Here is a 72,089-nt window from a genome sequence, read left to right on the forward strand (position 1 = left end):
GTCCCTTGCCCACCCTCTCCTCGGTACCTGCTCTCTGGTTGGTTCCAATCTCGGCTTCTCTGTTATTCCCCAGCCTTTTCTCAATCCCCCGGGACAGCTTTCCCCCTCCTGCCTCCACACCCGTGGCAGCCAGACTTCCAGCTGAGGCACACAGCAATGAGTGACAGAAGAGAGGGGACCAGGCCCGGGAAGCACAGCCCTCCCCAAAGGGCCCCCTTCCCCTGGCTGTGAGAAGAGACTCCAGTGCAAAACTTTAACTGCGACTCAAGAAGGAGCTGCAGGGAGACAGGAGATTAGCCTCGACAAGACTCAGCGTCTTGGCAGCTAAATTCAAATCAAATATAATTTTGATATCCATTCAACGAGGCGAGCTCAGAGATTTTTCTTCTCGAGATGGCAAAAGCGATGGAGAAGACAGATGAATTCTAAACTGCGGAGACTGGCTGAGAGGAGAAGAGATTTGGGGATGAGGGGGGAAAAAAACAAATCTACTTGGAGCCGGCCTCCCTTTCCCGACCGCAAAGGGACTGCCAATCTCCGCTGCCATGGCAACAGGTCAGAGCCAAATGCCAGCCCAGAGAAGGGCCAATTGCTCCTCCCCACTAAAGCACCGATGGTCATTGTTCTAGCGGGAGCAAGATCCAAGTCACATTAGCGAGGTGACGAATCAGAACAGGAGCTGCAAGCCTTCAGGAGCTGAGACACGGCCCCCTGCACGCACACACCCACCCCATCTCCCTTCTGCTCTAGCTACTAAAAGGTGGTGGCTTCAAACAGCGGTTGTTACACTTTCGGGTCAGGGATTCAGGAAGCACGTGATCAGGCAGTTTTGATTGTGTTGTTGTAGCAGGTGGTTCAAGCAACCAGTAGCTGCCTGGGCATCTGTGTCAGTTAGTTTTCCATCGCTGCAATGGAATACCTGAGAAAATCAACTTAGAGGTCAGGCATGGGGGTGCACACCTGTCATCCCAGCGGCTCGGGAGGCTGAGGCAGGAGGATCTCAAGTTGGAGGCCAGCCTCAGCCACTTTGCAAGGTCCTAAGCAACTCAGCGAGACTCTGTCTCTAAATAAAATATAAAAAGGGCTGGGGAGGTGGCTCAGTGGTGAAGCACCTTTGGGTTCAGTCCCTGGTACCGAAAAAACAAAAACAAAAACAAGAGACAGACAGACAGATGGAGACCAAGAGGGGCAGGGAGCCAGAGGGGACCTGCACTGGGCAGGCGATAAGCTTGTGTCCTTCATAGAACGTCAGCGTTGATACCTGCGTCCCCACTGACACCAGGTCAGGTGATGTTCTGCTCCTCTGAGCTCCACTTACTTCAGGAAGCACGGGGTGGGGGTCCCCATGCTTCAGAGGTGAGAAGGCCCCAGTGCCTTTGGCCTGGTAGGGGACAGGTGGTACCTGGCAGATGGGCTTTCACAGTGATAATGTCCCCTTGGTCTTGAGATGGTCCTCTGGGCTCCACAGATAGGAGGGTCTCTCCCAGGATCCCCTGCAGCCAGTGGGACCCAGTAGGCAGAGAAAGGCTGACAATCCAGCCTGAGGCGAGAGCAGGGTGACGGATTCAGGGAGGCAGGCTGAACAGGGGCGAGGAGCCCCGGCATCCAGCGGGGAGACCCGCTGCTCACGGTCTCTGCCCAGAGATGAGCAGGACCAACAGATGGATGTCAGGGGACACTGGCTGGGTGGACTGACCTGCTCCAGAAGAAGGGAGTCACCTGCCTTAGCCCTGAGCCAGTAATGGGGAGACCGACCTCTAGACTTTACACTGTGAGGAATGAAACTTTTTTTTTCTTTTTTTGGTCCCAGGGACTGAACCCAGGGGTGCTTACCCACTGAGCCACCTCCCCAGCCCTGTTTATATTTTATTTAGAGACAGGGTCTCGCTGAGTTGCTTAGGGCCTTGCTAAGTGGCTGAGGCTGGCCTTGAATTCACCAGCCTCCCGTCTCAGCCTCCCAAGCTGCTGGGAGCGTGCGCCACGGAGCCTGACTGAGACTTTTTGTTTTATCAGAACTTTTTCTTACTCTGTATTGAAAACCTATTTTATTTCTATAGGTGTGCACACTGGCACATCTTACACACATAAGTTGATGGGAACAGAAGGCATTTTATCATTTTATCATTAATTCTTTTGAGTAATAATCAATTGATTTTGTTGGTTCTTCTTAGTTGTATGAATTCTTCTTCAGTCATAAGCACCCCACTCCCCGGGGCAGCAGGGAGAAGTCAAGCTCGAGGTCAGCCAGGCCGGATCTCCTTTCCAAGTCCTGTCTCTGACTCGTCAGCAAGCCGTTCTTTCTGGGCCTCAGTTTCCTTATGCCTAAAATGGGCTTGCTCATGGCCCCTCGCCAGCTCAGAACAGGAGCTGGAACACTCGGCTTCTCTTATCTTGGATCAGAGCCCTGAGCTGCCCTGACATCTGACTCTCACTGACCACTGGACAGCTTCCTCCTCCTCCATCTCCTCCTCCTCTCCCTCTCCTCTTCTTCTTTCCCATCTCCTTTTCTCCTTCTCTCCTCCTTCTCCTCTACCTCTTCCTTCTCCTCCTCCTCCTCCTCCTCCATCTCCTCCTCCTCCTCTCTTCCTCCATCTCGACCTCTTCTTCCTCCTCCATCTGGTCCTCTTCCTCCTCCTCCATCTCTTCCTTCTCCATCTCTTTCTCCTCCTCCTTCTCCATCTCCTCTTCCTTCTCCTACTCCATTTCTTCCTCCTCCTCCTCCACCTCCATCTCTTCCTCCTCCTCCATCTCTTCCTCCTCCTCCTTCTCCTCCTCCATCTCTTTCACCTCCTCCTCCACCTCCATCTCTTCCTCCTCCTCCTCCTCCATCTCTTTCTCCTCCTCCTCCATCTCTTCCTCCTCCTCCTTCTCCTGCATCTCTTTCACCTCCTCCTCCTCCTCCATATCTTCCTCCTCCTTCTCCATCTCCTCCTCTTTCTCCTCCATTTCTTCCTCCTCCTCCTCCATCTCTTCCTCCTCCTCCTTCTCCATCTCCTCTTCCTCTTCCTTCTCCTACTCCATTTCTTCCTCCTCCTTCTCCTCCATTTCTTCCTCCTCCTTCTCCACCTCCTCTTCCTCCACCTTCTCCTACTCCATTTCTTCCTCCTCCTCCATCTCTTCCTCCTCCTCCTCCATCTCCTCCTTCTCCTCCTCCATCTCTTCCTCCTCTTTTTCTTCTTCTTCCTCCTCCTTCTTCTCTCCTCCTCCTTCTCCCTCCTCCTCCTTCTCCCTCCTCCTCCTTCCTCTAATTGTTATTGTTATTACTTTCTAGAGATTTAGCCCAGGGGCCCTTAACCCCTGAGCCACCTTGATTGGATTGGAACCCCTCCGTTGACATTCCTGAGGTAGCATCCAGTCACACAAAACAAATTTCCTTTAAGTAGAAAAATGGCACCTCATAGATTGCTGTTTTGATGTATTTTAATCTACCTGGTAAATCGCTTCAGAATGAATGTTTGTGTCTCTGCAAAATTCACACGTGGAAGCCCCAATGCCCACAGTGATGGTGTCAGAAAGCAGGATCCTTGGGATGTGATTAGATGACGAAAGTGGAGCCCTGGCTGATGCCATTAGTGTCCTTATAAGAGGCCACAGAGCTCTGCCTTGCTCCTTCCACTACGATGGAGTGGACACAGCAAGAAGCTGCCACTTATGATCGAGAACCAAATCCACCAGCACCTTGATTTTGAACTTCCCAGCCTGGGAGCAATTTCCATTGTTCATAAACCACCCAGGTATAGTATTTTTCTAGAGAAGTCTGAGTGGACATACAGAGCCACTGGACAATTGCAATAGAAATACTTGACAATCATAATGGTTGATTTGAATTATCGACTTGATTGGATTAAGAGATGCCAATGATTAAGAGGCTTCTGGGTGTGTCCATGAGGGCGGGTCTAGGAATGATTGGCAGGTAGGAGAGCCAACTGAAGTGGAGCCCCTCCCTAAGTGTGGGCAGCACCACCCAATAGGATGGAATAAAAGCTGGGAGAACAAGGAAGCAGATGCAGATGCAGCTCGGCTCTTCTTGAACAGGTTCTTGATCCAGCTTCAATCTTCTGAGGATATCAGACCCTGGTTTCTTCACTCTTCCAAAGCAAACACTGCCACTGATTCTCCAGGTAATTTCCAGAAGCCTTGGTCTGGGACTAGGGTAGCATTGTTGATCCCTCTTGTTCTGGGGCTTCCACCTCTTGGACTGTGCAGCTCCTGGTTCCTCCAGCTCTCCAGCTACAGACGGCCATTGTGGACTGTCCAGCTTCTGGTCCTGTGAGCCCATCTAATAAATCCCCTTTTTATCATCACACTTCCAGTTGATTCTGCTCCTCTAGAGAACCCCGACTAATACAACCATATACCACCTACAACCATGACTGGGTCAGCCGTGGTGACCCCACTGTCCTTTGGGAGTCACTAGGTCAGCAGAACAGCAGGCAGATCTTTGTGTAAAAGCAGAGTCTGGGCATGCCTGGTGGGCTAGGAGAGAGATGGCTGAATTGCTCGGGATAGTTAAGAAAGAAGATTGTGGAAATTACTTCAGCAGGCTAGGAAGGAGTGTTGGGGGATGGTGGAAAGGATGGAGAGAAGCTGAGGGGGTTAGAGGAGGTGCAGGGGAGAGAGAGCGTGCACCCGCATGCTCACTGAGTAGAACAAGAATGCACAATGATGAGTGTTAACATGTTTACTGTGATGCTTCATATCCTTTCTCCTTCATTTCCTGCTTTCTTGCTTCAGGGTAGAGAGTGAGATTCTCCCCTCACTTCTGGGGTTCTCAGGCTCTGTCTGGATGGGGAGGGGAGAACCTCAATGGAATAACCCAACAGAGTCCTGATCTTCTCTCCTAGTGCCTGTAAGGGAGGGTCGACATGCTCTCGTGTATCGATTAGCTATTGCTGTGTAACAAATCGCCCTACAACCTGGTGGTTTGAAACCACACACATGATTTCTTACACATCTACAGTTTGTCAGGGCAAGTCTGCTGGGTTCAGATGGGCTCGCTCCTGCATCTGGGGCCAGTAAGGGTCAAGCAGACTGCTCTGCTGAGGTCTGGGGTTTCTTGCATGTTTAAGGGTTGCATGGATGTAGGCTGGTTTGGTTGGCTGGTTCCCCATCCAGTTAGTTTGAATTATTCACACAGCAGGTGTTAAGCATTTAAAAAGATGGAGTGGACGCTGCAAGGATTCCTGAAAGCTGAACTCAGAACTGGCTCAATGCACCCACCCCATTTTACTGACCAAAGCAAGTCAGTCACAGGCCAACCCAGACCAAAGGGGTGAAGAAAAGGACTCTACATATTTATAGGAGCAACATTGCAAAGTATATGGATACAGGGAGGGATAAAGATTTGGGGCCACGTTTGTATCAATGTACAATATCTCCCAACCCATAGATAGCACTTCTGTGGAATCCACCAGCAGAGACCATTGCTGCTTAACCACTTTGAGGTGCCCCAACAATGCAGTCTCCAGTGTGAGAGGCACAGGACTGATGAGATTATGCAAAAGAACCACAGAGCGGAGGGATCAATAGTACAGCATCCCTGTAGGCAGTCACTCTGTGTTAGGTGCCCAGGAGCCAGGGGTCCTTCTGATGGGTAATGGGGAACTGTATCCCTCCATTTTTTGTCACTATAATAAAATACTGGAGGCTGGGTACTTTAAAAAGAAAAGAGGTTTACTTAGCTCATAGTTCTGGAGATGCAAGGCCACGGTGTCCGCATCAGTTTAGCTCTGGTGAAGACCTCATAGTGGACGGTTTCATGATAGTGGTAGCACCTCTGAGAAGGTGAGGTCACAGAGTAAGACAGGAAGTCAGAGAGAGAGAGAGAGACAGAGAGGGAGGCTGGGATTTCTGAGAACTGCGCTAACTCCTTTGGAGGCCACGCCCCCAGAGCCCAGCCTCTTCCCGCTAGGCTCCACCCAACCAGGCTCCACCCACCTCTCTACTGCCCCCTGGCGGGCCACTCTTCCATTGCAGGAACTCGCCAGGTACAAACCCCATCCAACCCACAACCATTCACAACGTGGCAGCGTCCGCCCATGCCGCTCAGCCCACCCAACGCTGTCAGCCAGGGAGAAACGGCCGTGCCAGAAGAAACTGGGAAATCATCTCCCGGCCTGAAGGCGTCCTGGGCCTGAACGTCTTGGGCAGGGAACCGTAGGACTAGGGGCGCATATGGTGTTTTTAATCTCGCATTCCAATTGGCAGGGAAGGCTTTGGAAGAGAAAGGACCATATGGGATTTGAACAGCTGGCTTAGTAAATGCAATGGAAGAACAAGATTTGATTTTCTGGACCGTGGCATAAGATGGGTTCTTGGCTAGGACCTGATATTAGCGATCTTAATAGCATGCTTTTGTACCGCACTTAACTGTTTAGAAATTGCTTTTGCAGATTTGCTCTTTCAGTGACCTGGGGTTGAGGGGAGGGTGAATTTTTACCCCATTCCCCAGATGGGGTGAAAGAGGACAAGTCCTTTGTCCGGGGTTGTAGGGCTGCTAAGTTTCTGGGCCAGTCTCCCATCCAGATACATCTGACTCCAGTCAGTCTTCTTGATTGTATTACTATGTTTCTAGGAAAAATGGTTTGAAGCAATGATTTTCACCTCTTTGTGACACATAGAAGTTTTAAAATGTTATATCAGGATGTATGTGTATATTTCTGTATGCGACTGGTATGTGTAATATGTATGGCGTGTATAGTTTGTGGATATACGTGTGTTGGGTATATGTAGGATGTGCATGCATTGCTTGTATGTGTGCACGTGTGTGTGTGTGTGTGTGTGTGTGTGTCTGTAGTATGCATGTGTGTCTACTATTTGTGAAAAAGAAGGTCAGAGGGAGATATGCCCTGAATTCTGGAAGGAAATATCTGGGAAGAGGGTCTTCTGTGTGCCTGAGACATTTATATATAAAGAATGGAGACTGGCCAGGTGCGGTGGAGCATGCCTGTAATCGCAGCGGCTGGGGAGGCTGAGGCAGGAGGATCCCGAGTTCGAGGCCAACCTCAGCAATTTAGGAAGGCTGTGAGCAATTTAGTGAGACTCTATCTCTAAATAAAATATATAAAGGGATGGGGATGTGGCTCAGTGGTTAAGTACCCCTGGGTTCAATCCCTGGCACTAAAAAAAAAATAAAATAAAAAAAAAATAAATAAAAGGTGATTGGGGATAGTCCCTATGTCCCAAATCTTCTGCGTTCACAACCTGCTTCCCTTGCCGTGGGGCAGTAGAGAAGTCTGTCCCTCCACTGGGACCCAGCATTCTCTTCTCTACCTCTCTTCCTGCTGTTGTCTGTGGTCACAGATTCGCTAGCCCGCCTGCTGGTCTGGATAGGCATTCTCTGGGCCACTATGAAGGAGGTGGTGGCTCTGGGGTCCAGTCTCCTTCTCTGTCTTCCGAGGTTCCCCCAGTGATCCACTCAAGCGCTGAGCTCCCCAGCGTGGGCAGCCAGACTACCTCGCCTCACCACCAGGACCCGATTCTCATGGTCCCGCCTCCTAGACAATGCAGGGGAGGAGCATGTGACCTGGGCTGACCAATCAGAGCATTGGACAGAGCTGGTCGCTCCCCCCCTCCCCGCCCCCCTGCTCCCGACTGGGTGAGTTTCTCCCTAATCTAACCTTGCCCTCTGCCCTTCTTTGGGTGTGCACCTAATTATGCCCACCCTTGTCCCACCAGAGTCCAACGGAAGGATGCATCAGTCCTGTTATCTGCATTGCTCCTAGATACTCAATAAGTTTTGGAGGAACTTTGCGCTCCCCGAAGAGGAAGAGGTACAAGCATCCCGCATCCCACGCACAGCATGGCTAACCCAGAATTCTCGCTCTGCGTTTTTTTTTTTTTTTTTTTTTGGTACTGGGGATGGACCCTAGGGGTGCTTAACCCCTGAGCCACATCCCCTGCTCTTTTTCTATTTTATTTAGAGAAGGATCTCTCCGAGGGGCTTAGGGCCTTGCTAACTTGCTGAGGTTGGCCTCCAACTTGCAATCCTCCTGCCTCAGCCTCCCAACTTGCTGGGATTACCACCACGCCCGACTTTCTCTCTCTGCATCTTCACGGGAGGAGTTGGAGATTTCCTCCAAGGGCTCAAGGTTGACTCTTCTGACCCCTCCAGCAGATATCAGCTGGTAATCTCGCCTGCCCTGGCTAGACGGCATGGCCAGGTCTCCTGTCCTGGACGGTGAGCATGCCTGGACTGTGTCATGGGACATATTTGTCCCATGGAGGGGTCCTTCCAGCAGGTTCTGGTCGCTCCAGGGTGTGCAGGGAAATGGAGCTGCACACCCTCCCCACGGTGTCTCTGGGCATCTCTGCTACCACTCCTAAGGGACCATGCACCCTCTTTGACATGGGCTGGGGATGTGGCTCAGTGGTTAAGCACCCCTGGGTTCCATCCCAGGTACCAAAAAAAAAAAAAAAAAAAAAAAAAAAAAAGACGCACAGCGAGAACTCTGGGTTAGCCACGCTGTGCATGTACAGATTAGAAAAGACCTGGGAGTCTGGTGTCAAACGCTATCAGATTCCATAGCAAGAGAGTCATTTCCTTACAAATTATCTTTTACATCTTCTAATGGCTGCAAGAAGAATACCTTGATTGGGTGCTAGCAGCCTTTAACACCTTTATAATACGTGATAATCTCTCTTCTCTTAACAAAGAGGGAGCCGGCCTCCGGCTTCAAGTCTTGCCAAGAAACAGAATCAAATGAGGATTTAATGATGTTATTTTGACTTCACTGTGTCTTCTTATATGATGGAAAATGAGACTCCTTGCCATTTATGAAATGATATAAAGTTTCCCATTTGATATATGCTAAATATAAATGAAATGCAAAAAAAAAAAAACGGGAAAGAAAATTGAGGTATAATTTAAAGCACAACTAATATTTGAGAAAATGCTAACCTGAGAAAGTCTGGAATAATTAGGAAAAGAAGGAAGGGTGGTTGAAGAGGTGTCTGGCGGTCATTTCCCATCAGGACCCCAGGGGCCACTTCATGCTGTCAGAGAACAGTGGCCATCCTGGAAACACATCCTAGCACTAAGCTTTTTGTCACTGTGACCAAAATATATGACAAGAACAACTTAGAGGAGGCGAAGTTTATTTTTGGTTCATGGTTTCCATGGTCTCAGTCCATGGTTGGTTGATTCCATTGCTCTGGGTTGGAGATGAGACAGAACATCATGGCGGAAGGGCATGGTAATTGAGGGCTGCTCAGCCCATGACAGCCAGAAAGCAGAGAAAGAGAGAGAGAGCAAGGAGCCAGGGACAGGGTATAGTCCTCAAGGCCACGCCCCCCAGTGACCTACTTCTCCCTGCCATGCCTATAATCAACCCCCAGTAGTCCATACAGCTGTCAATGGATTAATCTAGCAAATAGTTCACTGATGAGGTGAGACCCCAAATCATTGCCTGAAAGTCCCACCTCCGAACCTTGCTGCATTGGGGATTGTGCTTTCAAAACGTGAACTTTGGGGGGAACATTCTAGGTCCAGATCATAACAACACCCGAAGCACCATTGGCATGCTTGATGAACAAAGGTCAAGTCCTGGTCATTGGTTTCTGGTAGTTTCTGGGATCTCTATGCTGCATCCTTGAGCAAGAGTGAAGGGACAGTGGCGTCTCCATCATTTATCCGCCATGGACTGGGGATGGGTGGGCCAAAGACTCAACTCGGGAGGATCTGTCCATTTTTTGGTGAATCTAACAGTGCTGGAATCTTGGCAGCCATCTTGGGCTTGAAGGAAATATTCTGCTATGGTTTGGATATAATTTGAGCATTTCCCAAAGGTTCACAGATAAAGACTTGGTCCTCAGAGTGGTGCTAACTTAATGAGAGATCCTTAGGTCACTGGGGAATGTGCCCTTCCAGAAGATTGGGGCATGCCCCACATTCTCTCTGTCTCTCTCTCTCTCTACACCTTTCTGCTCTGATTGGAGATGTGGTCACTCTCTCTGACACATACACCTACCATTGCCTTCTGCCACCCTCACCAGAGTTCAAAGCAATGGGGCTACCTGATCTTGGACTTCAATTTTCCAAACTATACACTATATAAACCTTTTATCTTTTTAAATTAGTTGTGTCAGGCATTTCATTATAGTAACATGAAGCTGACCAACACATGTGTTGAGATTGACAAAGAATAAAGGTATAAGGCTCTGGGTCCTAGAGCTTCTTTTTGGGTTGGAGAATGAAGTCTCTTATCTAAGCTACTTTTAATTGGGGTTTCTGCTCTTTACAGCAGCCCGACTGACACACACACACAGAGTGAGGCACAGGGTCTCAGGGACCAGGGAGCCAACACTTTTGCTTCTGTAGGGAGTGCTCCTCTTTGTGTTTGCCTTGTCTTTCCAGTTCTTTTTCCTCTGAGAAGCTGCATGTTTTCTTTTATCCTCCTTTATGTAATCCAAGCCCATGAAGGCAGCTGTAGGAAACTCATTTGGTCTGTTCTCTCCTGGGATGCCTTTGAATGTCTAGATAAGCCACTTCTCAGTGGAGAAGGCCACGGCAGTGCCTGTACTCCAGCCTCTTACAGGCTGCACGTGGCCCAGGGTGAAGCTCTGGGACCCTGTCCCACTGTGCTCTGCTTGGTTGAGGGCAGATTTCTCCCCTAAGTCAGGCACCGCTGGAAGGGCATAAATGAGGAAGGTCCACTCTCACCTCCAGCTCCACCACATCCCAATCAGAGGCTGCCAGGGAGATTTGAGATCTCATGGGTCCTCCTTCCCGGGTCACTCAGATGGCAGGGGGTGAGGTCAGGATGACCTGGGTATTGTTTCTTATGGTGACTATTTTTTAAAGTGTTCATTTTAGTTTTTACACTCTCAGCTTTATTAAAAATTGACTTAAAAATCTGTCTATGTCTATATGTAAGTAACAAATGAAAATTGCATATATTCAAGGCATAGAATGTGATATTCTGACATATGTATATATTTTGAAATCACAAAAATCAAGATAATTAACACATTCGGTGTCTCATTTATATATCATCTTTTCATGGTGAGAACAATTGTATCAATTTCCAACTGTGTGATACATGCACTAGGTGTGATTAATTAATGTGCTGATAATACACCATGTACACCATGCCAATGATCTAGGACATATCCACCCTGATGGTCTGACCAACAACCATCTATACACACCCCGTGGTCTCCCACCAACCACATCTTCCTGATTGCTATATATTTGACTATTTTAGATTCAACAAATGAGTGAGATCGTATGGCATTTATTTTTCTATGACTGGCTTTCTTCACTTACAATAAGGTGCTTTAGGTTAATCCATGGTGTTACCAATAGCAGGCTTTCTGCTTCTCCTTTAAATGCTACATGGTATTCCATAGTGTGCATGCATGCACACATATGTATGCATGGGTGTGGATGTACATATGCATGTATGCAAGCATGTTTGTGTGTATGCATGTACATGTGTGTTTGATGTGTGCATGCATGCAAATGTATCTGTGGATGTGCATGCATAGGTGTGTAAATGTGTGCATATATACTTATGTAAGCATGTAACATGAGTGTATGTATGGGCATGAATGCATGCATAATAATGTATGCACATGCAAGTGTACTGTACACATACATGTATGTGGTGTGTGTATGTGTGAGTTCATATGCACACTTAAGTGGGAATGTGTGTAAGCACACATGTAAGTGTGTGTTGTCAGTGCGTAAGTATTAAGTGAATGGGTATGTAGATGTGTGAACATATGTAAGTGTGTAAGCAAGGGTGAGAGTATGTAGTAGGTGTGTGTATGTAAGTGTGCAATGCTGCTAATGTGTAAGTGTATATGCATGTAAATGTGTAAGCATATAAGTGTGCTGCACATGTGCAAGCATGAGTGCATAAGCATGAAAACATGTAAGTAAGTGTGTGTGAGCATATGTGAGCATGAAAGGGTGTGAATATGTGTATGAACAGGAATGTGTGAAAAGCATATATGTAGACATATGTGGGTGTGTAAGCATGTAGGTGGGTAAGTTTGTCGTGTTAACATGTTTGTGAATGAGTGTGTAAGCATGTAGATGAGTTGGTAAGCATGTATGGGTATGCACTTTGTACACCTATACACATATGTTTAACACACATGTATGCATATATGTAAATATACACATATATGTGATTACATGTATGCAATACAAACATCTCACACGTATCATATGTGTGCATGTGGTTGCATGTATGATTGTGTGTATGTATGTGTATGTGTGGACAAGTGTATGTGTGTATATTTGCACCATATGCATTTATGTATTCATATGTGTGCATGTGTACATGCATATGCACACGTGTGTATGCATGCATGTATGCTTATGGGTAGCTGCATATGCATGAAAAGGTATGTTTCCATGCAAGTTACCATGCATGCAGATACAATACACCTATGTATACAGAAGCACACACGTGTAAACATGTACACATATAAATGCACACATGTATGCATGTCTGTGTGCAAATGTTCAATTTACATGTGTATGCAAGCATATGTATGTACACATGTAAGTATGTGTTGATAGTGCACATATACGAACATATACGTACACATGGATATGTGTACATATGTGTACCCATGTCTGAGCTTGCACACTTATGCATGCATAGATCTTGTACACATGCTTGCATATGTACATGCATTAATACATACACATGTATATGCACAATATGTATATGTACACATGCATGTGTACATATGTACACATGCACAAAATATACATTCATGATGCAATGTTTGTACATGAGCACATATCTGTTCAAACATATACATGTGTACAATGATTAGATGTTTTCTAGGCATATGCACACGTGTACATACATGTACACAGGTACACATTTATGAGCATGAACATACTTTTACACGTGAGAATATGCATACTAACATACACACATGTATATGTTATACATATGTATGCACATACGTGTGCATGTTTATATCTGTGTATCTATGTACATGTGTGTATATCTGTGCTTATACAAATGGGTACACATATGTGCACATATGTTTGCATATGTATACATGTGTGTGGGCATACATGAAAACATACATTTGCATATATGTACACCCATACAGAAGCATGCATGCATAAAAACACTTGCACATATATAAAACTATATGTAAATACAACTGCATATGTGCATACACATGGTGACATATACATACACACATGCACACAGAAATATCATGCATGCATATACAGCTACAGATGCATGCATACATGCACTTAGAGTTGCATATGAATCCACACATACACATACTTATGCTACATACATGCATACAATTCTATCCACACCTATACACATATTTATGGCCATGCTCACATATGCATACATATGTACCCATACAAACATACATACCAATACACACATACATCTGCATGTACACAGATGCCCTCACATACTTATACATACACACAATTATACATACACACATGCACACATACTTATGCATATATACATTAAAATAATGCACACATATAAGCACATACAAACATACATGCATGCACATACACACATGTACACATACATATACACATAGGCACACATGCATAATACAGATACAAATATGCCTGTATATGTTGATGTGTGTACATTTATGTATTTGTGCATGCATAAATGTTAATATGCAAGGAAATATACATTTGCATACCTACAACCTACACATAATCACACAAGTATATACACACATGCACACATATACATGTGCATACACACAGATATGCACACACATATGCATCGTACATACATATACAGTGTACATTAACTGCACACACATAAAACCATATATTTGCATTCAAACATACACATGCATAATACACATATACATGTTCATGCTCACAAATACACACATAACTATGCATAAATATACATATGCATGCATACATACATAAACATACATACACAATGCATTTGCACACACTCATACATATGCATGCCTGCACACATACATATGCATGCATACACACATATGTGCATATACATATGCTACACACATACTTGGGTACATATACACACATGCACATGCATACATATACACAAACATATGCATATTTACATAATACGCACATACACCAATATGCATGCACAGACATTTAGGCCTTTTATCCATTCGGAGTTGATTCTTGTACATGGTGTGACATGGTCCAATTTCATTACCCTGCATGTGAATATCCTATTTTCCCCAACACCATCTATTAAAGAAACTGTCCATTTCCTACTGTGGGTTCTTGGCACCCCTAGTCAAAGATCGATCGAATATAATGCATGGATTTATGTGTGGGCTCTCTATTCTGTTCCATTGTTCTGGGTTTTTGTTTTTGTGTCCCTACCACGCTGTTTTATTTTAAATCAAGTAATGTAATACCTCCAGTTTTATTTTATTTTAATCTTTTGATCAAGATTACTTTGGTTATTTGCAGTGCCATATACATTTATAGATTTTCTTCCTATTTTTGTGAAGTTTTTATAGGGATTACACTGAATGTGCAAATTGCTTCAAGTCGAATGGACATTTTAACAATATTAACTTCTCCAATCACTGAACATGGGATATCTTTCCATTTACTCATCTTATTCAATTTCTTTCCTCGATGTACAAAGATCTTCAACTCCTTGGTTAAATTTATTCCCAAGTATTTTATTCCTTGTGATGCTACTGTAAATCAGAATTTTTCTTGTTAATTTGTTTTTCAAGTAGTTCATTGCTAGTGTGTGGAAATGTAGCTGATATTTGTATGTTGATTTTGTATCCTGTCGTTTTAATGAATGTGTTCAACAGCTTTATTTTGTACTTGGGATTGAACCCAGGAGCACGTAACCACTGAGACACATCCCCAGTTTTTTTATTTTCTATTTAGAGACAGGGTCTTGTGGAGTTGCTTAGGGCCTTGCTATGTTACTGAGGCTGGCCTCGAACTTCCAATCCTCCTGCCTCAGCCTCCCGAGCTGCTGGGATTAGAGGTGTGCATCACCACACCTGGTTTCCTAACCACTTTTTAGATGGAGTCTATAGTGTTTTCTCCAATGATCTTATCTGATTTGGAAACCTACCTAAAGTTTTTCTTTTCCAATTTGGATGCCTTTAATTACTTTAACTGATGTAAGATTTTCAGTACTATGTTGAATAAATGTTGAAAAAGTGTGGGTACCCTCGCCTTATCCTGATCTTAAAAAGCTTCCAACTTTTCCCTTGACTCTGATGTTAGCTGTGGGCTTGTAATACATGGCCCTTATTATGTTGAGATGCATGCTATGTCTAATTTGTTGAGAGTTTTGTTTTAGACACCAAAGGATATTGAATTTTATCAAACACTTTAGAACATCTATTGAAATGATCATATGATTTATATCTTTCATCCTCTTAATATTCAGTGTTTCATATTTATTGATTTGTGTATGTGGAACCACACTCGTATCCTAGAGCTAAATCCCACTTTTTGTATGCTTTAACGTGCTGTTGAATTCAGTTTGCTAGTGTGTGGTTGAGGATTTTTAGATCTATATTGCCCTTTGTTTTCTTTTCTTATAGTGTCCTAATCTGACTTTGGTGCGAGGGTAATGCTGGCCTCAAAAAATGAGTTTGGAGCTGGGTGTGGTAGTGCACACCAGGAATCCCAGTGGCTCGGGAGGCTGAGGCAGGAGGATCAAAAGGTGGAGGCCAACCTCAGCAACTTGGCAAGGCCCTAAGCAACTCTGAGAGACCCTGTCTTTAGATAAAACATTTAAAAAGGACTGGGGATGCAGCTCAGTGGTTAAATGCCCGTGGTTCAATCCCTGGTACCCCCTCCTCCAAAAAGTTGAGTTTGGAAGTATTCCCTCCTCTTTAATTTTTTGGAAGAGTTCGAGAAGGATTGGCATTAATTCTTCTTTAAATGCTTAGTAGAATTTGCCTAGAAGCCATCTGGCTCTGGGCTTTTCTTTGTTGGGAGGTTTTGGATTACTGATTCAATCTCCTTACATGTTATTGACACATTCAGATTTTCTAATTCTTCGTGATTCAGTCTTGGTATGTTGTATATTTCTAGGAATTTATCCAGTTTTTATAGGTTATCATTATTTTGGCATACGGTTGATTAGAGTGGTCTTTTGTGGTCTTTGTCAGTATCAGTTAATTATCTCCTATCTTATTTATAATTTTATTCATTTGAATCTTCTTCTTTATATTAGCCTAGCTAAAGATTTGTAGATTTTTTTTTTTATCATTTCAGGAAAGCAACCATTTCATCTATCTTTTCTACTGTCTTTATAGTCTCCATCTCATCTCAAATTTTTATTATTTCCTTCCTTCTGATGACTTCAGATATAGTTCATTCTTTCTCTAATTCCTTCAAGTCTAAAGCTGCATTGTTTATTAAAAAATCTTTCTTTTTCATTTTTTATCATTATAAACTTTCCTCTTAAGAAATGTTTTTGTTGTGCTGGGCAAGGTGGTCCACACCTGTAATCCCAGCAGCTCAGGAGGCTGAGGCAGGAGGATTGCAAGTTGGAGGCCAGCCTCAGCAATTTAGTAAGGCCCTAAGCAACTCAGTGAGACCCTGTCTCTAAATAAAATATAAAAAGGACTGGGGAGGTGGCTCAGTGGTTAAGCACCCTTGGGTTCAATACCCAGTATAAAAAGAAATGCTTTCATTGCATACCAGAAGTTGTGGTATATTTTTAAAATTTTCTCTTTTGAGCAATTTGTTGTTCAGGAGTGTATTGCTTAATTTCCACACACTTGAGAATTTTCTAAAATTCTTCCTCTTTTTGACTTCTCATTTTATGCCAGTCATAAAAGCTATTTGAGATGATCTAAATTGTCTTAAGTTTGTTAAGACTCATTTTCTGCCCCAACATATGTTCTGTCCTTGATAATGCTACATTCGTGCTTGAGAAGAATGTGTACCCTGATTCTATGGGATGAGATGCTCTATATACATTTCTGGGAGGTCCACTGGATCTATAGTATTATTCAAGTTCACTGTTTTCTTGTGTGTGTGTGTGTGTGTGTGTGTGTGTGTGTGTGTGTGTTTTGTAGATCATCTGTGCATTGTTGACAGTGGGCATTGAAGTCCCCTTCTATTTCTGTATTGTTATTTATTTCTCTCTTTAGCTCTGCCAATATTTGCTTTATATATTTGGAGCTCCAGTGTTGATTGCACTTGGTATTCCTGATGAATTGACTCCTTTAATCATTTTTGTCTCTTGTGACCAATTGGGATTGAAAACCTTTTTTTAATCTGGTGCAAGCATAGACATCTCTTCTTTCTTTTGGTAACCATTTGCATAGATTTATCTTCACAATCCCTTCACTTTCAACCTATGTGTGCTCTTAATTCTAAAGTGAGTCTCATAGAGTCCATCTTATTTTCTTTTTATCCAGTCATGCTGTATCTTTTGATTAGATAATTCCATCCATTTACCTTTAATGATTGATACATAAGGACTTATTGCTGATTTGTTAATTTTTTTTCTATTTTATATTTCCTTTGGCTCTCTCTCTCTCTTTTTTATCTGGCTGCCTGCTTTTGTGGTTTATTGATTTTTTTTCTTAGAGTGAGATACTTTAATTTTTTTCTCATTATCTTTTGTGCATGTTTTCACCTCTTGGTTTCCCTGAAGCTTACATAAAGTATCTTATACTGATGGTATTTTATTTTAAGCAGATAACAACCTAACTTTGATCACACACAAAAAATATACCTTCACCCCCCCTTGCACATATTTTATGCTACAATGTCACATTTTACACTTTTTCATATTTAATCAATTGGCAAATTATTGAAATAGTAGTTAATTTAATACATTTGTTGGTACCTTTTATGCTAGCGTTAGAAAGTGATTTACACACTATTGCAGTATTGTTCTGGACTTTATTATATATTTATCTTTACCAACAAATTTTATACTTTAATACGTTTTCATGTTATCACTAAACATTACTTTTTGGTTTTACCTGGAAAAACTCTTTTTCTACTTCTACTATTTCTTGTAGAACAGTGGGTTTACTGGTGGTGGACTTCCTCCACATTGGTTTGTCTGGGAATGTATTTATTGTTTCTTCGTTTATGAAATGCAACTTTGCTGTCTATCATAGTTGTAGTTGGCAATTTTTCCTTTCAGCACTTTGAGAATATTCCACTCCCTTCTGTCTCGTAAGATATTTTTTCTAAAAATATCTGCTGATAGCCAGGCGTGGTGGAGCATACCTGTCATCCCAGTGGCTCAGGAGGCTGAGGCAGGAGGATTGCAAGTTGGAGGCCAGCCTCAGCAAAAGCGAAGCCCTAAGCAACTCAGTGAGACCCTGTCTCTAAATAAAATATAAAAAGGGTTCAGGATGTGACTCAGTGGTCGAGTGTCCCTGAGTTTAATCTTCAGTACCTGCCTCAAAAAAAAATCTGCTGATAACCTTATAGAACTTCCCTTGTGTATGATGAGTCTCTTCTCTTGTGCTTCCAAGATTATCTCATTAATGATGTCTGAAATTTTGATTTTAATATGTTTTGGCATATCCTCTTTAAATAAATCTTACTTGGGATCCTTTGACCTTCATGAATCTGGATGTTCACATTCCTCCAAAAATTTGGGGAAACTTCAGCCAGTATTGTTTTAAATAAACTTTCTGATCCCTCTGTCTCTTTTATCCTTTTAAGGGTCCCATAACTCATGCCTTTGTCTCTTTGATTTTTCTCCTATGCCCTTTTTATTGATTTTTCTTTTTGCTTTTCTAAGCAGTCAATTTCTTTCCTTTCCTTTTTTCTTTTCTTTTCTTTCTTTCTTTCTTTTTTTTTTTGTACCAGAGATTGAACCCAGGGATGCTTAACCACTGAGCCACATCCCCAGCCTTCTTTTGCATTTTATTTAGAAACAGTATCTCACTGAGTTGCATAGGGCCTTACTCACTTGCTGAGGCTGGCCTCCAACTCCCAATCCTCCTGCCTCAGCCTCTTGAGCTGCTGGAATTGCAGCACTGTGCTACTGTGCCCGGCTATGTGGTCAATTTCAAATAACGTGTCTTGAAGTTCACTGATTCCTCCTTCTTCATTGAGTTTGGTGCTAGAACTCTCTATTGTGTGTTTTAATCCTGTATTGCATTTTCACTTACAGCATTTGGTTCTTTTAAATTATGTGTGTTTCTTTACTAAATCTCCAATTGGATTCACCCATTGTTTTCCTGATTTTGTTTCACTGTGTTTTCTTCCAGCTCATTGAGAGTCTTCGAATTCTTTTTCAGGTGTTCATAGGTTTCCATTTCTTAGGGATGAGTTGCTGGAAATTGATTAATTTCCTTCAATGGTGTCCTGTGAACTTGGTTGTCTGTCCTTCCTGCATTGGTGTCTGTGTGATTTTGAAAGAGGAGATATATTTTCAGTCTTATTTTTAATTTTAAAATTTGTCTCAATTAGTTATGCACAACTCTAGAATGCACTTTGATATATCACGTATAATGGAGTGTAATTTCTCATTCTTCTGGTTATACATGATGTAGATTCCCCTGGGCGTATAGTTATATATGTGAATAGGGTAATAATGTCTGATTTATTCTACTGTCCATCTCTTCATTCTTTACAGACTTGTTTCAGCAGGTGAAGACCCACCGTTGGGACCTGGCCCGAAGGGCTTGCCTCTAGGGACATAGCTAGTGGGGACTGAGCTGGGTCATGTGGCTGTTCATGATCCACACTGGGATCTCAGTTGGAAGACCTGTAAGCAGGTGGTCAAATGGATGTGGGTGTGGATCCTGTCTGGTCCCTGCAGAGATGATTCTGCCTCTTGGACCTTGGTCAGTAGGGTTGGTGTTGGGCGGAGGGCTTGGTTCAAGGTACCCAGATGATAGTCCAGTTATCAGGAATGTAGATGAATATGACTTCCCCAGAGTCCCTGAGAAATTGGGCTACTGGGAGGGTCCCTGGGCAAGAAGTACTGGCCCCCCAGATCTTTGCTGAAAGGACTGAAACAGTTACATTGCTTCTTCAGGGACAATCACTTAGACCAAGGTCTTCAGACCTGCTTCTGTGGACACAGGTTTTAGGGATTGTTTTTTTCATACCAGGGATGAGACACAGGGGCGCTTAACCACTGAGCCACATCCCCAGCCCTTTTTATATTTTATTTAGGGACAAGGTCTCACTAAATTGCTCAGGGCCTCTCTAAGTTGCTGAGGCTGGCCTCCAACTTGCCATCCTCCTGCCTCAGCCTCCTGAACTTCTGGGAGTACAGGCGTGCTACAGGGCTGTTTGAAGACTCACCATGGGATTGAGCTTGGTGGTTATACCCAACCACAAGGGCATGCATGGCTGAAAGTGAATTTTGGGCATGAGATTTTTCTGTTTCCGTATAGGTTTCCACTCTACGGTTTTACTGTTTTTCTTTGGTTCACTAGGTATTAGCACAGGAGATTCTACGATCCTCTCTCATTTCACCATCTTTACTCCAACTTCACGTTGGCCAGACTTTGTGGTCCCTCTTCCTCAGCAACCTACTTTGTCACAACCCCCATCAAGAGTGGTGACTGTCTCAAGCAAGGTAGAGGTACAGACCTGTCATATTTCACAGGATTGCATCTTTTAAAAAGCGATTCAGAATCGAGGGTTTCCTAGCCAGCACCAGACCTGCTAAAGGGGACAGGGACATGACATCCTGTGATAACCCTCTCTGTCATGAACCTTCTGAGGCTGCATTTAGAACATTATTTTCTATGTTGTTGCTTATTGCAAGACAAAATAGAAGCCATATTTTTATGGTGTGGGTGTGGGTGTCCCCAGAAGCCCCCATGGAGACGGTGCAGGAAGGTTCAGAGGGGACACGATCGGGTCGTGAGAGCCTCAACCCGGTCAGTGCCTGGCTCCCTGGGGGATCCGCTGGGGGCACCTGGAGGCAGGTGGTGTGGTGAGGAGGTGGCACTGGGGCCTGGCTCTGGGGACACGTGTGCATCTGGGAGTGGAGTCTCTCTCTGCCTCCTGGTCCCCAGGGGAGCTGCTTCCCTGCACCACACTCTTCCTCCATGAGGTTCAGCCTCCCCTCAGGCCCGAGGAACGGAGCCGGCCGTCTGTGGACTGAGCCCTCTGCCACCCTGAGCCCCAAATCCACTCCTCCTCCTCTACGATTGTTCTCGTCAGATTTGTTATCACAGTTGCAAAAAGCTGACTAAAACACCTATTCTATAATAGAAGCCCAGTACAGAACAGACTTTTGTCGTATTAAAAATAAATAAATAAAGGCAATTTGTGAAAAAAGGATTTAGGTTGGTGGATTAGAGCAAGATTTTCAGAGTCAGACAGACGTAGATCTGAATCTCAGTTCTGTTTTTCTAGCTGTGTCTATAAATGTGCAATATGTTCTTATTTAATTAAGGAAAAGAACATGGGAAAACCATTTTTTTCTGTCCAAGCCTCAGATTATTTCCCTGTCAGTTGTTATTAGGGAGATTAAGATTATGCATGTGATGTGCCTCGGTCTGTATCGAAGTCAGGTGAGATTGTCACCCTTCTGTACAACATTTAAAGAAAGGCAACCCTTGGGTACATTTCTGTGCATCAATCACTAATTTACAATACTTGCTAATGATCATTGTTTGATTCCATCCTGGTTTTCTCACAGATACAAACAAAAATAACATTATGAGATACCGCTAAATCCCCAAGTCCGTGCCAGAATCACAGTTGTTATTCCTTAACCCACAAGGTCAGCTATTGCTAACCCTTCACTTCCAGCCCAATGTGTTCAAAACTGAGTTCCTGGCTGGGTCTGGTGGTGCACACCTGGAATCCCAGGTAGCTTGGGAGGCTGAAGCAGGAGGATGGCAAATTGGAGGCCAGCCTCAGCAACTTAGTGAGGCCCTCAGCAACTCAGTGAGACCCTGTCTCTAAATAAAATATAAAAAGGGCTGGGGATGTGGCTCATTGGTTAAGCACCCCTGGGTTCAATCACCTGTACAAAACAAAACAAAAAAATCCCTTTACCCACTCCCCAAGAGAAGTAGGACTCCTTCCTTCCAACTTCCCCGTTTGATCGAGTGTTAATTTCCCTCAAGTTGCCAATTTCCCAGTCTAGAACATACACTGCTAAATGTCCTCTCCTGTATCTATGACCCCGTCACATTTTAATCTGCATTATCAGACCAAGAGTCTTGAGAACTTTCTCATTCTCAGTACATGAGCTTTGCTTCTCCGATGAGACCGGCCATAACTTTTCTCTTGAATTCTCAATGCCCACTCTCTTGAATTCTCCAGAGCTCTGCCCAGTGCTGAGCAAGCTGTGGGTGCTTAAGAAGTGTTTACTAAGTACGCAGTAGGTGTGGGTGACCACCTGATCTAAAATAGTCCCCCTGTCCTTTTTTTTTTTTTGATACCAAGGATTGAACCCAGGGGTGCTTAACCACTGAGCCACATCCCCAGTCCTTTTTCTATTTTATTTAGAGATGGGGTCTCACTGGGTTGCCTAGCATCTTGATTTTGCCGAGGCTGGCCTCCAACTTGCGATCCTCCTGCCTCAGCCTCCCAAGCCACTGGGATTCCAGGTGTGCACCACGTGCCCTCCTGCTTTCCCTTCACTCTTGATTCTCTCACCCCATTTACTTTCTTTGCTATTTCATGCGAAATGGCTCCTTTTTTTTTTTTTTTTTGGTCAATTTCCTTTTTGGATCCAAGAGAACAGAAGTATCCAAGGACCATCGGCATCATCCGATTGTTTTTTCTTCCTTCTATCCCTGCGACTTAGCTGTCAGATTCACTCAGCACATAGTAGGTGTTCAGGAAACCTGCCTGCAATGAACAAAGTCATCGTATATTGGGTTCCGAGAGGAGGTCATGGAGAACTCTTTTGTGTGGGTGAACACACTTGGTTAAACAGGATAAAGGGAAGCCAAGGAAAGGGAGAGAGAGAGAGAGAGAGAGAGAGAGAGAGGGGCCAAGACCCGCCTTCTCTCTCACACACGGCTCCAGTTAATTGTATCTGGTGACAAGTCACCGGGAGTCGGCTCAATACCTTTTTACCTGTCTGATGGCCTAATCAAAGTCTGCCTGCCTTAATCCCGGGCTCCATCCCTCACATTGATCTCCAGCCAGAGGACAGAGAGGAGCCCAGCCTGGGAGCTGAGAGTGCAATTAACAGCCATGCAGCTTCATTCCCAAGCTGTCACCCGGCCGTTGGCCCTAATGCCGCAGGATTTTTTTCCCGCACCCCCTTCCCACTGCCACCTGGGCTATTTCTCTTCTCACCTTTTCCTTTCTGCAATTTATGTTTCGAGCCGTCAGCCAGCCAAGAACTTAAAAAAAACCTGAGAGATGGCATCAGGGATTCCCAAACTTCTGGAAGTCACGGAACCTTCTTTTGTTAAAACAAAAATTGGGACAAAAGGAGTCTTTGCAGTTGTATCGATGGGTGGCAAATATTGACTGGGCACTTTTGGCTCAGAGCGGGCTTGTGAGGTTTGGAGAGGTCAAGATAGATGCTAAAGGTTACACAGCTGAGTGGTAGAACTGTTTTGTTTTGTTTTAAATCGGGGATCTAACCACTGAGCCACATCCCTAGTCCTTTTAAAAATATATATTTTATTTAGAAACAGGGTCTCACTGAGTTGCTTAGCACCTCAGTAAATTGCTGAGGCTGGCCTCCAACTTGCAATCCTCCTGCCTCAGCCTCCCGAGCTGCTGGAATGACAGGGCCACAGCAGCACTCCTGGGTCTTTTCTCCTCTTTGAGCCCAGACTTGGTCAGTAGAGTGGATACCACCTTGCACCAGGGCTGAGCCAGATTTCAAAAGGCCATGCTTGCTCTGCTTGCTCATGGACACCTGGCCAGCCCAACATGGAATAAATCATCCAATAACCCACTATTTCTATTGCTCCAGCTGATAGGAGCAAGGCCACCCCAGATCAGCCACCCACCAGGTCAGCAGCCTGCTGACTGCGGACATAAGCCTTTCTCAGGTGACCCCCAAACTTTCCCTGCAAGAACAAAGGGCAATGGTTTTGAGTTTGGGGGAGCTTCGTTCCCCAGAAATGAAACAGTTCAAAGTCATTATGGTCCATATTGGTTTTGCTGGGTGACTCACAGGGCAAAAAAAGATGTAAACTGAAGGATCGTGAATGTCCCATAAAAATGGGAAACGGGGGCGTTTGAGAAAACTGTTCCGCAGGTGGTGATGGACACAGAGACGCTCTCTGCTCAAGGACAGGGATGAGGACAGCAAGGGAAGGAAATATATACCAGGACAGAATCTGAACATCATCTGTTAATTACACAAGTGATATGCCAAGATGCTCTTTTAAAGCAATCGAAAGATTCCAGATAAATCCAATTCCCTTTGACCAACCTCTTACCTTAATGTACTCCCTACGGCACCACCCTTAGGAAATTGATGTGCATCCTTCCCAACTGTTTAGAAACTCCTAAAAATCAAAGGGAGATCAGTAGAAGAAAGGCATCCAGGAGTGGCAGGCGGGGACCCAAGGGGGAGTGGTGGGGAGTGATATCGGCCAATTTATTGTTATAATGTGGGCATGTGTGAATATGGAACAGCAAATCCCATCCCTATGCATGACTATCATGCACCAGTAAAAAATGTGGAGCCAGGTACAGTGGCGCATGCCTGTCATTCCAGCAGCTTGGAGGCTGAGGCAGGAGGATTGCAAGTTGGAGGCCAGCCTCAGCAACAGCAAGACACTAAGCAACTCAGCGAGACCCTGTTTCTAAATAAAATACAAAATGTGGTTCAGAGGCCAGGTGCTCCTGAATTCAATCTCCGGTGCCTCCAAAAAAATGTGGAAAAAATATTCTTCTGTGTTGGTACCGATAGATCTGAGTTCAGTTTCTGAATCATTGCATAATATTCAATTGCAAAGCCACACGGCATCTTATTTTCCCATTCCCCGTTTGATGGACATGCTGAGGTTCTCATCTTGGGATGCTGTCTTCTCACGCACCTGAAGATGCTTTCTAGAATCCACACCCAGAAGTGGAATTTGCTGGGACCTAAGGTTCATGCACAGGACACGAGGGTAACTGGTTTTCTTCCACCTCGACAGCCCATGAGAATGTCAAACCAATTTTTGCCAACGATGTGACAGAATACAACAATATCTTAGGACCGGTTAAATTTGCATTTGCCTGATTTTGGGGGATGGAGCACTCGACCACTGAGCCACATCCCCAGCCCTATTTTGTATTTTATTTAGAGACAGGGTCTCACTGAGTTGCTTAGCGCCTCACCATTGCTGAGGCTGGCTTTGAACTCACAATCCTCCTGCCTCAGCCTCTCCAGGCACTGGGATGACAGGCGGGCACCATCACACTTGGCTGCATTTCCTTGATTTTAAGTAAGGCTGGGCGCCTATTAGTTTTACTCCATTGAACTTCTGTTTCCTCTTCAAGTAATTCATACCCTGTGGCTACTTTCTTATTTGCTGGCTTATCTTTGCTTATTAATGTGATCTGTTGTTTGTATATTTCGACATTCTGGGACAGATCTCTCTCTGGTGAGCAGCAGGCTGGGGGCTGGCTAGATCAGTTAATGGGGTGGATGTGTAGGGCTGCAGGCTCAGCTCTAATCAGAACCCGTGTGGTTTATTTGATTGACAGCTGTGCTTTCTCCATCAAGAAGTGGGTACTCTGCAAAATCCATGGTTCTGGTGGAGGTGGGGCAGGTAGTGAGTCCTTGCTATAGTTTGGATTTTAAGTCTCCCCCAAAGGTTCAAGGGTTAAAAGCTTGAATCCTCAACTTGGCAATATTGGAAACCTTTAAGAGGCGGAGCCTATTGGGAGATCTTTAAGCTATTGGGGACATTCTTTCAAAAGTAAGAGGAGGACCCCAATCCTTTTTTATTATTGTTATTTTTATTCCTGGCCATAAAATGAGCAGTTTTGCTCTGTCTCACGTTCCCACCCTGACATGCCTCTATAGGTCCAAAAGCAATGGCGGGGAGATTGGTGGTTGGGGTGGTCAAAGGGTGATAGACTGAAATCTCCCAAACTGTGATCCACAAGAAACCTTTCTCCTTTATAAGTTGGTTACCTCGGTTATTTTGTCATAGTAACAGAAAGCTGCCTATTGCAGTCTTGGAGGTGGAAACAATCATTTCCTGCTGTCGATCCCACTGGTAAATGGATTCCCTACTGGGGAGACACACCTCAACTTGAGGGTGGTGCCAATATGCATCTGGACCTCTGAGTGGGGAAATCTAGCATGAACACCTAGAAATGCCCCAATGCAGGTGGTCGGCATAGGTCCTCATGCCAGAAAAAGGGGCCACACATTCTAACTCAGACAGGGTGGAGGTGGAGCAGGGTGAAGAAAATACTAAAAACCAAGTGCAGCACTCCAAGGATGAAGGTCACAGAGGGAAGCCCGGGGGACATAGAAGCCGTGATTTGGTGCTTGGAAGTCTGCACAACCCCTTGGAGTATTGATTGCTTCCGCTCACAGCTCTGTCCTGGGTTGGACCCTGCGGCAGAAGTGGGCATGAGCATCTTTGTTGGGAGCAACCTTCAAGTGTCACCTGTGACGGAAGGAGGGCCGAAGACCTGAGCGGGGAGTGGGCTGCACTGTGGTCTCCCCCAGATTCTGAGCCCCACTTACAGAGCTCTGGAGCTGGGATGGACTTCTGATTCGTTCCAAATTCAGGGGACGGGCTGACCATTCACCCCTGCATTGCCCAATCTGCATTGCTGCACCCTGATCTTGGCAGGATCCACTTCCGCCCCTTCAGCAGAGGGCAGGGACTGCAAAGGGCACAGCTGTGGTCATCGGTCACCAGCTCTCCTGACAACTGGGGACTGAGGGCCTGGGACACTTTGCTCCAATGGTTCCATCTCGCTCAGAGCAGAGCCGATCTCAGAAGGTCCTCAGCTCCCCGATGGAACCCCTTCTGCCTCTCTGGCTTCCTTTCTGCCTGTTCCCCTCTCTGACCCCATTCAGTCTAAGCCAGCCTCACCCCTTCTGCACCCAAAACACACGGAGCAGCCTCCAGACTTGGACTCTGCCTGGAATGCCTCCTGTCTGCTCGCAGGATGGTGTGGCTCAACCCTTGTCTTCCTGTCTTTGTTGATGAAATGTTACCTTCTCAGGAGGTGGACCCTGACCGCCATATTTAACATGCAACCCATTTCCCAAGGGTTCTTTGTCCTCTGAGTCCTTCTGTATGACTCTCCACTGTGTCACTGAGAGACATTGGTAGATTCTCCCTGCCTGGGGGAAATAGAAACTCAAGGAGGGCAGGCCTCTTTGTTTTCTGTGTTCACTGCTGGGTTTCCAGGCCTGGATCAGGGCCTGGCTCATGGAAAGAAGGAAGGAAGGAAGGAAGGAAGGAAGGAAGGAAGGAAGGAAGGGAAGAACAAAGCAAGAAAGGAAGAAAACAGCAGGCAGAAAGACTCCAACTCTTCTACAGCTGATCAATTTGCTCTGTTAATAACCTCAAAGCACAGGGCACAGTGGCACATGCCTGTCTTACCAGTGGCTCAGGAGGCTGAGGCAGGAGGATCACAAGTTGGAGGCCAGCCTCAGCAACTTAGTGAGGTCCTAAGCAACTCAATAAGACCCTGTCTCTAAATTTAAAAAAAAAAATACAAAGTAGGGCTGGGGATGCAGCTCAGTGGTCAAGTGCCCCTGGGCCCTCATGCTCAGCTGGTGAAGGTGACCTTATGAAGTTCACAGCTGATCTAAATGAACAATCAGCAGACTCATGGAAGATCTACTTTCATCAGTTGAGGGGATAGACCCTCAACTGACTATCCCCTCTGACTATGACAGACCTTCTTCTGAAGGTCCACTTATTCAATCAAACACTAATCTGGGCATTTCCAGGAAGGCATGTTATAGATGTCATTAGCACTTAGTCAAATGTATGTAAAGGAGTTTATCCTAGACAATCTGATGGGCCTGGTCTAATCAGGTGAAAAACCCTTAAAGAGAGAACTGAGGTTTACTTGAAGAAGAAGAAATTCTACCTGTGAACAGCAGCTTTAGCCCCTGAGAGTATCCAGTCTGAACTTTCCCTCTCTCCCTCTCCCTCTCTCTTTCTCTCTTTAACCTTGCTTCTTCTTTTTTGGATTCTCTTAATTCCTTCTGATAAATTTCTTCTTTCCTGCTATTAATAATCTGTAATTAAATAGGTTGCATTTTAATATTAGCAATCACATGTGTGTGTGTATATATATATACATATATATATATATATATATATATATATATATATATATATATATAATCTTCTTCTGTTTCTCTGATGGAGACCTGCCTGGCACAATTAATCAAAAAAATTTAATGGAGAGAGAACTATGGCAGATTTTATACCAGACAGTATAAATAATTTCCCAAGGTATGACTGGTCGATTCACCATCACCATGAGCACCATTAGATATCTGTGGCTGGATCACCAATGGTCAAGGTTATAGATCTAAAAGGCACAATCTGTGTAATGGTGGTCCAGAGCCCAGTTGACCAGCACATGATGGACTTAGGACAGCATGAAGAAGGTAGGATGGATATGGACAATTGCCTTGATATGGCTAGCCAAGAAGTTGAATGCAGAGGAAATTATGAGTGTGTTTCCCAGAATCTACCTGGTCAGTCCATAGTCATTAAGGTAAATCCAGAGGTGATTTACTGTCCAAGACACCACGGCCAAATATGCAGCCCTTGAAGATACGGCCAATGTAGACAGAATAGGAAGGATTCCATTGACTAAGAACACAGTCCTTGCTGAGCCCAGTGGCACACACCTGTAATTCCAGTGGCTCAGGAGGCTGAGGCAGGAGGATTGCAAGGTGGAGGCCAGCCTCAGCAACTCAGCAAGAACCTAAGCAACTGAGTGAAACCCTGTCTCTAACTAAAAATTAAAAAGAACTGATGATGTTGCTCAGTGATTAAGCATCCCTGGGTTTAATCCCTGGTACAAAAAAAAATAGTCCTTGAAGACAAAGTAATATAGACAGGACATCATTGACCAAGAACAAGTCTTGAGACTCAGAAGCCTTTAGAAGCCGGAGAGGATACACATAACCATGATAACCTCAGGGGAAAGATGTCCTTGAGACAGGCCCCCTGCATCCTGGACTGGAGGCTGTCTGTAGCTTATTTTTCTCATTTATCCAAGAAGTTATTTTTGTTCATTAAAACCTAGTTACTTGCTGTATCTAGCCAGGATCCTGGAGTGCTCGCTTGGTTAATTTAAGCAAGCAGAGCTTTGACGAAGTAATTTTATTGTCCTTTGGGATTGGCCAGCTTACGCCAAGCCTCACTCTTTCTGTTGAAATGGAGTTAATTTTCGCCGAAATTGCTTCTTAGCAGACAAACACATTCCCCATCATTGAAGGCTTATGCTTCTGCAGGTCTATTATTCCTTAATTTACACACCCAGGCCGTGCAGAATCCATGCCCAAGGCAGACAGAGAGTCCCCTCGGGGTGGAGGGAGGCAGAGAGGATGCAGCACCTGACCAGCCCCACATACCTGGTTAGAATCAGCCTGTAGCATTTCCTCTGTAATTAATCAGCCTGCACAGCTGGAACCCTCCATGGGCCCAGTTCTGTCAAACACCAAGAAGATGCGAGGACAGAGGCATGTGATCCTGTTTTAAAAACTCACGTATTGAGGTGTCATGGAGAAATGACATAGGATGAATATTAACTCAGCTCTTGGATCTGGTCCAGGACACAGGAGAAGGATTGACCTTCTGGTGGGATATGAAAGGTAGGGCGGCCTGAAAAGAGAAGAGAATGGCCTTTGGAAGGGATCTTCCATAAGGACCCTCAAGCGTCTTGTGAATCTGCAAGAGTGGATGACGGGGGTGGATGAAGTGAAGACATCCAGAGGGAGCATAAAGTGTACTTGAGAGCCACGCCTGTCATCCCAGTGGCTCAGGAGGCTGAGGCAGGAGGATTGCGAGTTGGAGGCCAGCCTCAGCAACTTAGCAAGGCCCTGAGCAACTCAGTGAGCCCCTGTCTCTAAATAAAATATAAAACAGGCTGGGGATGTGGCTCAGTGGTTAAGCGCCCCTGGGTTCAATCCCTGGCACCAAAAAAATCAAAATACATGAGAAGTGATCAGACCAAGACTGGGACAAGGCCATGGTTGAGCCAGCACGTGGGTCACTCTCAGTGTTGCATTTGAGACACAGAAGATAGCAAAGGTTAAGATGCATCAAAGGGGGCTGGGGTTGTGGCTCAGTGGTAGAGCGCTTGCCTAGCACGTGTGAGACACTCAGTTTGATCCTCAGCACCACGTAAAAATAAATGAATAAATAAAATAAAGGTCCATTGACATCTAAAAAATATTCAAAAAGAAAAGAAAAGAAAAAATGCATCTTAAAAAAAATGCATTAAAGGGAAGAAGGAAGGACCGCTTGGGTGCCCAACCTGCGTCCCGGCCAGCACCACGGACAGCTCCAGCCACGTTGGACAGCTCCGGCCAGCGGCGGGCGTCCATATTCCCGTTCTAGTTGCGGAAAGTAGAGAAAAAGCCCACATCCCTTCATTCCGCCTTGGTTAGAAAATGTAACCGAAGCTGTTAATGAAGAACCTTGAAAAAAGAAAATGGAAGTCTGTTGACACAGATGCTTTGAGAAGACAAGCCATAAGCTAGCCATTACATCTTGTTAGATGGATTAGGAGAACGCTCGGGAATTTTGCATACCAATTACCATAAAATTTAAGTTCCATCTATACTTATTTTATGGCTCGCCTTCGGAAACTTGAGTTTCTGTCTACATCTGTTGGCTTAGAAGATCCATTTTCCTCTAATATTGAAAATTTTGTTATAATGGTTTCAAAAAGTGTTGACTTGTAGCATGGAGATTAAAACTGCTCATTAGGAGACGCTGCATCGGTAAGGCTGTTTGTACTAGGGAGACATTCTCTGCAAAGATGTTTATTTACCTTGATGATAATTAACCCACTGCTTCCCTCACTAATCCGGCAAGCCATTGTCAGCTCAAGCTGTTTAAGAGAGTGATGAATTCCCTAATACTGAGAATATTGCAAGATGCAATATGTAAATATGTAAAACCTATGTATGTGAGCACAACAAAAATCACCCTAACAGATTAAGACACTGAGCATTATTATTATTATTATTATTGTACTATGAATTGAACCCAGGGATGCTTAACCACTGAGCCACATCCTCAGCCCTTTTTATATTGTTTTAGAGACAGGGTTGCACTGAGTTGCTTAGGGCTTCACTAAGTTGCTGAGGCTGACCTCCAACTTGCAATCCTCCTGCCTCAGCCTCCTGAGTCGCTGGGATGACAGGTGTGCGCCACCACTGGGTCATCTCTTTAAATTTAATTCACTTGTTACGAATTATCTCTTGGCCTCTGCCATTGGGAAGTTTTTGGTTTTGCTTTGAAGCTTAGCTAGGTTCTTAGAACTTAATCAGATGCTTCTTAGTCTTTTTGTGTTGCTTTAAGAACGTGCTGTAAACTGGATAATTCACCAACTCAGACATTTATTTCTTCAACTTCTGGAGGCTGACAAGTCCAAGATCAAGCAGCTAGGAGATCTGGTACCTGGTTCCTCATGGATGTCACCTTCTGTGTGTGCCTACATGGTAGAAAGGAAAAACAGCTTGGTTCTGTCTTCTGAGGGAACCAACTCCACTCAGGACCACTCTGCCTTGATAACGTAACTACCTCCAGATGCTTCATCTCCCAACACCACAGGACTGGGGACTCAGCATAGGAGCGTTGGAGAGACACAGACTACAGCAGATACCCCAGACTTTGCAGATACCTGTGCCGAGGGACAGTCCCACATGACTTTTCTGATATTTGATTTTTTCCTTTTTTGGTCCCAGGGATTGAACCCAGGGGCGCTTAACCACTGAGCCACATCCCAGCCCTTTTTATATTATATTTAGAGACAGGGTCTCACTGAGTTGCCTAGGGCCTCACCAAGTTTCCGAGATTAGCTTTGAACTCGCGATCCTTGAGCCTCAGCCTCCCGATCCGCCGGGATCACAGGCGTGCACCACTGTGCCCAGCTTGCAAGAACCTTTCTTGAGCTGCAGACTAAAAACCTAGTTCCCTTCTCACCAGTAAGAAAGTCAGGTGCCAGTAATACACATGCTTAGGCAGAACAAAGATGAAGTCCAGCAAACACCAACAAAGAGATCCACAAACAAGATGCACCCAGCACAGGTCGTAAGAGGTTCTTATCTCCACATTATATGTAGGATCTCATGTGACCATGCACAGGACAGGCAAGCTGCACGTGGCTGAGACTGTCACATTGTTTTTATGGTCCTGTTGGTGGTTGTTTCTTGTGGAACCCATCTGTTCCTGCTTGACACCTGTTTTGTAAGAAAAGATCTCTTACTGGGCGCCATGTCACACACCTATAATCCCAGTGACTCAGGAGGCTGAGGCAGGAGGATTGTGAGTTGGAGGCCAGCCTCCACAACTTAGTGAGGCCGTAAGCAACTCAGCGAGACCCTGTCTCTAAATAAAATAGAAAAAGGGCTGGGGATGTGGCTCAGTGGTTAAGCACCCCTGGGTTCAATCCCTGGTACCAAATGTGTATATATAAACACAGACACGTACACACACACATATATATACACATTGTTGTGCACACTGCACAAGTCCATGAAAAGAAAATAAGAAGAAGAGAGAGGAAAAAGAAAGAAAATAAGGAGAGAAGGAAGGAAGGAGTTAATTCATAAACATACAGAAAAATGGAAAGAAAAAAATTAAAATAATTCATAAGCCTGTCATTGTTAGTATTTGGGAGTATTTCCTTAAATTCTTTCTACAAATACAAATACATGTATTATAAACAAACTTGAAAGTATATTGTTTTAGTCAGTTGTTTTGCTGCTGCGACTAAGAGATCTCATCAGAACAACTGCAGAGGAGGAAGAGTGGATTTGGGGCTCAGGGTGGCAGAGGGCTCAGTCCACAGACTGCCGGCTCCGTTCCTCGGGCCTGAGGGGAGGCTGAACCTCATGGAGGAAGAGTGTGGTGCAGGGAAGCAGCTCCCCTGGGGACCAGGAGGCAGAGAGAGACTCCACTCCCAGATGCACACGTGTCCCCACAGCCAGGCCCCAGTGCCACCTCCTCACCACACCACCTGCCTCCAGGTGCCCCCAGCGGATCCCCCAGGGAGCCAGGCACTGACCGGGTTGAGGCTCTCAGGACCCGATCGTGTCCCCTCTGAACCTTCCTGCAGTGTCTCCACGGGGGCTTTTGGGGACACCCACACCCACACCCTAACATATATTATATAGTTTTAATATACATTTTTACTTAAGTTTTTCCCATTGCACTACTTATTCTTTGAAAGCATATGTTTAAAAATATTATTTTAGATGTTGGTAGACCTTTATTTTATTCATGTATTTATATGTGGTGCTGAGAATTGAACCCAGTGCCTCGCACATGCTAGGCAAGCACTTAACTACTGAGCCACAACCCCAGACCCTGAAAGCATAATTTAAATCTTCACATAATATTTTATCTCAGGAGTATGATGTGCTTCTGTAACTCCAGTGACATAATTCTAGAAGTCGTGATATTTTTGAGCCTGTACTCAAGTCACAAACAGTTGTAGCGTTTCCCGTTTGCCTATGTCCCTTCTCCATGAAACCTCACTTCTGCTTCTTCAGAGGGCAGTCATTTTTATCTAGTCATTTCCAGGTAAATGCAGTCACTTGAGATTTGAAATCAAATATTTCTGCTTCTTTCTTTTTTTCTTCCTCTTCTGGATTGGCATCTAAATTTTGTTCTGTTTTGTTTTTGTACTGGGGATGGAACCAGGGGCACTTAACCCCTGAGCCACCTCCCCAGCCCTTTTTATATTTTATTTAGAGACAGGGTCTCGCTGAGTTGCTCAGGGTCTACTAAGTGGCTGAGGCTGGCCTCCAACTTGTGATCCTCCTGTCTCAGCCTCCCAAGGCACTGGGATTATAGGTGTACATCACAGTGTCTGGCTCTTCTCTCTTTTTAGGAAGCAAAACCTCAGGATGTAAAACCAATGCATGAACCATAGTTGATTTTTCCTGTCACATCATGTCAGAAAACAGTGGGGACTGGATTTCAAGACAGCAGAACACACCTCTTTGGGCGTACCTGGGCTGTGATGCATTTCCCCCTGACTGCACTGGCAAAATCACCTGGGAGCTTCCAAAATTTCTGATGCCGGGTCACATCCCAGCCCATGATAGCAGATCCTCTGGCAGGATGCAGGTTTCTGCAATTTTTACATCTTTTAGGGAATGGTACCAGGGATTAATCTCAGGGACACTCCATCGCTGAGCCACATCCCCAGCCCTATTTCGTATTTTACTTAGAGACAGGGTCTTGCTGACTTGCTTAGGTCCTTGCTTTTACGGAGGCTGGCCTCCAGCTAGCAAAAGCTCAGCCTCAGCCTCAGCTTCCCAAGCCGCTGGGATGACAGGCGTGTGCCACTGTGCCCAGCTCAATTTTTACATTTTCCCAGAACATTCCAAGGTGCAGCTGATTTTGAGGCCCCTCTCCTGAGCCAAGTGTGGTCCCAGGCGAAGGGCATACATATTCTCAGAGCTGTTAAAAGACGGCCTTTCCGTCCCACCTCAGATCTGCTGACTCAGAATCTGTACTCCAGAAAGATCTCTAGGTGGTTTAAATGCATATTAAAGTGTGAAGCGTTTATAGGGAAAGCAATAAAAATGGTAAAAACCATTTAAGCAGCTCTTCAGCCCTCTCCATACTGATGGTGGAAGAGGTACGATTATTGGGCCTTTCACAAACAAATGAAATAAGATTAGTTTGCAGAGAGCTGGGCTGAGCCCCCCTGCTGTCCAAGGGTTGGGGTAGCCGTACCTATGAAGTAGATCAGCCCGAAACATCTAGAAAGTCCGGAAACTGGAAAACAACCACCATCCTGCCAAGGAAGACACTCTCCACTCTCTGCTCCACCCCTGGAGGGTGTCCGAGGGGTATCTAGAGCCAGGAAGGGAGGAAGGAGCTGAGCTCAGGACCTCCCATAATGGCGGCCAGTCCTGAGTGACAGAAGGCCACTCAGCTCTAAATCGTGTCTGTTGCTTCCTGCCAGGGGACACTGGGATCCCTGAATAGAAAAGGCAGCATGTGATTTGAAGTGGCCCTAGGAGACTGTGTGGCGGTCATGGTGACCATAACCATCCCTGCTCTGTTAGCTGCAGGGTCAGAGACGTCAGGGACCTGCAGGGCAGGCAGGAGTGAGGGACGACGGGAGAGACATTCAGAGGGAGTTGAGGGCCAGGCATGGGGGAGACCCTCAGGGCCAGGTCTCTGGAGAGACCTGAGGCTGCCGGCTCCCCCGCGGGACCATGGGGAGCAGTGAGCCTCCTCCAGCCGGGCTGGTCTCCTCCTGAAGGGCAGACTGGACACAAGCCAGTCACAGGCCTGGCCTTGTTTGCAATTCTGCCCAGCTACACGGTGAAGCCAAGACAGTGAATCACAGCAACGCCTTTCCATTGATCTTCACATGCTCTACACAGGAAAACACAGAAAGGGGTACAAAGTGACATTATATCCGCGTTCATACGTGATCTCTGAAAAAAACTATATTAAAATGTTAATAGAGCCGGGTGCGGTGGTGCACGCCTCTCACCCCCGGGGCTCCGGAGGCTGAGGAAGGAGGATTGCAAGTTGGAGGCCAGCCTCAGCCACTTAGCAAGGCCCTGAGCAACTCAGTGACACCCTGTCTCTAAATAAAACATAAAAAGGGCTGGGGATGTGGCTCAGGGATTAAAGCACTCCTAGGTTCAATTCCCAGTACCAAAAAAAAAAAAAAAAAGAAAACCAAAAAATGTCAATAGGGAGTTGTGGGTAATGGAATTGCATGTAATTTTTATTTTAATTATGCATGTGTTATGATTTTAACATAGAACATATACTGATTTGCTAAAGATGATTAAATGTCTTGTTTTATTGAATGAGAGTCCCTTTCCATAATTGGCATAACATAAATGATCATTTTAATTTTCTTCTACTTCTCTTTATAGGTTCTCCTTTTATGTGGACATCTTTAATTCATCTGAAATTTACTTGGGTGTAAGCTGAGAGTCTTTATTTACTTAGTTATTTTTGGACACTGGGGATTGAACCGAGGGGTGCTAACCACTGAGCCACATCCCCAGCCCTTTTTATATTTTATTTAGAGACAGGGTCTTGCTGAGTTGCTCAGGGCCTCACTAAGTGGCTGAGGCTGGCCTCCAACTTGTGAACCTCCTGCCTCAGCCTCTACTGGGATGACAGATGAGCAGCACAAAGTCTGGTTATTTTTTCCTAAGTATTTAGCCAATGTCCCAGTAGCATTTATGGAAGCAGCCAGCCTATCCCTCTGGTGTCTTGACCTCTCTGCCTACTTTCCTTGTTTCTCAATTCCATGTCCCCTTCCCACATGTAGATTTACATACATGGAAGGGTCAGGTTCTGGATCATCTCTCCTTTTCCACTTACCCGCTCAGCTATTCTGGCTACAGTTTCACAGCACGTTATCAAGACTTTTCATGCTTCTATTATCAGGGAGCACAGACTACCCTTACCATTTCACCAGCATGGATTCTTCTATGTAAACTTTGGAACCACTCTGTTGAGTTTGAATGAGCTGTTACACTATTTTAGGAACAATTAGTATATTTGAATCATTGGGATTATCCTTCGGGAACATGGAACTTTATATGCTTAACTTTTTAAATGACTATTCTCAATTTTTTCCCTTTGATGAATCTGCACCCATCTGAGGGAAAATAAAAATCCTTGGTCTGAGAAAAACAAGACTGTAATTAAAGTTTCTTTAGAAAGTGATAATAGTGAAAACACTATTTAAATAAATGGAAGTGACTGAAACCACATTCACTTAGAGGAATATCAAAGGCTTTACTACTTTTAATAGTAAGTAAGAAAAATGTAAAATAAACTATGAGTTCAATATAAAATTTATTAAGAAAAATAAGGCAAAGCTAGCCAATCCCACTGGCATATACCTGTCATCCCAGCTGCTTGGGAGGCTGAGGCAGGAGGATCACAAGTTGGAGGCCAGCTTCAACAAAAGTGAGACCCCAAGCAACTCGGTGAGACCCTGTCTCTAAATATAATACACTATAGGACTGGGGATGTGGCTCAGTGGTTGAGTGCCCCTGAGTTCAATCCCTGGTACCCCCAAAAAGAAAAAAGAAGCAGAGCTAAAGAAAGCAAGAGGAAGGAAATAATAATGCTAAAGGGAAATTAAAATTACCAGATCAGAACTGACAGATAAATAATCCAAGACCCAAGTATTTAGACTCTAGCTAGAAAGAGTGAATTTGTCTATTTCTCCCTTTGGTCTTGCCATTGTCTGCTCTGTGTGTATTAGACCATTTCTCTGTTACTATAACAAACTACCCGAGGCTGGGAACCTTATTAGAAAAGAGGTTTATTTAACTCACCATTCTGAAACTTCAAGGTATGGAGCATCAGCTCAGCTCTGGTGAGGGTTCCCTTGGATGGGTCACTCCATGGCAGAGGGCGTCACATGGGAACATATGCAAGACCACAGGAGGAGACAGGAAGCCAGTCTGGGGACGCAGCTTCCAGCGCACTGGGAGAACACCCTTAAACCACATCCGGGCCACGCCCCTGTGTTTTGAAGCTCTGTTCTGAGGTGTGAAGATGCTCAGGATTGCCAAGATCTTCCTGGAGAGTCCTCTACTAATAACACCCCCAGTGCCTATGCTGTTGCCTGGATTTGAACATTTCCTCCAAGACCCAGGTTGAAACTTACCCCCAATGTCGTATTGAGAGGTGGATCTTTCAGATGTGGCTCTGTCATGGGGTCCTCTCCTCAGGAAAGGATTTGTGCTACTATGGAGGGAGCAGGTTCCTGATAGAAATGATGACATGGGCTGGAATTTTCTCTCTGTTCCATGCACAGTTGCTTGCTGTTCTGCAATGGGCTGATGGAACAAGGAGGCTCTCACCAGATACAGTCCCTCCATCTTGGACTTCCCAACCTCCAGAACCTTGAGCTGAATAAACACCTACTGTTCATAACTTACCTGGTCTGTGGTATTCTGTTACAGCACAAAACAGACCATGAGCCAAATAAACTTTTATTGTTTATAACTTACCTGGTCTGTGGTATTCTGTAATAGCATAAAACAGACCATGAGCCAAATAAACTTTTATTGTTTATAACTTACCTGGTCTGTGGTATTCTGTAATAGCATAAAACAGACCATGAGTCAAATAAACTTTTATTGTTTATAACTTACCTGGTCTGTGGTATTCTGTAATAGCATAAAACAGACCATGAGCCAAATAAACTTTTATTGTTTATAACTTACCTGGTCTGTGGTATTCTGTTATAGCACAAAATAGACCAAGAGTCAAATAAACTGCTAGTATTTATAATTTACCTTGTCTGTGGCATTCTGTTACAGCACAATACAGACCATCAACTGAGTAAACTTCTATAAACTTCTATTGTTTATAATTTACCTATCTGTGGTATTTTGTCATAGCACAAAATAGACCAAAAGCCAAGTAAACTGCTAGTATTTATAATTTACCTAGTCTGTAGCATTCTGTTATAGCACAAAGCAAACCATGAGCCAAATAAACTTTTATTGTTTATAACTCACCTGGTCTGAGGTATTCTGTAATAGCATAAAACAGACCATGAGCTGAGAAAATTTAATTGTTTTTAATCCATCTGGTCTGTGGTATTCTGTTATAGCATGAAACAGACTGTGAGCAGAACACACATCTAGTGTTTATAATTTGCATGGTCTGTGGTATTCTGTTATAGCACAAAATAGACCAAGAGTCAAATAAACTGCTAGTGTTTATAATTTACCTTGTCTGTGGCATTCTGTTACAGCACAATACAGACCATCAGCTGAGTAAACTTCTATTGTTTATAATTTACCTGGTCTGTGGTATTTTGTTATAGCACAAAACAGACCAACAGTCAAGTAAACTGATAGTGTTTAAAATTTACCTGGTCTGTGGTATTCTGTTATAGCACAAAACAGATCATGAACTCAATAAACTTCCAGTGTTTATAACTTACCTGGTCTGTGGTATTTTGTTACAGCACAAAACAGACCAAGAGCCAAGTAAACTTCTATTGTTTATAATTTACCTGGTCTGTGGTATTCTGTTATAGCACAAAACAGATCATGAACTCAGTAAACTTCCAGTGTTTATAATTTACCTGATCTGATATAGCACAAAACAGATCCAGACAGTTACTTCCTTCCACTTTGATCCTCTGTCTTTATATTCAATGTGCATTTCTCAGAGGAAGCATTTACCTGGGCAAGACCTACTTATTTAAATATATTAGAATAGTTTTTCAAATGTCTGACCAAGTGAAACAAAACAAAACAAAATTGAAAATAAATTAACAAAAGAATGTCACTGTGTGACTGGAAATAACTTGATTTTAGGAAGACTTCCCCTTCCCCATGGGCGAAGCACAGATAGAGTCCAGAGAGTGGTAGATTCACAGCAGCAAAATTATTTTTCTGCAAGGAGTTCTACATCACCCTAATAATAAATGAGTTCTATAAGCTGCTCTTACAATTTGCAAAATGCAAGCAGGAGGATAGTGGGAACCCCAGCTTGTAGCAGTTCAGTTAGAAGTGCAGGTCACCACGCGGGGCTTGGGACTGGCATGTGAATGGAGAGGGAGACAGTCTTGGAGGACAGAGTCTTTAAGCTGTGGGATCCGACGCTATCACATGCAGAGAAGGTGAGAACTGACTTGCACTAGAGGATACAAAGCTGGTATCTGCTGGAGAACTGCTTGGTGAGTGTGGGAAAACCTGTGCTTAGCAGTGGGCACAGTGGCACATTCCTATCATCCCAGCAGCTGGGGAGGCTGAGGCAGGAGGATCACAAGGTGGAGGTCAGCCTCAGCAACTTAGCAAGGCCCTAAGCAACTCAGTGAGACCCTGTTTCTAAATGAAATATAAAAAGGGCTGGGGAGGTGGCTCAGTTGTTAAGCACCCCTGGGTTCAGTCCCTGGTACCAAAGAGTTTTAAAAAGAAGTGAAATACTGAGAGCATTCAGTGAAAATACAGTAAGATAACGAAAAAAACAACTTTAAAAAATATTATTATTATTATTATTTTGGTACTGGGGATTGAACCCAGGGGTGCTTAACTCCTGAGCAAAACCCCCAGCCCTTTTTATGTTTTATTTAGAGACAGGGTCTCACTGAGTTGCTTAGGGCCTCACTAAGTTGCGGAGGCTGGCCTCCAACTTTTGATCCTCCTGCCTCAACCTCCCGAGCCCCTGGGGTTAAAGGCATGGGCCACCGTGCCTGGCAAAAAAACCAGTTTTTAAAAAATTCCCTTGCAGCTATTGGGCAATTTAAAAAAGATGGAGGTCCCTCATTTATTGACTGCAGCTGTTAGCAAGATAGAAAATCAAGGCTTGGGGAAAATAATCGTTTCAACCCTGGAATGAGAAAGGTACTGTTTCCATAGACAGAAGGCATATGTATACTATGAATGCATAGCACATCCAACTCTAGGTTGATAGATTTGAAATCTTGCAAGGTTGGATGATTCCATTAGGGGAAAAAAAAAGTACAAATAACTAAAATGAACTTGAGAAAAGACAGAAAAACGGATTACCCCAGGAGCTAGGAAAGAATTTGGTACATCTAGCCAAAGCCAAAAGGACCTTCCATGACTGCTCTGGGTTTTCATAGGTAGCATGTCCCGCAAAACTTGGAGGGAATGGGTAAATTCTTGGCTATATCAACATCTGGTGAAATGCCTCACGGAGGTTAGCGACGGGAGTTATTTCTTTCCTGGTTTAGTCTGGATTTTGGTTGGCCAGACTCTATTGATCTTCTTCCTGTCCCAGCTGGCTATTTCTCCCTATCAATGGATTTTCCTCTCCAGAAAGGAGATTGGACAGAGCCTCCTCCAGCCTCAGAACACACGCATTTAATAACAGAATCCTCATCAACTGATTTCTTTTAAAAGTATATAAATACACAAGGAATACACCATCCTTCAGAGAAAATAAGGAGAAAAACAGGTATTACCAAAGACCCTGGCTCTCCATATCTGCCGTGTAGCACAGCAGATCTTAAAAATGTAGGGGGATAGATCTAGTGTTAAGTGTTCTTACCGCGATGAAGAAAGTATATTAAAGTTTATGAAAGCGTTAACAAAATAAAATAAGTACACCTATATTGAATTCATATACTTGAGGAAATCACTTTATTTTAGGGAAGAGAGTGTTTTTACCTGTAGGAAGTAGAAGTATGTGTTTAGAAATCAAAATAAGACTTGATTTTTTTTTAATGGGGCTGAAAAAAGTCTCTGATACAATCTTCTTCATCTCATGGTGCTGTTGGGATTAGCGGGTGGAAGATACATTCTTTTTTGTTGTCGTTGGTACCAGGGATTGAACCCAGGGGTGCTTAACCACAGAGCCACATCCCCAGCCTTTTTTGTATTTTATTTAAAGACAGGGTCTCCCTGAGTTGCTCAGGGCCTTGCTAAGTTGCTGAGGCTGGCCTCAACCTTGCAATCCTCCTGCTTCAGCCTCCTGAGATGTTCTGATTATTACAAGTATGTGTGCCACCGTGTCCAGCTGGATTCTACGGTTAGGTGTGACTATAATGCACCAATTAAAAACAAATAAAATAGAAGAAAGATCAACAGAGTAGGGGTAAGAAAATCAGAGGGAGGGAGGAGAAAAAGGAAGGAGATTGATATGAAGCAAATGCATTAGATGCATAAATGAATATGTCCAAATGAATCCCAGAATTATGTCAAACTATAACACATTAATTAAAAGAAAGAAAGAAAGAAAGAAAGAAAGAAAGAAAGAAAGAAAGAAAGAAAGAAAGAAAGAAAGAAAGAAAGAAAGAAAGTGTGGAGTGGGCACCTCTGGGCCCAGCCTCACGGGGACACCAGCCAGCCCTGGAATTTCCACCTCTGCGCTTCATTGAGGTGATAGGAAAATCACTCCATAATGGATCTGGGTCACTGTTTGGGGGAGCTTTGCTAATACAGTCAAGCGCCGTCCCTAAGAAATATGATGTGTGTGCTGGATTAGCCAAGGTCAGGGTGGAGACCAGACTGCGTGGGAGGAGAGACTGGACAGGAGTGTTGAGGCTCTCTGGCCAAGTCAGGGGTTTCAACAGGACAACTGTGAGACATTGGCAAGGAAACCCCACACTCCACCTTGAGCCTCAGGGAACGGCAGGACCCACCTGACTCATGGCTGAGCTGTCTCCAAGGCAGGGCTGCACCAGCCGCCCTGAGAGCTTCCTCAGCCCCTCAGGACAGTCCACTGACCACCATGTGTCCAGTGAGGGTGGTGTTAGGGTGTGGGTGTGGGTGTCCCCAGAAGCCCCCGTGGAGACGGTACAGGAAGGCTCAGAGGGGACACAATCGGGTCGTGAGAGCCTCAACCTGGTCAGTGCCTGGCTCCCTGGGGGATCCTCTGGGGGCACCTGGAGGCAGGTGGTGTGGTGAGGAGGTGGCACTGGGGCCTGGCTCTGGGGACACGTGTGCATCTGGGAGTGGAGTCTCTCTGCCTCCTGGTCCCCAGGGGAGCTGCTTCCCTGCACCACACTCTTCCTCCATGAGGTTCAGCCTCCCCTCAGGCCCGAGGAACGGAGCCGGCCGTCTGTGGACTGAGCCCTCTGCCACCATGAGCCCCCAATCCGCTCTTCCTCCTCTACGGCTGTGCTGGTGGGTCCTGTAGACACAAGAGTGAAAAAAGCCGACTCAGACAGGTGACATGGGGAAAAGTCGGGCTGGGTCACCTTGAGAGACTTTCTGTCCAAGGCAGCACCCACAGCAGGGGGCAGCCCCAACCTGCCGAGTGGGGTTGATGGGCAGCCGCAGGGAGACCCTGAGGGAGGGCGGGAGTGACCTCCACAGATGGACTCACTCAGGCCCGGAAGCTGCCCACTGAGAATATCTTTTAAAAAGTTGCAGAAGCTCCTCTCGAAGGGGAAGCCAGGGTCTTAGTGTGACCAGGCTGCTGTCACAAAATACCAGAAACTCGTTTCTCACCGTTCAGGAAGCTGGAGGACCAAGATCAGGGCCCCACGTGGCCAGTTGCTGATCTTCCAACCTATTGTTAACATCTGGGCATTTTGACTTTTCACTGGGTCCTTTCATGGCAGAAAAAGGACCCTGGAGTTCTCTGGGGCCTCTTGCATGAGGGCACTAAGGCCTTTGATAGGGGCTCCATCACCATGATGTGGTCACCCCCACGGACCCCACCCAATGCCACCATATTGGTGGCTAGGGTTTCTTTTTCTTTTTTTTATTGTAAACAAATGGGATACATGTTGTTTCTCTGTTTGTACAAGGCGTAAAGGCGTACCATTTGTGTAATCATAAATTTACATAGGGTAGTGTCCTTTGATTCATTCTGTTATTTTTCCCTTCCCCCCACCCCTCCCACCCCTCTTTTCCCTCTATACAGTCCTTCTTTCCTTCATTCTTACTGCTCTCCTTATCCCTAACCCTAAACCTAACCCTAACCCTAATGCTAACCCCTCCCACCCCCCATTATGTGTCATCATCCGCTTATCAGCGAGATCATTCGTCCTTCAGTTTTTTGAGATTGGCTTATCTCACTTAGCATGATATTCTCCAATTTCATCCATTTGCCTGCAAATGGGTGGCTAGGGTTTCAATACATGAATTTGGGAGTGTTGGTGGGGACATAGCCTTTGATCCAGAGACCATACAGAGACGTGAGCCTGGACAAATTCCTAACTACACCATGGCCACAAGAATGGTCCCACCCTCTGCCTGACGTTCTTCTCAGCCACCGGTGACCTCCAGAGCCACAGATCCAACCACACCGAGGAAGGGAGAAGAAGGTGGGGCAGAAGAGAACGTGATCGCCCTTTCTTCTGCCACCAAAGATGTCCTGGTGACAAAAATTCCAACCTCAACAGGTCTTAGGTTGGGCTCCAGACACGACCCAACTTGGTCCTTTTAGTGAGGGACCCAGAAAAGGCTGTGACCATGGCCAAGATTTCATAGAAGCAGGAGAAGAAAAAATTCTATCTGGCCTGAGAAAAAAACAGAGGCATGAAAGAGTCCCTTTCCAGCCGAGCTTGTTGGGTGACAGGATTTGAAATGTAAAATGGGCCCAGCGGGGCGGGGAGTCTCCTCCAGCTAATGGCCGCCCCTCCAGGTCCTGTGATTTCTGTTTCCACGGAAGCAAAAAATCAAAGCACGAGGCTTCCAGAGAGGAAAGGCAGGCCTGATTTGGGCAGACCATCGGATGAAAGACAGGCGTAAAGAGTAAAATAAAAGTCCACGGTGTTCTGCTCCTCCAAGATAACTTTCAACAGTGAAGACTCGACAGGGATGACATTTTCTGTTGTTTCTGAAAAGCGTCTTCCATATTATAAAAAGTCCATGTTGGACATGTCCATGAGGGATTTGATAATAGCCAATGGGCTCATCTTCACCGTCATTTATTACCGCCAGCCCAGACCAGAGGCTGGGGTTCAGTAGCATCGAAGATTATGTGCAGGAAATTCTTTTTTTTTTTTAATTTGTTCTTTTTGGATATACATGACAGTAGAGTCTATTTTGACATATTATACATACGTGGAGTATTCCTAATTAGGACCCCATTCTTGTGGTGGGACATGATGTGGAGTTTCCTGGTCATGTGTTCATATTTGAACACAGGAAAGTTCTGTCCCCTTCATTCCACTGTCTTTCCCAGTCCCATCCCCCTCCCTTGCTTTCAGTTCCCTTTGTCTCATCCAGTGGACTTCTATTTACCCCCTTATTTGGGTCAGCATCTACATATGAGAGAGAACATTTGACCTTTGGTTTTTTGGGAGTGGCTTATTTCACTTAGCATGATAGTCTCCATTCCATCCATTTACCAGCAAATGCCATCATTTCATTCTTCTTTCAGGCTGAGTAATATTTCATTGTGTAGATGTACCACATTTTCTTTATCCATTGAAGGGCACCTAGGTTGGTTCCATAGCTTAGCTGTTGTGAATTGAGCTGCTGTAAACATTGATGTGGCTGCTTCACTCTAGTAGGTTTAGATGTATTAGTGAGGGTTCACCAGAGAGACAGAACCAACGGACTATTCTACACTATTCTGTAGAATGGGAGTCATATTATGGAATTGGCTCATGCAATTATGGCAGCTAAGTCCCAGGACAGAGCAACTACAGGTTAGAGATTCTGGGATGCCAGTATCTTGGTTCAATCCAAGTCCAAAGTCTTCAAAACAATGGTGTATCTCTCATCCCAAGAACCCAGGCAGGGACTGCTGGTGTAAGTTCTAGAATCAAACCTTGAGGATCCTTGACTTCTGATCAAGGAAGCAGGAAAAGTCTCTCCCAGCTCTCAGAGAAGAGACTCATTTTATCCAGGCCCATCCTGATAAGATGATGTCTACCCACATTGAGGGTGGATCTTCCCCATCTGGTGTATTCATATTCATACACGTTCCTCTTCTGGAAAAACCATCGTAGCCAAGGTGGCACACGCCTGTCATCCCAGTGGCTCAGGAAGCTGAGACAGGAGGATCACAAGTTGGAGTCCAGCCTCATAGACTTAGTGAGTCCCTGAGCAACTCAGTGAGACCCTGTCTCTAAATAAAATCTAAAAAGGGCTGGGAACATGGCTCAGTGGTTAAGCATTCATGGGTTCAATCCCCAGTATCCCCTCTCCCCCTGCAAAAAAAAAGAAAATCATCCCAGACAGCCAAAATAATGCTCTACCAAGTTTGTGGGCATTCATTAGTTCAGCAATCAATCAATCATACACACACACACACACACACAGAGTACTATTTTTCCCTTTTTTTCCCATTTAGCTAGGGAGGGTGTGTCCCTCCCTTGGGTTGGCTATCAGGTACCCCAGGAGATAACATTAACAGAGCATGCCCAAAGAGAGATGAGGGTCTCCCTCCATGGCTGGATGATAGCCTGGCCATGGAAAGTCATAGAATTCTTGGATAGAAGTGTCAGCTGCATACAGGGAGAAATTTGTGTCTCTAGGAGCTTGTGTGCCCGTGCCTAACTCTCCCCAGGAAGCTGACTGGTGATTATCTCCATTGTGGCAGGGCAGGAACTGGGACAAGGACCACCTGTCAGAGCAAAGACATTAGACATTGACGAACACCAGTGGATAGATGGAGTCATGAGCATCTCAGAAGGACCAGACCAAATACTACCATCAGGGAGATGTGCTTCTCACCTGTGGGGACAGGAGCAGAGGGCACAGGTAAGGCAAGAGGAGTGTCTCTGGAGTCCTGGAGCGAGACAGTAGGAAGTTCCCTGTGGGGTTGTATGAGTCAGGGTTCTCTAGAGGAACAGAATCAACAGGAAATATGACTATTAAAAGGGGATTATTAGATTGGCTTCCATGACCAGAAGCTGGAGAATCCACAGTGGCTGTCTGTAGCTAGAGAGCTGGAAGAACCAGCAGCTGTGCAGTCCAAAGGTGGAAGCCCCAGAACAAGAAGGATCAACAGTGCTACCCTAGTCAGCGACCAAGGCTTCTGGAAACTACCTGAAGAATCACTGGCAGAGTCCACTTTGGAAGAGTGAAGAAGCAAGATTCCGCTATCCTCAGATGATCAAAGCAGCAATCAAGAACCTGTCCAAGAAGAACCGAGCTTGCATCTGCTGCTGCTTCTTTGTTCTTCCAGCTTTTATTCCATCCAAGCCACCTTCCTATTGGGCGGTGCTGCCCACACTTAAGGAGGGTCTTCACTTCAGTTGGCTCTCTCACATGCCAATCATTCCTAGGCATGCCCTGAGAGACACACCCAGAAGCCTCTGGATCTTTGGTATCTCTTAATCCAATCAAGTCGACAGTTCAAATCAACCATCACAGGGGGTTCTCTATATATAAACCCCACAAAGGAGCAGACTGCAGTAGATGAGAGAGAACACCAGCAGAGGAAAATCCCTTTGCACCTTTCCCTCAAATCCTAGAGGATCCAGAAACATGGCAGAGGACAGTACAGACTGTCCCTCCCTCTGTCCCATATTGACCCATGGCATGCTGGCAGGGGTGGAGACCAAGGTGGATGGAGTTGGGTGTGAGATTCCAGTTTCCATTTAGACTGCCTGGAGTTGCTCATGCATGAAAATGAGACCATTCTCATTGCTGCAATTGGACAGATGTGGTTGTGGGGTGGGGAAGGGAGACCCGAGGATCATCTGAAAGGCAGGGGGAGAAAAATAAAGCCCTGAGCCAACTGTACCTGGTGGAGTACAAACCCACACTACCCCGAGTATGTGTTAGATTTCCATCACTGACAAAATAGCTAAAGAAGAACAACTTACAACCAGGACCCTGTTGCTTTGGGCCTGTGGCAGGGGGTGGAGTGACAGGGGACAGCTGTTCTCTTCTTTTTTTTTTTTATGGTACCAGGGATTGAACCCAGGGGTGCTTAACCACTGAGCCACATCCCCAGCCCTTTTTATGTTTTATTTAGAGACAGGGTCTCACTGAGTTGCTCAGGACCTCACTAAGTTGTTGAGGCTGGCCTCCAACTCACGATCCTCCTGCCTCAGCCTCCTGAGCTGCTGGGATGACAGGCGTGCCCCACCACTCCTGGCTGGGGACAGCTGTTCTCATATGAGGCAAAGAGAAAGACTGGAAGGAGATGAGGTTCTACTTCCCCTTCAAGGATATTACTAAAGGATTACTTCTCTCCAGCAGGTGCCACCTACTACAGATTCTGCCACCTCCTAACACCACCACAGATTGGGCCACCAAGCCTTTGGGGATCACTTCATATCTAACCTCTTGCTATAGTTGCCTGTGAATTTTTCTTACACATTAAAGGAATAGATAGGGTTTGAGATCTCGCTCGTGACCTAACAATGTTTGGTGAACATTTTTACACACAGATAAACTTCTACAGCTGAATTGTCAAGACCTAATGCAGTAATTTATTTAATTCCCTAAGAGAAATTGGATATTTGGAAGGATTCTCTTTGATCCAGCCTAAAAATTAAATCTCAAATCAGCAGTCATCACACTAAAGTCTAACAGAAATTAAGAATAAAAAGTGGATATTGGTCTCTATCACTCTTATTTAATGTTTTCCTGCAATTTCTAGCTATTTCAATTACATGTGAACCATAAAGAAGAGGTGTAATTCTTATAAGTGAAGGAACAAAATGATAATTATTTGCAAATGATATGTTTAGATGATATCTTTGTTTCCCAAGAGTATCAAAGAAAAAAAAATAACTGGAATTAATTAAGAAGCCTTAGTCTAAATACAGGATAAATTTGCCCAAGTGAGTGAATTTTCTAGAAAATGTAACATAACCTTTTGTTGGATACCAGTACCACTGTAAAAGATCTCATTCACATAGGGACAGATAACTTAAAACATTTGAGAATAACATTTACCAAAAAATTTGAAGAATATTGTAAAGAAGTTTATTATATTTTGTTTAAGAAAGTGGAGAACTTTGTTCCTGGATAAGGGCACTTAATATATTTTTAAAATGTTGATAACTAAGCTTATGAAAAGATGCTCAACAACATTTGGCATTAGGCAAAGGCAAATTAAAACAACAGGGATAGCCAGGTGGGGTGGCGTGTGCCTGTCATCCAGCGGCTGGGGAGGCTGAGGCAGGAGGATCGCAAGTTGGAGGCCAGCCTCAGTGACTTAGTGAGACCCTAAGCAACTCAGCAAGACCCTGTCTTAAAATTAAAAAATAAAAAGGGCTGGGGATGGAGCTCCGTGGTTAGGTGCTCCTGGGTTCCATCCCCAGTACAAACATCAACAACAACCAATGACATTACACAGCTATTAGAATGATGGAAATCCAGCACACCAGCAACCCCAAATGCTGGTGAGGATGTGGAGCATCAGGAACCCTCATCTGTTGTTGGTGGGAGCACCCAATGGTGCGGCCACTTGGGAAGGCTTTGGCCATTTCCAACAAAGCTCACCATAATGTTACTATACAAACAACCCGGCAATTTTGTACTCCTGGGTATTTACCCAAATCATTTGAAAGCTTATGCGTGAAAAACATGCACATAAATGTTTGTAGCTGCTTTATTCATGATTGCCAAATCTCTAGAAGCAACCAAGACGTCCTCCCCTAACAATGCAATATTCTTGGGCAATAAAAAGAAACGAGCTACTGAGCTACAGAAAGACACGAAAAAAAGTCTTACATGCTGAAATGCATATTACCACATGAAAGAAGCCAGAATGTATAGGCTGCATGGTTGGATAGTGTGACTCTATGATATTGTGAGAAATACAGAACTCTGGACATGCAGAAAGATCGGTGGTTGCCGGGGGTAGGGGGAGGGAGGGAGGAGCAGTCAGAAGACAGAAGAAATTTAGGGCGGTGACACTAATCTGTCAGATACTATCACGGTGGACATATGCATCACACATTTGTTAAAAGCCATAGAACACCAAGAGTGAATCCAAATGCAAACCGTGAACTTTGGTTAATGATAATGTATGGACATGCATGCACTCCTCGTAGCAGATTAATGAGAGATTTTAATAATACAGGAGCGCACGCCTGTCACCCGAGTCACTCAGGAGGCTGAGGCAGGAGGATTGCAAGATGGAGGCCAGCCTCAGCAAAAGCCAGGTGCTAAGCAACTCTACGAGACCCTGTCTCGTCGGGCTGAGGATGTGGCTCGGTGGTCAAGTGCCCCTGAGTTCAATCCCTGGTACCCCCACTCCCCCTAAAAAAAAAAAAAATCCAGGTCATCAACTGAGATCAAATTTAAAAATAAAATAAAATGAAGAGTCTTGCACAATCACGTGCCAGTACATCTGCACGTGCAGAGATCTTTTCCATTTTCAGTTCCTCTGAATGGTCCCCTTCATAGAGGCTGAATTTGTCTAAGCTCTCGAGTCTGTTTCTGGGTCCATGATTAGAATCGTTCATCTGTTTTTCCCCTCAGGACCCCCATTTTAGGGTTGTGTCTTTAATTGCTTTAATATTAGTTGTAGAAACCATCACCAGCAAGAGGAGCCTCTCCTTGGTTGGGTGTTGGAATAGCAAAAAGGTCATCATACCAAAACTAAGGCAATCCGAGTCAACTATGGGTTTGCATTAATAATAATGTTTAGTTCATCAAAATTGCATCCCTAATTATAGCAAATGCACATTCATCCTAATGCTGGAAGATGTTCGTGAGGGAAGATCTGCGGGCGGGGCACATGGGAACTCTCTCCCCCATCTTAATAATTTTTCTGTAAATAAAAAACAGCTGTCACATTAAATGTTTATTAAAAATACATGCCAGCTCTTTCTGAGCTAATTTACTAATCTTGTAACTCAAAATTCCCAGGAGAATTTTTTTTTTCCCAAATAAAACTTCAATGTACTGGCACATGATTGTGCAAGACTCTCCGTTTTATTTTATTTTTAAATTTGATCTCAGTTGCCAAAGTTGTTATTTGCATTCCTCTGTTTATGGTTACCTCTTTCTGGTGGTATTTACTTCTTCTTTCATTCTTTTTTGGGGGGGTGGGGAACTGGGGGTTGAACTCAGGGGTACTCGACCACTGAGTCACATCCCCAGCCCTTTTTTATATTTTATTTAGAGACAGGTCTCACTGAGTTGCTGAGGGCCTTGCTAAGTTGCTGAGGCTGGCCTCCAACTTGTGATCCTCCTGCCTCAGCCTCCCCAGCCACTGGGATGACAGGCGTGCGCCACCCCGTTTGGCTCTTTTTTCATTCTTGATCTTCACCTTCCCACCACCAACCCCACACAATCCAATGTGCTTGATCATTGTCTTTAGAAATGCAAATACTTTTGAAGAGTGGGCAGTATTGCTTTATGTATATGCAGTCACACATTGCTTGATGACAGAGAGATTCTAACAATGATATGATTCTTGGTCCTGTGTCCATCCTACAGTATACTTAACACAAAATAAGCTAGCTACCATGTCACTAGGCGATACCATCTCTGGGGACCACCATTGTATATTGGGTCTGTTGTTGACAGAAACATTTTCCACTTATATAAATGGTAGTATCCAATAGGTCTAATTGTATTTCTTCCCTTTCTCGCCCAGTCATGTGCCTTTTAGGATCAATTCACATTGCTGAACACACTTATGGTCTGATACTTTGGATTGTTGCTTGTTCCATACTATATGTCCGCCATATTTGTTTGTCCATTTGCCTGGTAATGGGAGCCCTGGTGGGTTTAGCCTTCCCGGTCCCTCAAATAACAGTGTGACGTCAGAACCTCTTCATTCATCTTTCTCACGCATGCATGAGACATCACCAGGACGGCTATGCAGGAGGGCGAGGGGTTGGCTACTTATTTCTTAATTTTACTGAATACAACCAACTGGTTCTTCTGAATGGCTGCAGATTTTACATTCTAGCTAGAAATGCACGGACCACCATGGCTACGGTCTCTCCAACACTTGTATCATGGAATTCACTCAATTTTGCCCATCTAAGGGGTATATAGTTGCATCTCATTGACGCGATGTTTTAATTTAATTACAGAAAGGGCTGAGCCTTGTTTCCTCTTCCTGTATTCTATCCCAGCTTCGCGTCCAATGCAGAACCCATTCATATCTTTTGATAATTGCTTTATTGGATTTCTGGCTTTTATTTTCCCCATTGATTTTTCAAGTGTCCTTTATATATTACAGATCAGTATTTTCAGCTGGTGGCTATCTTTTTGTTCTCCCATGACGATCACAGGCTGTGGTTTCCTCAAGACAATTTGGGAAGACTAGAGTTACCTTCAAAGTACCTCTCCTGAATCTCTCTCCTCTGTGGGGTTCCCTGTCATTGCCCATCCAGGGCTGCCATTGCTCAGTCTCCCCATCCAGTCTCTGGCCATTTGCCCCTGGAAGATCCTCACTGTTTTCAATGTTGGTTTGACCACTATCCTTGCTGTCTTTAGCACATCTCTAAAGTTATATTTGGAAACAGTAGTGCTACACTACTTTGACATCATTTTTTAAAATTTTTAATTTAGAGACAGGGTCTCACGGAGTTGCTGAGGGCCTCACTAAGTTATTGAGGTTGGCCTCCAACTTGCAATCCTCCTGCCTCAGCCTCCTGAGCCGCTGGGATAACATGTGTGCATCACTGCGCCTAGCTAATTTGACATCTTAGAGCTAAAGGACAATGTGCTATATGCAAATTTCACAGAGAAAAAAATTGTGGAGGAAAACATTTAAGTACTTTTTATATGTGTGTATTGAAAGTATATTAAAGTTTTTTTTTTCTTTTAGGGAAAACATATAATTATTGTGTTTGCCACATCCAGCAGCTGAAAGCTGCTCTTCTTGTTTTCTCCAAGTCCTTATCATTTTCTTGGTTGGTGGCAGACCAAATTACTACTCAGCAGCCCTCACATAATGCCTATAACATTAAATAGAACCCCGTGTCACAGTAACAATCCAATCGCTTTTGCACCCTGAGCTATGGAAGAGACAGATTTAAATCTCAACAGTTAAGGAGCAACCAGACTCTATGGCTGAAGATCTGTGGGGACCATGGCTCACCATTTTTGGAAGCTATCTCTCAATCTCTCAACGGGAAGTGAAGCTCATGTCTCTTGGGTGGGTTTCTTTCTCTTGTGGCCACACTCCAATGAGAGTTTGGGAGGTGGGGTGCAGGCATCCATGTTTTGAAAAACTCAAATGATTTCAAGGGCAGCCAAGGTCAAGAGCGAGTACCAATTCAGATGATTGTTTTGGTTTGGGGATTATTTATTCATATATACTTTTTGTTTTGTTTTTTGGTACTGGGGAATGAATTCAGGGACACTCGATCACTGAGCCACATCCCCAGCCCTATTTGTATTTTATTTAGAGACAGGGTCTCCCTGAGTTGCTTAAGGTCTTGCTGAGTTGCTGAGGCTGGCCTCTAACTTGTGATCCTCCTGCTTTGGCCTCCCCAGCTACTGAGATGACAGGCGTGAGCCACCACCCCAGGCTCTTCTTGCAATTTTTGATTGGCCCATCTGAGTATTCAAATCTTACCTCAATTCCAGAGAATCTTCACCTCTGTTTCCCAAAGTTGGCCTCTTCTTCCTTGATCCGTTCATGTGCTCCTCTTTGTCTCTTGATCTCTTTCACATTTTCCATGTCTTTATCTATTTCCCATGGGTTGGAATTCTTGACCACTGAGCTATGTCATATCCTTTTAATTGGAAATTTCAACAATATTACTCATGTCTAGAAGTTTCTAGAAGGTTTTATTTAAAAATCTACAAGTTTTGGTTCATTTTCTTACTTCCTTGTTTTTGCTAATGCATGTGATTTCTTATTTGATCTAATTAATAATTTCAAGCATATTTAGTTTGTAATTTATTTTAATTTATTGTTATGATCATACTTCTTAGATATTTTTTCAGGTGACTCTCCCATTGACTCCCTTTATCCTTTGTATGTAAAAATCCTTGTTTTTTACATTGAAAGACAGACATTTGAAATATTTATTGTTGAGATGGCATGACACCTAATGGAATCCAGTGTTGAGGGAGTCCAGGGAGATAGATGAAGCAACACTGGCTTTGTGATTTTTAGTTTTCACTTATGAGCTCATCTTCACTAAGAATCTTTTTTCCCCTTTGGGAATTCTCATGCTCTGTGTTGTAGGAGCATTGCTGGAGAGAAAGTTTTTGTTTTCCTTAGTTACTTAACCTCATGAATTGAATGGATGCTGGGTGAGGTTTTAAAAAATTGATATCTTGTCTTTGAAATTTTTGCAACATAAGGTTAGTTAAAAAAAAAAAAAAAAAAAAACTCCACACCATGCTTTAAAAAATGTAGACTTATTTTCCCTAGAGTGTAAGCAGAGTTAATCTTCTTTGTTCCTTCTCTGGTCTGCTGGGAAGATTTATTATAAGTCCTTTATTTGTTTTGTTTTGTTTTTTTAACTGTAAGGTAGTTTTTCCAGGGTCCTAGTTTTTAAGCAAAGCCTTACTTCTGGCTCTTAAATCTGGAAGTACAGGAGAAAGTTTTTATTCCAAAGAGGGCATTGATTAGGAAAAAATTCAAATATATCTACAGAAGAATAGGAGAGTGTGAAGACTCCCAGGTACCCATCACCCACCCAGCTCAACTGCTACCAAAACAGTTCATCTTTCTTCACCTCTGTCCCCCCACTCACTCCAATACTGGACCAGTCTACAGAGCAAGCCCCATCCCACCCACTCATTCCAATACTGGCCCAATCAAAGCAAGCCCTGCCTACTCACTCATTCCAATATTGAACCAGCCTAAAGCAGGCCCCACCCACTCATTCCAATACTGGACCAGTGTAAAGCAGGCCCTGCCCACTCATTCCAATACTGGCCAAAGCAAGTCCTGCCCACTCATTCCAATACAGGCCCAGTCTATAAAGCAAGCCCCACCCACTCATTCATTCCAATACAGGACCAGTCTAAAGCAGGCCCCGCCCACTCATTCCAATACTGGCCCAATCAAAGCAAGCCCCGCCTACTCACTCATTCCAATACTGGACCTGTCTATAAAGCAAGCCCCACCCACTCACTCATTCCAATACTGGACCAGTCTAAAGCAGGCCCCGCCCACTAATTCCAATACTGGTCCAGTCAAAGCAAGCCCCGCCTACTCACTCATTCCAATACTGGACCTGTCTATAAAGCAAGCCCCACCCACTCACTCATTCCAATACTGGACCAGTCTAAAGCAGGCCCCGCCCACTAATTCCAATACTGGTCCAGTCAAAGCAAGCCCCGCCTACTCACTCATTCCAATACTGGACCAGTCTAAAGCAAGCCGTGCCCACTCACTTACTCCAATACTGGACCAGTCTACAGCAGGCCCCACCCACTCATTCCAACACTGGTCCAATCAAAGCAAGCCCCACCTACTCACTCATTCCAATACTGGACCAGTCTAAAGCAAGCCACGCCCACTCACTTACTCCAATACTGGACCAGTCTACAGCAGGCCCCACCCACTCATTCCAACACTGGTCCAATCAAGGCAAGCCCCGCCCACTCAGTCCAATACTGAACCAGCTTAAAGCAGCCCCCAGACAGCATCCCACTTACGTCATAAATATTTCAGAATGAATTTCTAAAAGGTAAGAGGCTTTAAATAAAAACATTGGAAGGGCATTTAAATGCGAATCCAGTTGAATGAAGGGAATTAAATATATAAGGAAGAAAGATGAAATGATCAGGTTTTGTGAGGAGGAGAGGCAAAGGTAAGAAGTGGGTTGGAAGGGTCAGTTTTAGGCGAAGGGAAGGTAGTTTTTCATGCTAACAGAAAGAAGGAAAAGATGTAGGCAGAGAGAGAATAAAATGCACATTTCTCCTTGGAGTCACATAAGGGCTTCTGTTTTCTCTGCAAAGGAGCAGGTAAAAGCGAGGTGGAGGAAAATTAGTGTATTAAGGTAACAATGTCAAAACAGAGCCACTCCCCGCTACGAATCCCAGTGGCCTTTCTTGCCATGTTTTCTTCTTATTCGTGAATGGCCAACGTGAGCCTTCAACACCTCAAACACAGGGGCTTTGCTTCCTGCCGCACTTCCATTTCTTTGGTCAGCTGTAGTCACATGGCCTCCACGGAAGCTCAGGTGAGGCCGGAAATGAGAAGCAGTCCTTGGTTCTTGGATGTGCACTTTTTATCCCACCGGAAAAAAAAAAAAATCTATAAGATCATTCTGGAATGTTTAGCCACTTCAACAACACACGCACACACAAACGGTATATTTTTTCTTAAAACCAAATGTGTCAGCTGGGTGGGGTGACACATGCCTGATACTTTCCCTTGAAGTCTTCCTCACAAATCCAAATCAGAAGAAAAGTATCAGACAAATTCCAATAAAGGACATTCTGCTGTGGACCCGACCAGGATTCCAAACCGCCCAGGCCATCCCCCAAAAAGGAACGCGTGAGAAATTGTCAGAGCCAGGACGAGCCATCCTGAGTGGAATTGTGGAACTGAAAAAGTACATTATGGAAAAACAAAGGGAAGATAAATAAATCGTGGACTTCAGTTCATAATAATGCACCCATACTGATTTGCTAATTATGATAAATATACTAACTGTTATGGTTTGGATATGAGGTGACCCCCTAAAGTTCACGTGGGAGACAATGAAGGAAGGTTCAGAGGTGACATGATTGGGTTGTAAGAGTCTTAACCCAATCAGTGAATTCATCCCTGATGGGATTAACTGAAGTGGTAGGTGTGGCTGGAGGAGACTGGAATTGGGGCTGTGGCTTTGGGGTATATATTTTGTATCTGGAGAGTGAAGTCTCTCCCCCTCCCTCTGCCCCTCTCCCCCTCCCCCTCCCCTCTCTCCACTCCTTCTCTCCCTCTCCCTCTCTCTCTCTCTCATTTTTCTCTCTTTCCTCTCTTCTCTCTCTCTCTCTCTCTCTCTCTCTCTCTCTCTCTCTCTCTCTCTCTGATGTGAGCTGCTTCCCTCTACCACATTCTTCCACCATGATGTTCAGCCTCACCTGGAGCCCCAAGGAAGGGAGCCAGCCTTTTAGGGACTAAGACCTCTGAAACTGTGAGCCCTCAAATAAACCTTTCCTCCTCTATAATTGTGCTGGTCAGATCTTTTTAGTCACAGCAGTGAAATAGCTGACTGAAACACTGTACTAGTGTCAGATGTTAATACTAGGGTAAACTGGGTGTGTAGGTTATGAGAACTCTGTATTGCTGTAGGAACGTAAAAATCATAAAGCCACCAGGTGCGGTGGTACACTCCTCTAATTCCAGGGGCTCAGGAGGCTGAGGTAGGAGGATTGCAAGGTTGAGACCAGCCTCAGCAACTTCGGGAGGCCCTAGACAACTTAGAGAGATTCTGCCAAACAAACAACAAAACACACGCAAAGAGGGCTGGAATTGTGGCTCAGTGATTAAGTACCTCTGGGTTCAATCCCTGGTACCAAAACCAAAAACAACACCACCAACAACAAAAAAAAAAACATAAAGCCACTTTGAAAAATCCTGTTTTTATAAAGTTTTAATAAATGATATGTGACCCAGAAATTCCACTTATAGTTCTTTACCCAAGTAAAATGAAACACGTATCTATCCAAAGACATACAAGGAATGCAGGTAGCATTTTTCTTCAAAATATCCCCAAACCGGGGACTGAGGTTGTGGCTCAGTGGAAGAGCAGCTTGTTTCCCATGTGAGGTTCTGGGTTTGACTCTCAACACCACATAGAAATAAATGAATAAAATAAAGTTCTATTGACATCTGAGAAAAAATTTAAAAGATACTCCTAAACTGGGTACAACCAAAATGTTCTCCAACACAGTATATTCATGCAATAGAATACTACTCAGCAATAAAAAAAGACCAGTGAGAGAAGTGGAGGAGGAGGAAAAGGGAAGTCCTGGGGACTGAATGGGCGCATATTATATTTTGTGCACATATAATGACATCAAAAGGAATCCCAATATTATTATAAGTGAGATGAACTAAAAAGGAAAAGAAAAATTACGGGTGTGTTCTACAACATAGATGAACCTCAACATTATTTGTTCAAAGGAAATCTGACATAAAACCGTGCACAGTGTGATTCCATTTGTACAAAAATTCTCAGGAATCAGCAAAATTAACCTACCAAGATAAATTCAGCGGTTTCCTGGGGCAACGGGTTGGGGGAGGGGTGCTGACTCCAAAGGAATACAAGGAAATTGTTTGGGGTGATGAAATTGTTCCATTTCTTAATTCGGCTGGTGGCTACCCAAGTGTATGCATTTATCAAAACTCACTGAACTGTGTATTTAAAGCTGGCACATTTTATTGTGTGTCAATTATATCTCAATAAAGTTTTTTTTTACTTTTTTTTTTTTTTGAACTGAGGATTGAACACAGAGGCGCTTAACCACTGAGCCACATTCTCAGCCCTTTTTATTTTTATTTTGTTTTGGGAAAGGGTCTTATTAAATTGCTTAGGGCCTGGCTAAGTTGTCAAGGCTGGCCTCCAATTTGCAATCCTCCTGCCTCAGCCTCCCGAAGCGCTGGGATGACAGGTTTGCGCTACCGACACCTCTTTTTACAAAATGCCACCCGACATCTCACTTGCTTGCTCCAGAATTCCCATGTGCAAACCAGGTCCCTAAGCTTCCCTCAGACTAAGTGCCGGGTCCACCTTCTGGCAATACCAAAAGTTCCGCCTTCCTCTCTAAGGGCGAGTCTACGCCATCGCCAGCTTGGATAATGGAGAATTCACGTTCCCTTGTGAGTTTCTCTCTGAACTTTGAAATGTTAATCCCATCTCGTCTTCTCCTCCTGTCTGATTCTCTTCTATGGGTTCCGGTTGCCCTTTGGAATAAGACTAGACCCTGCGCCCCTCACCTGGAATGGATTCAGATTTCTTTCCAGGTGTGGGACTCAACCTCTGCATTTTCCCCTCCAGTTTCTCCTTCCCCTCCCAACTTAGTTTATTTGACTGATCCTTCACATTTCAACCCAAATATCTCGCTCTAGTGCCTTCGCAGACCTAATCAAATCTACCTATTAATCTCTCTTAGGGCGTAACACTACCTTTCACACGTACTTAACTCGATTATAATCACTGCCTACATTTTTCCCCCTAATGATCATATTAATCAATCCATCAACAAACCAACCATTGACATCTAGGAGGGTTTCATCCTATCTGGCTCCATTTGACGGACAGGAGACAAGCCCAATGATCCTTCCAAGTCAAACCACGCTCCGCCCATCCTGGCTTTGCCTCGCCTGGCTCCACCCACTCCCATTCAATCACGTGCAGAGCTGACGCCCTATAAGAGCAGACCCAGCGGCGGGCCAAGCACAGTCAAGCTGCAAGGCTCCTGAGAGTGACACCTCTGGGGTCATCTTCTGATCCGAGTTGCATCTGCCGCTAACGACAGAACCTCAGCTTGAACCCCGCAGATACCTCCAGACGACCAGCCCTGCGCATCGCTTCCTAGAAGGGTCTCCTAGAAGTGGATTCTGCTTTCCAGACATCCTGAGCCAGCTGCAAAGAACGTCACAGCAAGGAGATCAGGTAGGTGTCTTGAGGATGCATACACGTTGCAACGTCGGGGTTGCAACCCCCAAATCTTCTGGAACCTGGAAAGGCCAGGGATCAGTCTACTCCTGGGCTTGGTTCGCCCCGCTTCCCGGTCTGCTTTCCCCCTGCCCTTGAAGATAGGATTAACTGGGTCAAAGCTAATCCCATCTCTGCCACCTTTTCCTGTAGCAATTGGGAGAAACTAAGCCACCCACCTCTGGGTCATTTCCTACAAGCTGTTGGTTCTCCCTTGGCAACATTTTAGTTTACCCCTGCCAATCCTGTCCCTGCACACGCCCCCCTTACCAGTAACCCTGGGAAGCCCCCGGCTTGAGGGCGGCAGTGCCCATCACCTGGGATGACGTGGGGAGCCTGGGTCACTGCTTGGGAAGGGAGGGTGTGATTTTAGCCCCGGGACTCACCTGTTCTCGCCTCCCCGCAGGTTTCCATATGGAGGAACCAAGGCCTTCGAAACGTCCTCGCTCAATGGCTGCTGATCAAGGTACTTTCAAACTGCCTGTCACTCTCTGCTGACTCTTCCCGGGTTTTGACATGAGTGTTGGTATTATGTCACTTAGATCCAAACAGGGCACATTTTTGAAATGCAGCGGCCTCGCGCACCCTCCCACTCTTTAAGAGCACCTTTTAAGTCTACCCAAACCGACTTTCTATTTTTTTAGCATTGATCTCCATTTTTATAACAACCTGGGTACAGGACTATTTTTGTCTTCCATCTTGGACTTTATCATCTTCCCTGGGGGAGAGGGGAGCCTTTAGCTCTAGTTCACACGTTGGTATCAATATCGCTACCGGCCAACTACCCATGCACCCGTCTCCACACAGCCTTCTTTTTTGGGGGGGTGGGGGTGCTGGGGAATCGAACCCACAGCTTGTGCTTACAAGGCAAGCACTCTACCGACTGAGCTATCTCCCCAGCCCCTCCACGCACCCTTCTGCTCTGCCATTTCCTAGGAGGATTGTATTTTAAATGGCACCATGGAGAACACTGGGATTGCTTTCCAGGACTTGACTTATTCATTTATTAATTTTTAAATTTATTTTGATACAGGGGATTGAACCCAGGGCGCTTGGAGGCCAGCCTCCGCAACTTAGCGAGGCCCTCAGCAACCAAGCAAGACCCTGTCTCTCAATAAAACATAAAAAGGGCTGGGAAAAAATATAAAACAAGTAAATAAATGAATTACATTTTATATATAAATAAATATTATTTATATATTATTTTTGTTTATATTGTTTATTATTCATATTATATAAATATATAATTATTTCTATATATTTATATATACTTATATATACATAATATTTATATATATTATATATTTATATATATTATATATATAATATTTATATATATTATATATATAATTATTTCTATATATTTATATATACTTATATATAAATAATATTTATATATATATTATATATTTATATATATTATATATAATATATAATAATTCATATTATATAAATATATAATTATTTCTATATATTTATATATATATTTGTATATAAATAATAAGTTTATAGATTTATATATTATTATATATTATTATATATTATTTATACATATTTTTATATATTACATATTATTTATTTTTCTTCATATTATAAATATATAGAAAATAAATATATAAATAATATATTTATTATTTATAAGTATAAATAAATATTATTTACATATATAAATAACTGTATTTATTTATATATATACATATATACATGTAAAGCACCCTGGGTTCAATCCCCTGTATCAAAATGTGCTGATTTATCACTCGTTCATTCTCAGTCTCTCCCCCATTGGTTGGAGTTCAAGCAGTCCATCAATTTTACCCTCACACCGCTCCCTCTAACCTACACTGGCTGCTCTCTTCCCAACTGACACCCGGGCAATCTCCCTTCACCATCATCCGGGAGTTCCTTACCCTCTTCTTGTGAATTGGATTCCATTTCCCCTCTGGCTTCCTTTTCTTTGTTGGTTTATCTATCTTTGGAGGAAGTCCTCAGATGGTTTCTCAAGAAAACATGCATTAAAAGGAAATGAGTGAAGACATTACATGTCTGAATATGAGTTCAGTCTATCTTCCCTGATTCTGAAATGCTAGTTTGACTGGGTATAAAATTTTAGGTGAAAAATCTGTTCCCGTCAAAAATTTTGAAGGTAGTTTCTATTCTCTTCTACACTCTAATGTTGCTTTTGAGATATCTGATTTTTGAGACATTTTGATTCCTGTCCCTTTTCATATGACATTCTCTTCCTCCTCCATCTCCTCTTCTTCCTTCTCCTCCTCCTCCTCCATTTCCTCCTTCTCCTCCTCCTCCTCCATTTCCTCCTTCTCCTCATCCTCTTCCATCTCCTCCTCCTTCATCTCCTCCTCCATCTCCTCCCTCTCCATCTCCTCCCTCTCCTTCTCCTCCTCCATCTCCTCCTTCATCTCCTCCTCCTCCTCCTACTTCTCCTCCTCCTCCATCTCCTCCCTCTCCTTCTCCTCCTCCATCTCCTCCTCCTCCTTCTCCTCCTCCATCTCCTCCTCCTTCTTCTCCATCTCCTTCTCTTCCTTCTTCTTCTCTTCCCCCTCCTCCCCTTCCTTCCTCTCTCTCTGATTTAGTGATTTAGTATCTTCTTTCCAAAATTTTATGGTCATATGTCTTGGTGATAATATGTCTCTAATTTTCCTAATTCATTCCCCTCCTCCCTTTCTCTCTCTCTCTCTCTCTCTCTCTCTCTCTCTCTCTCTCTCTCTCTCTTTAATAATTTTGGGGTTTTGCTTTCCTTTCTAGAATTTGCTCACCCTTATCTTTTAAAATGTCCCTCTCCTCCTCCTCCTTGTCCTCCTCCTCCTCCTCCTAGAGCATGGAGACTTGGATTTCTCCTCATGATTTTAATGTCAATGAATTTTTCTCAGAATGTTCTTTCTAAAGTATCCTATAACTGATTCATGGGTATAATTTATTATCTTTCTGTATATGTTGTAGATTTTTTTTTTTGAAAGCTTCATCTACAGTGTGAACAGCTTCCTCCAGGTTGGCTTTCTGTTTGAGCTGGTTCCTATCTCTCATATCAAGTCTTTTCTTCTGATGTTTGCTGGTTCCTGATTGCTGCTTCTACTTAAAAATAGGACCCCGAAGAAGCCACGTGGAAGCGCTGAGCCCATGAATGGGATTTTTTGACTGTGGATCGCACAGAATTGATATGGTTGGGCTGTCAATTTGGGGAATCCCAGATGTCGGTTTCTTAGGATTTCTTGTATATACGTTTCCCAGGGAAGAACGTTTGATCAGATGGTCTTCAGTACTCACTCTATCATTGATAAAATTTCCACCAAAAGTTAATGGAAAACTTCCATAGAATTTTATGGAACCAGCCAGATCTAGGCTTCTACCCACGGATTTCCCCTGTCTTCCCTCCTCCCAATCTGCTGCACTTGATGAATTCTTCCTTTTACATTCCAAAACTCTCTCCCTCGGTCCTTCCCAGACTTAAGCTAACCTTCCTATCAGTCACTCGGGGTTTAGGGCTTTCTATTCCGTTCCATTTATCTCTGATTGACGACACTGTCTTCATTACTATAACTGTACTCTACTTCTTGATCTCGTATAAACCAAGTAGCCTCACTCGGTATTTTTCTAGAAAGTATTAAAATTTAACAGCTACTACCAAACTGTCTGCTAGGGCATTTCCCTTCATACACGGACTGTCCTTAATCTTTAAATCCTTGCCAGTTTGATAGCTACATGACAATGTCCTGATTTTTAATTCAAATTATCTCATAGCACCTTCGATGTATATATAATGGTTCATTTTTCTCCTATCATAGATTGTCTGTGATTGCTCTTTGCTCTTTTATTTATTGGGTTGTTTTCCTTTATTTATTTGTTGTTGTTGTAGATGGACACAATACCTTTATCTTATTTATTTATTTATTTCTATGTGGTGCTGAGGATCAAACCCAATGCCTCCCACATGCCAGGCAAGCGCTCTACCACTGAGCCCCAGCCCCTGGGTTGTTTTTCTAATTGAATTTTAAGTTCTCTTTGTATTTCAGAGTCTGATCAGTTCAGGCTTTCTTCATTAATTAAGAAAACCTAGTTCTGCTGGGTGCGGTGGTGCACGCTTGTCATCCCAGCAGCTCAGGAGGCTGAGGCAGGAGGATTGCAAGGTGGAGGCCAGCCTCAGCCACTTAGTGAGGCCCTGAGCATCTCAGGGAGACCCTGTCTCTAAATAAAATATAAAAAGGGCTGGGGAGGTGGCTCAGGGGTTAAGCGCCCCTGGGTTCAATCCCCAGTGCAAAAAGAAAAACAAAACAAAACAAAAACTAAAGAAATACTAATTTATGAAAAATTCTGAGGTGGAAATGGCACCGGGGTAGACAGGTTTCATCAGGGACCCAATGCAGATGCAGGGGGCTCTCCTGGTCCATCCCTGAACCTCCTTCCCGTCCCCGCTTCCCCGCAAGGCTCTCCGGACAAGTCCCTGGTACCCTCTCACTCTCTGCCTCTCTCCCCAGCCTCCGATGGACTTCCCGGGGATCCAGGCTGCTCTGGCGGGCGACCAGAAGATCCCGTGGGAGCCGATGGCCCCATGGCCCCAATCCGCCCCTCCAAGCCCGTTGCTTACGTGACACCCACGAGATCCGAGGCCCCAGCTCCGACGGAGCCTCTTCAACCTGCTCAGAGAGGCCGCCCTGCCAGGAGGGGCCAGAGAGGAGGCAGAGGCCGCGCCAGCCAAACACAGCAGTCAGTCAACCGCTGGGACACAGACCTCCTGAGGGGCCTGGCACCCTCGGTGGGAGCAGATCAGCAAGGCGAGTTGCGAAGCTATGCAGAACCAGAGCTCCGCCTGGGGCCGGAAGCCGGGCAGACCCCAGCCTTCCATCTCCATGCGGCCTCTACCGCCAGCGAGCATGTGCTGCCCCGCCACGCGGTCCATGCAGCCCGGCCCTGGAGGAGACTCCAGGACCCGCGCCCTGCCTCTGGGTACCCGGCTGTCCTGGGGCAACAGCCCCCCGCCACATATCCCTGCATAGTCTTTAGCCCCTGGTCTAGTCCAAACTTGCGCTTCATGCACACCTCCTCTGGTACCCTCGTATTTGGGGTACCTGTGCTTTTTGCACACGTCACACTCTGAATTTTTTCTTTTTTCTTTTTCTTTTTTTGATACCGGGGATTGAAACCAGGGCTGCTTAACCACTGAGCCACATTCACAGCCCTTTTTATTTATTTTTTAAATTTTGAGACAGGGTCTGGCTGAGTTGCTGAGGGTCTCACCATATTGCTGAGGCTGGCCTCCAACTTGTGATCCTCCTGCCTCAGCCTCCCCAGCTAATCTCTTTTTCCACCACCCAGAATTTTGCTAAGGAGCGATCTTCCTCAGGCCTCAAACCCCTGTCTCATTACTGCTCCACACTCTCTCCGGTACCAAAAAACCTCTCTACACTGTACTCACTACTGGGCCTCCAAGTCCTGGGCTCCTCCCAGGATCCTGACAGCCACCATCTGCTTCCAAGACCACTCTTGTCTCTGCTTTCTCGGTTTTACCAAAGATGCACTTGTATGTGATTTCTCAATGCTTGTTGAAATAAATCAGCAATCTCCCATTGGTTTCCCTCCTTCATTATCCTTCCAATGCATGAACATTACACATCTTTAGAAAAGAGGACACAGAAAAGAAAAAAAATGGCACCCAAGGAAACAAGACTACTAGAATATTCAGTAAGAGATTCTAATTTTGTTTTGTATTATTTATTTATTGGTCCCAGGAGTTGAACCCAGTGGTGCTTAACCACTGAGCCACATCCCCAGCCCTTTTTATATTTTACTCAGAGATAGGGCCTCCAACTTGCAATCCTCTTGCCTCAGCCTCCCAAGTCTCTCAGATTATAGGCCTGCACCACCACACCTGGCTCTTACAATATTATTTGTGTGTGAATGGTACCAGGTATTGAACTCAGGGGTACTTAACCACAGAGTCACATCTCCAGTCCTCTATTTTGAGACAGGGTCTCAGTGAGTTGAGGCTGGCCTCCACCTTGTGATCCTCCTGCCTCAGCCTCCTGAGTCTCTGATGACAGGAATATGCCACTACAGCCAGCAATGAGAGACCCTTATAAGTATAATTAATGCCTTCAGAGGGAAATGAGATGCTGCTATATCCCTGAAATGATAAAAGAGGCTCACCTTAAAAGCCAATTTTAGATACTTGGGATGAAAAACAGGGTTGTTGCTGGACACAGCGACCCATGCCTGTGATCCCAGCAGCTCAGGAGGCTGAGGCAGGAGGATCGCAAGGTGGAGGCCAGCCTCAGCAACTTGTGAGGCACTAAGCAACTCAGTGAGACCCTGACTCTAAATAAAATATAAAAAGAACTGGGGAGGTGGCTCAGGGGTGAAGCACTCCTGGGTTCCATCCTGGGACCAATAAACAAAAATAAAAAAGGGAACTGCTGGAATACAAACTGCCATGGGTGCTAAGCCCTGGGAATGGACAGCAATAACAAACAAGACAGGAAATGAGATGTTCGGGCAGAGGGCGCCCCTGGAAGGTGGCGGAAAGAGATGGAAGGCGCGATAGGTAAATCCCACTGCAAGTAGCTCTGTGAACATGGCGGGCTACCTCAGGGACGCAGCACTTGAAGGAGAGCGACGTGCGAAGAAATCCTGGCTGATAATTCCTCCAAACTGAAGGAACAAAGAAGGTCCTGAGCAGAGTCTGGGAACAGCACCCATTTGGGAGTGTGAAGTAAGGCGAGAGAGAATTCCAGAAGTTACCTGGGCGATGAGACCGAGAAGGACCGCAGAGTGAGGCTGACTCAAGACTTCATGAGGTAGAGGCCGGGGATACCATCCGCCAAACTCTGAGAGGAAATGACTCTGAAGCTAGAATTCCATAACCAGAAGCTAGAATTGGGGGTAAAGGCAGGGGAAGGACCAGTTCAAGAGCAAGAGCGCAGGAAGGAAGGAAGGCGCTGGGGAAAGAGAGAGAGAGAGGAAAAAAAAAAAAAAAAACCCAGAATCCTGATCAAACTGGACCTGAAGCATGCTCTCTTCCCAAACTTCTAAGAGGCTATCTCAAGATAAAAAGCAAAAAGGGTTGGGCGTGTGGATCAGTGGTAGGACATCCCTGGGTTCAACCTCCAGCACTCCAAAAACAAAAATTGTAAGGAAGTTGAAATGATTAAGTTTACATAAATATGATTATGGAAGAAAGTTCAATGACCCAGAATTAGATTTATAAAGACTTTGACATTTGAGGAATGGGGATTCAGATTCTAGACTCTGAGACTTTCTTTTTTTTTTTCCTCTCTGGTCCTGGGAAATGAACCTGGGACACTTAACCACTGAGCCACATCCCCAACCATTTTTATTTTTTATTTTGAGACAGGGTACCCTTAAGTTGCTTAGAGACTTGCTAAATTGCTGAGGCTGGCCTCCAACTTGCAAGCCTCCTGCCTCAGCCTCCAGAGTCACTGGGATGATAGGCATGTGCCACTGGTGCCCAGGCTGGATTTGGAGACATTTAAAAATTTAAGTATGGGTACTCATTGGGAACCAAATAAATGAAGTGAAATAGAATGTAAAATTTGAAACTGATTGAGGAAAGTGCAGATCAAAGAAAATCTGATGAATCAGACAAAAGGCATGAGGGGTTAGTTAATAGAAACAAGAAGAAAGCACCACACTTTTAAAATGCTAAATAAAGAATAAGTAATTTGACAGCAGCCTCCTTGGCTTCCGTCTCCCTGGCTTCAATAGGAATATTTAAAATGTTTCACCGGTAAGCAGGATGCTTGGTGTTAAGTTTCTCACAGATGCATTTGATGAAGTCAAGGTAGTTCCCATCTTTTCAGAGCGTGATAAAAGGTATATTAGAAATTGGAGTTTATATTTTATGAAGCAGGTTTTTGACCAACTGGTCTTCATTTGTAAGAGAAAAACATCCGAGAAAAATGAGAATTTTTTTCCCATCATGATTATTTTTTTCTTGTTGTACTCAACTATTCCCTTAAAGAAGTCCTTTGACTTTTTGTGATACTACAATTCTTGTATTAAAATTTTGCTAATTACTGCCCAGCACGGTGGCACACACCTGTAAACTCAGCAGCTCAGGAGGCTGAGGCAGGAGGATCACAAGGTGGAGGCCAGCCTCAGCAACTTAGTGAGGCACTAAGCAACTCAGTGAGTCCTCGTCTCTAAATAAAATACAAAAAGGGCTGGGGATGTGGCTCAGGGGTGAAGCACCCCTGGGTTCAATCCCTGGTTAAAATAAACAAACAAACAACAACAACAAAAAAAAACCATTAATTACCAATGTCAGGTATTTACCAAAACCAGAAAAAAAAAAATTACAGAAGAGAAAAGGTAAAAATCTCTGCCACCCCTAGTCTGCATCCTTATGGTGTCTCTCCCCACAACCGCACAAGCCTAAAGAAACATTTGTGCACATTAAAAGCATCATTGATGATTTCATTTTACAAACAAAGGACATGCCATCCACCGGAAGTCACGGTGAAACATGCCAGTGGCAGTCGTGGCGGGAACTGGCGCCTCTGCTGAGCCAGCAGCCCCTCTGAGGTGGGCAGAGGCTATTTGGACTGAAGCAGGGCTGGGACCCCAGCAAAGCGCTGGGATCTCGCGAGAATTCACCTCCGCGCCTCGCCTGGGGCCCCGCCCTTCTCTCCTCCTGTCTGAGCATCTTTTTTGCAAGATGTACACATTCCTGGTTGTTGAATCTCTGCTGTTTCCAGGGTGTTTCTTTGACCAAAATGCTTCACTAATCATTTGTATGTGAAATCTTAACTGCCAATTTTTGTTTCTAAACTTTCTAAAATAAATTCTCAAAGTGAGGCCCCTATGTCAAACAGCAAGATTTTAATTTTAATCGTTACAAAGAAATTGCCTTCAGATTAGATTGCATCAGTGACAAGCACCACAAGCTGTGTAGGAGGGCACCTCTTCACAGCAATAAAGGTTGGGACTCTAAAATATTTTTTTTTGTTGGTCTCTCGGATAAAATTATGTTATCTTGTTTTGGCTCTAATTAGAATTGCCTTGATTACTAATTAGGTTTAGTGTCTTTTCATTTGTGCACTTGTTTATTTTATCTGTTCATTTATTGGTCATTTTTATTTCTTTCCTTGCTGATTGTCTATAGGATTTTGTGGTTTTTTTCTTATTAATTTGCAGGAACTTTTATATTAGAAATAGCAATACTTCCCTCCCTCCCCCCCACGCACGCACACTGGGGACTGAACCCAGGGGCACCTTACTATTTAACTACATCCCCAGCTCTTTTAAAATTTTTATTTTTTATTTAGAGACAACTTAGCGAGATGCTGAGGGCCTCACTCAGTTGCTGAGGCTGGCCTCTACTTGTGATCCTCCTGCCTCAGCCTCCCCAACTACTGGGATTACAGGTGTGCCCCACTGCACTGGCTAGAAATAGCAACACTTTTCCAAGGTGCTGCAGATCTTTCCTCTTTGGTCTTCATTCGGGCTGTGTTGCCTGTTCCTCTGCTTGCTCCAGTTCCTCTTTGGACTCAGCACACTCACTTTTCTTCCAGTTCCTTCCATGGACTCTATCCTCTCTCAAGCCTGAATCGGTCACTCTCACTCTCCTCCCTGTCCCTCACCCCCCTACAGGATCTCACCCTGTCTGGCAGGGTGGGGAACTTGACCCTCAATGGTCAAAGAGCCTTTTACGCCACTCCCCCGGGGCAAAACTTTCTCCCCGGAATGCGTCGGAGCTTTGGGTTTGGATAATCAAAAACTGTGATCTTTTTTTTAGGTCTTGATATTTTTCTCAGCTATAGATGCCCAAAGTGTCTTTTGAAAGTTCATAAAAAGGGACACACCCAAGCAGCACAGAATGATATCATTTTATGTGAATTTAAAACTATGCAGCCACCCTGCCCCACCAACGGAGTATGAATGTAGAATTCCATCAACGGATCCTTAGATATTGGATTAACTGGCTCATAATGGATAATGTGAAAAACACTGGTGAAACCAGACGTCAGCTTATTTATTTCACACACGAAAGCGTGCAGTCCTGGTCTTACACAAGAACTTCAAGGGTCTTTTGTTGTTCCATCATATTGTGTGTTTAACTTACAGTCACCTCACAGACCAGAATGGCTGCTGGAGTTCCAGACATCATGTCCTACTTTCAAGAAACAGGAAGTAAGGAGGAAAAGTAGTGACCTCTGAGTCAGCACCCGCAGGGCAGCCTCCCTGGAAGTCTAGCCTTTATTGTCTTTCCTTCTATTTCAGTAGATTGACGTAGTCACAAATTGGCTCCAAGGGAGGAGGGAAAATAAAATCTTTCAGCTGACCCATTACTGTTCCAAATGAAACTCAGAGTCTGTTCCAAAGTGAGGTCTCCAAAATTGCATGTCTTCATTTCTTCACTTGTGGGCAAATGAGGGGGTGTTCATTTTGTGGGGAGGGTTAGCTCCCTTATGCCTCTCTCCATTTTATTGGGACCGGGCACGTTGTCATTAGTTGATTTGATTTTCTGTTTATTCCTGAGTCAAGTCTGTCTCCAGGACCGGATGCCAGCTCTGATGGTTCCGCCATCTTGTTGAGTGGTCTTCCAACCTGCCTTACCCTGGGGAACCACCGGGGGAGTTGAGAGGGCAGGAAAGGGCTGACCCATTTCAAATCACCTTGGAGATGCTGATTTAACCCCCAGGTGATTCACTTGCAGGGCCAAGGGAGAGAACAATTCTAACTAGAAAACCCACTGGTCTGTTACCAAGAGAAAGAGGAAGTTCCGCCATGATAACAGGAAACTGGAGACCAAAGGCAGTTTATCAATGAGTGTCCAGCAAATCCAGGGAATGGATGCTCCAGGCAACTAAGCCGATATGCTTCAGTGATTTGAAGATACTTTTCTGTTTGTTTGTTTTATTTTATTTTGTTTTTAAGTCACTTGTTGAGAAACTTCCTGTTAGATTAAAGGTTGTTCTTCGGAGGTAAACTTTTACTTTGGTCTGGGTTCTTCTACAATTTTCTTTTTGTCATTAGTGTTCTGAAGTTTCTCTGTGAAATATCTTTGACTGATGTCTTAAAAATCTTTCTCTGGATTCATTGGGAGTCTTCAATCTGAGACTACATTGGAGGGGTTTCCTCACCACAGATCCGAGGCACAGAGAAGAAAACTGTGAGCCAAATAGACCTTGGTGTACATGGTGGTGCATGCCTGTAGTCCCAGCAACTTGGGAGGCTGAGGCAGGAGGATAGTAAGTTGGAGGCCAGCCTCAGCAATTTGGTGAGACTCTGTCTCAATATAAAACACGAAAAGAACTGGAGATTGTGACTTGGGAGGCTGAGCAGGAGGATCTTGAGTTGAAAGCCAGCCTCAACAAAAGTGAGGCCCTAAGCAACTCAGCGAGACCCTGTCTATAAATAAAATACAAAATAGGGCTGGGGATGTGGCTCAATAGTTAAGCACCTCAGAGTTCAATCCCTGATAACAAAAGAAGACCTTTTTTTTCCCTTATAAACTGGTTTTCTCAGATATTTGTTACAGTAATGAGAAGCTAACACGTATTTAATTTAAAAAAATGGAAAATTCACTTTTCATTTTTCACTTTCACTTCTCCTCTCCTTCTGGAATCCCCTGTCTATTGGATCTTATCATTCTAATCTCTGCATCGTTTAACTGATCCGTTTCCTGTACAATATTCTGGCTGACTTTCACAGATGTGTTTTCTGATTTACTTGCTTTTCTATTACATTCAATCAACTCTTTAATTAAGGTTTAATTGATTCTTAATAATCCATTTGTTCTATTCTAAATCTACTCTTACAGGGGTGTTCTTTTTTTTTCTTGATTTCTATTTTATTGTCCTTATTTGGGGTTTGGGGCTGAAGTTTAGAGGTAGAGTTTATGCTTTTCATGCACCAAAAAAAAATTATGAATAATTTTGAATATTCTCATTTCATAATTTCCCTCAAATTCTTCCATTAACTGAAGTTTCTGAACAACAGTGTTTCCTGAATGAACAAATTCCTCTCCCAAAGGAATCATGTCTCTGTGGGTTTATATTCATGTGGGAACTTTATGGAACTTGGATTATTAAAGTATTCTTCCACGACGGTTTTGTTTTCTTCTGTATTGGGAGGTTGGGCGGGTGTTCTAATACCCCAGGAAGAGATTCTGCATTTGTATGTTTTGGATGGTGGGATACTGGGATTTGAACTCAGGGGCACTCAACCACTGAGCCACATCCCCAGCCCTATTTCGTATTTTATTTAGAGGCAGGGTCTCACTGGGTTGCTTAGGGCCTCGCTTTTGCTGAGGCTGGCCTCTGACTTGTGATCCTCCTGCCTCAGCCTCCTGAGCCACTGGGATTACAGGCTCCCTGCTCTGTGTTAGTTTCTTGTCTGATGGTCCCCACACTATGAGGAAAGGCTTAAAGCCAGATTCCAAGTCCTCCAGTGTGGAAAGGCCAGGATTTTGGCTTCTCGTTGAAGTTTATATGCTGCAGGGGATTATGGTGGAATTAGGCTTTCTTTACCTGGGTAGATGGCTTTTCAGGGTCACCATCTTAGTTTCAATCCGTCACCTCCTATGGACTGAATGCCTTGTTCCCTTCCCCCTGGTGCACCCTGTATCTGTGGGGTCCGTGTCTGGCCAGGGATTCTGCCCTGAGAGCCCATTTGCCCTCCACTCCAGGTCTCCCTGCCTCTTTGCTCTGGTACCTGGCCACGTGTCTTTCTTTCTTACCATTGACACTCTCCCTGGTCCTACAGGGGCAGGAGAGGAATCAAAACCACAGCCTCAGGGACAGACCGCTTGGGTTCCAATCCAGGCTCCTCCAGGTACAAGCTAGGAATCCTGTGCATCTTCCTCAACCTCCTTGAGTCTCTGTTTTCTCAGCTACATTGACATCAAAGAGTACCAACCTCATTTGGACCTGGTGTCACCCACCTGTCATCCCAGGGGCCCAGGAGGCTGAGGCAGGAGGATTGGAAGTTGGAGGCCAGCCTCAGCAACTTAGCAAGGCACTAGGCAACTAAGCCAGACCCCATTGTCTCTAAATAAAATATAAAAAGGGCTGGGGATGTGGCTCAGTGGGTAAGCACCCTGGGGTTCAATCCCTGGTACCAAACAAACCAAAAAACCAACCTC

The sequence above is a fragment of the Sciurus carolinensis genome, chromosome 19 (genome assembly GCF_902686445.1).
Source record: "Sciurus carolinensis chromosome 19, mSciCar1.2, whole genome shotgun sequence".
Taxonomy (NCBI): domain Eukaryota; kingdom Metazoa; phylum Chordata; class Mammalia; order Rodentia; family Sciuridae; genus Sciurus; species Sciurus carolinensis.